This window comes from Gobius niger, assembly GCF_951799975.1.
Source record: "Gobius niger genome assembly, chromosome: 1".
NCBI lineage: Eukaryota > Metazoa > Chordata > Actinopteri > Gobiiformes > Gobiidae > Gobius > Gobius niger.
The window spans coordinates 31462771-31534859 of NC_136852.1; the positions used below are offsets into that span (position 1 = coordinate 31462771).

Sequence of the window (72089 nt, forward strand, 5' to 3'; positions counted from 1 at the left end):
GATGCTCAGAACAGGCTCATTGAATAAGAAAGCAGTTATTATTATGTCATTTTGAAAACTCTCATCCATTTTAAGCTACAGCAAACGACGGCAGATTGTGGATCATTCTTTACCTTTACCCGTCCTGGGGCTGTCTTTGCCACCGACGTGGACCAGGCAGAGCTGGGGGGAAGGTTTGAAGCCGGGGCTGGTGTGAGAGAGCGGAGCTGATGGAGTTCACCAATAGTTAGCGGAGGAAAACCTTTATCCGTCTCTGTGTTGTGGTCGACCCCTCTGTGAGTCCGGAGGAAAACCAGCCGCCTTGAAACTGTCACCGACCGTTTCACATAAATCCACATTAGAATGCTTTTTTTCCATCTTAAATATTCACTACTTTTAGTTATTTCATGGTTAAAATAAACTCCAGGAACGGGAGCTCTTCGGACATGCTGCCGCCATGTTTGTTTACTATGAACGGCGCATGCGCAAGAAATGGCCCTGGGACTACTTGAGCCCTTGTAAACATGCTCATTTACACAGTTTACTAACTATTGTAGATCGTAGTGACAATGTGCACCATCTGCGAGTCTGGTTGTGTCGCCTTCGCTGGTATGTTCCAGGCATTTGGATGCAAGGTGACACAAGGGGGCGCCCTTCCAACCTTCTCAGTGTAAATGTGAGCTGACTTTCTTCAGAGTTAGACTTTAGGTCAGACACCATGAGTGACAGAAACATGACGCTAAATACAGTGAGTTCTTTGTTTCCAGTAAAACGTCTGAGGCCTCATTGCTCTTCAGTCACAGACTGAGAAGTGAAGAAGGAAGTCATGGAGCTTCTGCTTTAGACAGAACTTCAGACTTCTGCTGCATTTAAGAGTCATATCATATTCTGAAACTCAAATATGTAGTTAAAACATAATATATGGAAAATTATTATTACAATTACAAAAAGAAAAATATTTTAAAATCATGTATCTAATAAAAAAAAAATATATTTTATTTACTCTCATTCAAAAAAAGAAAAAAACCCAAACAAACCCAGGTCATTTGTATCTGCTGTAGAGTCATGTGTGTCCCAGTTCCTCTGAGTCGTGGTGCAGCAGGACTGATGTGGACAGATGTTACAGAAGAAGCTCATGAGGTTCATTTCTTCAACAGTTTCTATAGGAACTATTTTCTCCAAAGTAAAAGTAGATCTACCTCAGTCCTGTCCACATCTGTCATGGTCCACCATGACCCACCATGACTCAGAGGAACTGGGACACACAGGGTTTGTTTGGGTTTTCTTTTTACTCTCATTTTAGAATGAGAGTAAATGAAAAAACTTTTTTTTTATTAGATACAGGATTTTCAAATATTTTTCTTTTTGTAATTGTAATAATAATGTTCCATATATTATGTTTTTACTACATATTTGAGTTTCAGAATATGATATGACTCTTATATCCAGCAGAAGTCTGAAGTTCTGTCTAAAGCAGAAGCTCCATGACTTCCTTCTTCACTTCTCAGTCTGTGACTGAAGAGCAATGAGGCCTCAGCCTTTTTACTGCAAACAAAGAGCTCACTGTATTTAGCCTCATGTTACTGTAACTCATGGTGTCTGACCTAAAGTCTCACTCTGAAGAAAGACAGCTCACATTTACACTGAGAAGGTTGGAAGGGCGCCCCCTTGTGTCACCTTGCATCCAAATGCCCGGAACATGACAGCGGGTCAAAATGACCCGCGAAGGCAACACGAGGGTCAGGGGCTGGTCAGAAATGGTTAAGTTTAGGAAAACAGTCTGGGCATTTTGTATGATTGAGTCTAAACTAAATCATTGACTGCTCACAAGTGAATAACAAATGATGAGGGAAAACTTTTTAGACATGATCAAATGTGGTTTTACTTTGAATCTTCGGCCAGAGTCAGGGTTGCCAGGTCTCGGCGGCCAAACCTGCCCATAAATGTCTGAAAGTCATCGTGATATGGAAGTGCTCCCCAGACTGACAACCAGGACGAGGGGGTGGACTACAGGTATGAAACAAAACACTCAGGACTTCTACCATAATTTCTTCAATTACGTCATTAGAACAGCTTACAAACTGTGACGACTTCATCCACCAAGGTTTATTTCACTCTTAACATGTTCATATATCGTGTACATGTGTAAAACTGCACATCCTACATCTTCAGTAGCATTTTCAAAAGACCACATATTGCGTACGTCAGGCCTTGGGGAAAGTCGGCATCATCGCTGAAAGAACAAAGGGATGTGAGGAAGTCATGCCCCCCAGTTCAAAGCCTTTTAGCAGAGCCACAACCGTTCCCCCAAATTGTACTCTAATCAGTGGCAGCGTTGGGCCGCCATGTTCCAAGCTCTTCATTAACCCGCTCTTTGACACGGTTACAGACATATATACACGCATACAAAGCCAAGCGCGATCCAATCACAGGTTTGAAGGTGCACTCTGTTTTGATATGTTGAAAGCTGCAGAGGCTATGTGTGGCCTTTGATGTTATAGGGTAATATAAAGAAACGGGATGTGCTCTTAAAAGCTTTTCTCTCTGGAAGTGAAAGGTCCACACACCTGCCTTTGTCCGTGGTTTAGCTTCAGGCAGGTTCTTTAGCCACAGTGCTATGTCGGGCCCAGCGTTTGAGGCACAAAGGCAGCATTCAAGTGCAAATGCCGCACCTGTTTGGAGTCTTGGATTGGCGTTGGACGGTAGGCACTGATAGAAAGATGTCATTGGGACTGTGGTTCTCCAAAGGTGGCATGTATGGTAAAAGGAAGCGCCAGTGTTGATTAGTAATAGTGGTGCGAGCGGAGTTTGACACAAATGAGAGTTTGACTGGGCCAAAGGACAAATGTTGGCTCAAACTCGTGTGACCCGAGACCTCATTTTCTCAGAGGTTAGACATTTTCATTCCAATTACCGATGTTTGCAGTAGGAAGGGATTTTATTCTTTGACATTTGTGACAGGTAAATGAAACATTGGGCTCCAATTTAAAGGTCCTATATCATGCAAAATCGACTTTTTGGAGCCATGTTGTTATGCTATTTCCTTATCAAAAACACCCCCAGAGTGTTTTTTGGCTTGGCCCCTGCGGACAAAAAAAACACACCCCCTGAGCGTCTGAACAGATGTCATGTTTGCACTGAAAGTTGTGAAAAGGGAGCTCTTTCTAACCTACTCTGGACACGCCTGTTCTTTTTTCTTATCTAATGATAATGTCACAGAGAAAAGCGTGTTTGACTGCGAGTGGACAGGACTTTATTCAACCTTCCTAAAGAAGAGGCCACTCGCCAGATGTTGGAATTTCTCTCCGGGATTCAGCGACTCTCAGCCAGAATAGTGTTTTTCTGTCTCTGATGGATGTTTGGTGAACCTTCACCAGAATCAAAGTTTTATAACCAACGTGAGTCCCATGATGTAAACACCCGATGGAGCGGCCAGGACAGAGCGGTGAGTCAATCAAAACACGTGCTAGCGTGTGTGTTAGCGTGTGTGTTAGCCATTTATGAAGCTGTGTTGCAGATGTCAACTCCTTATAACTGCATTGTGAAGTAACTTCACTAATTGCTGTGATAATTCTATTTATTTTACTGCTAATGTTGCATGGGCGGATTAGCTCAGAGAGAGGGGGCGGAGTTAACTGAATTGAAGCGCCGTGTCTTCCAAGTTTGCCAAATGTTCCCAGAAAATACACAAGAATCTCACAAAAATGAGTACTCCATAGTGGTAGAGGTACAATATATCATATAAATGCCTATAGCTAAAATAACATGATACAGATCCTTTACAGTCTGTAAGACTGAGAGTGAATGTAAATAATCATGTACTTCCCTTCAAAAATGGGCCTGAAATCCACTCCTAGTTTGCAAAATGAGGAGAGAGCAGGTACAAACTGTCAAAAGCAAACCATCAAGCTCCGCCCCCTCTCTCATGATTGGACCTAACAGGTCGGTTCATAGGAGAGCTCGTCTCATTGGTCAAAGAGACAGCTCGGAGATTCTGATTGGTGTCTGAGATCAGCAAAGGGAGTGACTTTTGAAAAAAAATATGATTTATTATCACATTATCATTATCATATTATCACATGTGTTAAAATTTCAGACCCAGGCAGACACTTATACACACTCTATTAAACTTACAGACGATCACTTTAAGGAGACGAAGAAAACAGCTGCTTTGCCAAGTTATTTTTTCTCTAAGAATAAAACTCGTAGTCTTTGCCCTGCTGTAGCTTTTACTCAGTTACATCCACGTAAAACCGGATACAAAACAGTGAGTTCAGTTTGGAGCAGCTCACATTCAAAAGAGTCATGTATGATGCTTTCTAATGCCATTTTAATGTCAACGCTGTATCTTTAAAGTGTATTATAGAAAACTGACTTTGTCTAGCTTTTTACCATGTTACAACGTTGTTTTCTCATCAAAAACATGGTCCCGGAGCCGTAGTGCATCTTTGAGTAATCTTTTCTCCAGTGTCTGTTCTTAACATCTCGGCGACGGCTGCCAAACAACTCCTCCCCAGGTCCGACGTATCCAGGAAAAACTCAGCTCTCGACCTCTACCTAAACTTCATGCTCACTCTCGAGATGCAGATGAATGCGTATCCAACGTAATGGCAAATAAGACTGGACTCGGGGATTTGAAGATCTGAAAGTCATTGCACTTTTGTTCATATTTTGTTTTATTTACTCCATTAGTGTTGTGTGAGCAGTAGTAGTAGTAGTAGTAGTAGTAGTAGTAGTAGTATCAGCAGATGTTTTTGTAGCAGCAGTCATGTTAGTTGTCCTTGTCGTCATAGTAACAGCTCCAGCAGCCCTCCTTTGTTTTTGGGGTTCAGTCTGACATTTGTAAACCCCAGCGCCTCCTGCTGGTCACTGCTTGGACTGCCGGTGGTGAAGTCCACTCACTCAGAGCTCTCTCTCTCACACACTCACACACACACAGCAGGGGAAAGGAAGCAGAAAGACAGAAGGAAAGATGCTCCAGATGTGTGTGTGAAGGAATGCATTTCTTTTTCTGAAACTTAAAGGCCAAAAAACTACAAATCAAACCTTTTACACTTGATATTTTTAACCAGGAGTTACCCCAAACTCTAATCAATAGGATACTTTCATTCATTTTCATTATCATTATAATTATTTTGTCTATAAAAGTGGATTTTTAGAATGTGACTATTTGGATAATAATAAATAAATAATAATAATAATGAAGAATTGAATAATCCGCCCCTGAATAAAGGTTAATATATCACTGTGTTCTTTGTAGTCATGTCTGTGCTCTGCCCTTGGTCTCCCTCGTTGCTTTTGCGTTGTCCAGGAGGGGGCGACGGCCTACACTGAATGAGCCCCTCCGACTGTGTCCCACACAGAAAGAGCTCTGTGTGGGACACTTCAGTTCACGGGTTTCATTCCAGACCGAGACCTGCCACTGTGTCTTTGCTTTGTGCAGAATGTTCAGCTAAAGCTCAGATTGGTTAAGCTCGGATTCTGGGTCCAAAGATGTCCAGAGTGCAAACATCTGGGTGAGAAATGGAGAGAAATGCTTTAGGGTTTGATTGATCTTTGAATATACTATGTATTGCTTAAAAGTCTATTTTTCTTCATTCTTTCACCTTGTTTATGGAGTTCAAAGCTCAATAAATCAGGTCAGGTGTTCTGCCAAATGTGGTGCCCGTGTGTGTGACTGAAAAGCAGAGGTTGTCGCTCCAAAGTGGGAAAAATGAAAACAAAAAAAGATCTAGTTACTAATCCATTCATGCCTATGTTCTCCACAATAGAAAAGTGTCTGTAATAAAGCTCGTGTGCGGAGTTCCATTTCTGCCTGTCAGACCAGGATCTGGGTTTACTGCTCTGGTCAGCATCACTGAGGAGGAGACATCTGCCCTAACAGACGCCACAATGACATTTACTCCACACAATTGACTCTTACGGAGAGAAAATTGGTGGGCTGTATCCTTTTTCTGTAATACACGCTTGTATGCAGCTTCCTGTTTTTGAGCTACTGCATTTTAGTCCCTGAAGAAGACGGTTTCCATGGCAGCAAAGAGCTGTGACGGTCACAAACAAGGTCATTTGATTTATTATTTTTGGTGCAATCATACAACACCTAGCATAAACTCCTGATACAATGAGTAATAATCCATAAGGCTGTGCTTTATATACACACGCCCCGACAAACAGTGGGGTGAACGTGTGTGAATGACCACATGGTGATGGATGGACTGTGTCTCCTCTCCAGGGTCAGACAGTTCGTGACATTCATTATTTCTCCTTTTTCCTGCAGAAAAGGATCTCCATGTACTGAGGATTTTATTATTTTATTTGGTTAGTGGTCACTAACCGACCTAGGTCTGGCCCTAGGCATAGGCGACCCAGGTGGGCGCCGAGGGCACCATCTGCTGGTGGGGGGCGCCTGATTTTTTAACCCTATACTCCCGCCATCTACAACATCGCCGATTTTTGGACATAACTTTGGAACAGAAAGTGATAGAGACTTGCGATCTTTTGTGTTGGAAACTAGATATTTCAAGCTTTCAAACGAGCCCTCTTTGGTACTTCTACATCCCCGGGGAGCCGTGTGCCACTGCGAGGAAAATTCGTAAATTGACTTGAGAAGTGGAGGTTCACTGGAGAAGAGCCAAAGATTACTCAAAGATGCGCTAGGCTCTAAAACGCAGCTCCGGGACCATGTTTTTGATGAGAAAACATCTAGAAAAAGTCAGTTTTGTATAATGCTCCTCTAAAAGAACTGTTGTGCGTTTTATGATGCACATGCTCTGATTTTTTTTTTCTTTTGATGAATAGAGAATCATAATGTAAAAAAACAATGATAATCATATTAAAATAAAATAAAATAAAATAAAACAAGCCTTAAAGGGACTATAAGGAGTTTAAAAATGTTAAAATTAAGTATTTTCCTCCCCCTACATGTTCCAGCCATGTCCTAATGTGTAGAATGAGCTCAGACCTGTTCACCACAACTGCCTCTAAAATCCTGTACGGTCACTCAAAAATGTGTCACTTCGGCCCGAATTGCCGTCATGCACGAGCTTAATATAGAAGGTGCAGTTACATGTATGGCCTGAGGTGGCAGTAGTGAGTATAAAATGGCGAACTTGCTTCCAGCCCCTTTAACCACATCCAAAAAGTGTCCAAGAGGATTGAAAAACTAAAGACAAACAACTAGGCTATAGCATGCTCTTTGGTCCAAGAAAGACACAGAAATTTAAATTAAAGACGAAAGAAAAAGAACAAAAAAAAAATCTAGGGGGAGGGGGGCGCCAAAGTTCAATCTTGCCTATAGGGCCACAAATTGGCTCGGACCGGCCCTGTTGAGAGCCCCTGGAAAACACTGCAAATACAGCAACAGCAGTCCTTTATGCCGACGTTACGCACCAAATATCAGGACGTAACCCGGATGTGAACTACACTGCCTGACACAGAAAGAAAAACAAAAGCTCGCTCGTTCTTGTAACTTCGGCTCAAAACGCGTCTTCAATGTCCAAAGATCCAGTCCCATTTACTGACGACAGGAGAGTGTGACCACTGCGCAAAGCCTCGTCCAGCACACTGTCAACGGGGTGTTGCTGAACCTACACCTGACCCGCTGCAGAACAGTTCGTCACGTCCAGGTAAAGAACCAGTCAAAAAGTCAGGACCTGTCCAAGCGCAACAGGCCGCCCTCCTCCCCCGGGCCTCCCTCTGTCCTCCCCCCCGGTCCTTCCCCCCGGGCCTCTCCGCTCACCCCACGGCCCGGGCTGTGGCTCCGCTGGCTCCGATCACTGGACAAAGTTGTGAATAATCTTGGCCTTTTCTACCCCCGCGCCGTCAGCCGCCATTACTCATGATCCACGGGGCGCGACGGGAGCGCATTGATCACGCGCTGCCCGATTGCTCTGGACAAATACCTCCTCCCCTAATTGAAGATAACGCAGGATGGCAACAATGACTGCGAGTTTAGTGATTATCGGCCCCGCAGAAGAGAAAGGAAAATGAGGAGCAGGGGAGGAGGGAGGGAGGGGGGGAGGGATAGAGCCGGGCAGAGGAGCAGCGGAGCCGGGGAGGGAGAGAGAGAGCGCAGAGCGGCCGATGAGGAGGAGGACAAGGAGAGGGGGGTTTGTCTAATTAGGAAGCGGGCCGTGTGGAGCTGTGGCCGGCAGGCAGGCGACAGGCGCCGGGGCTCGGACAAAAGGCTGTCTGCTGCCCTGGGCCCCCTCCTCCTCCTCCTCCTCCTCCTCCTCCTCCTCCTCCTCCTCCTCCTCCTCCTCCTCCTCCTCCTCCTCCTCCTCCACCGCTAAAACCGACACACACGGGCCCACAGCTCCGCAGTCCCTCACACTGTCCACAGCCTGGACACTTCGATCCGGGAAGACTGACTTTTTTATATTTTTAAAGGCTGATGTGTTTTTTTTTTTTAACAAACAAAAACAAAACAAAACATGTTTCATTATTGCTTAGATGAAATGTTTCTCCATTTCAAGGGCCATTTTCCCAGCATGCATTTTTCTCACAGGTCTCCAAATAAGCAGCACCCACAGACTCCAGCCCTGGACTCAACAATACTTCAAAGCTTTTTTTTTTTTTTTTAATTACGTCACAATCTTGGGTTTTATTATTTATTGAGCCTGAGTTTTGGAATAAAAAAAAAAAAAAACAAGGAAATAAAAATAAAAAACAATCCAGATTTTTCCCACTAATACAGTGGTTCTCAACCTTTTGGAGCCGTGACCCCCGTTATAGCAGGTGAAGGGGTTCGTGACCCCCCCCCCCCCCCCCGCTCGGGTCACACCGTGAGAAATAGGAACATTTAAAAAACAAATAAAATTCATGAAACTACGAACAAATAATGGCACTCTGGTACAATAGCAAACACATGCTACAATAAAACATTACATTGGATGCTAATGAAAATATGTATATTACATCTGAATGATCTGGCAACCCTCCAAATTTGTCCCGACCCCCAGGTTGTGAACCACTGCACTAATAAACCGCCTGTTTATAAACTGACCAAAGTCCCCTCCGAATAAGTCTTTGTAACTAAAATAAAAACCTACATCTATTTTTTTCAGATCAGCAATTTTATTTCATCAGAAAATGCCTCATTTTTTATACATGAAAACATAAAGTGACAGAACACTTGCAGTTCTTTCTCATATTGATTCACTAATCACAGCAAAAGTTTCATATTGACGTCCGCCTTAAGCTCACACCGGGGCTGGTTGTCACATTGCTTATTTTCTAGCCACACTAGGGGGCGCCGTGACTTGATATTCATTCATTCAGTCATTCAGACAGAGTTTAACATATGATATTCAAATTTAATGTCACATATTACAGTTGTTTCCATTGAGTGAGGTGAACACAGGCATTTACTGGTGAGTATTTAAAAAAATCTGCTCTCTTTTTATGCCGAGAAACAAAAAAAAGTGAAAAAAGTCAAAATAAAGTCAAATCCCTCAAATTCATAGTCAAAATGAAGTAAAAGTTTTGAATAATATACAACTTAATCTTTCCTTTTCTTCCCTTTTCGATCTGAATGAAATGTTCTCCTATGAGGAATATTTGACATTGAACTTCGTGCCACATTTTGTTTCAACTTGATCAGCTTAACTAACTTTAAAACTGCATTGCGAGATCATGGACCCAGTGACTGATATTAATGATCATTTTTTTCATTCATATATTTTCTTTTTTAGCTACGACAGGTGAAAGTGTAATGCTGTTAATAGGAGAAACTGGCTCCCTGCAACCCAGCTAAACAACATTTTCTATAGGCTATACATTGTTTGAAGTTTAGTGCAGTGGTTCCCAAAGTGGGTTCCGTTTGTCGAGTACATAGAACGTTTTGGAGTTTGAAAGGAAATGTGTTTGCAATTCTTGAAAAACGATTTTGTTGGATTGCCTTTGTTTGCTTCTTTGTTCATTTCTACAAACATAATTCTCCCTCGTTTCTTTGAACTGTGCCGAGGCCCCGCGACGCTCCTGACTTTGGGAATGGCTGGTGTTGTTTTTTTTGACGCAGGAGGGAGAGTCTTAGCGCTGGAGGAGCTGCTAAGGAAACAAGCTTTTGACTAAAAATACTGGCATTAGCGGCGTGCTAAAAATACCCACGACACAATGCTAACGGAAGCGGCGATAAGAGCGAGGCTCCCGACGAACCCAAACAGGACACGGTCGACCGTTTCAGTTACACGTTGAGAAAACAAAACCGCCTCGAAATCACGCGAGTTTCGGGGACTTGGGGTCTCTGGTACAGCGTCGGTCTCGTGAACCAGAGATCGTGGGTTCAAGTCCCGCCCGTGCCTTCGACAGCGACTCGAGTGTGTGTTTGGTTCCACGAGAAGCAAGTGGAAGCATGTATGAATTTAGAATAAAATACACCGGCACTGTATTCTAATCCTACTCAGGCTTTACCCATAATGCAATGCTTCATAGTTAACAATGCAGGGAGTTAGCTGTGACGAAACACCCCGCTGCCAATTACACACAAGAGGCTTATAAAGTAAACATTTTTTGTAATAAAAGTTCTTGACCCTCCGCCTCGCTCTGCTGGACTTCAGGGAAATCTCTTCACTTTTTGGCAAACACAGTCCTTTTGTCCTTCGCGTTTGTACCAGTGTATCTCTGTGAGGGGCCTTTTACACCAACGACCGTCCACGCCTTTATGTCGTTGGATTTAAAAAGAGCTGGTAAGCTGCAAAGGGAACTTGATGAACATCCAATAGAACCTCTTGAGGAAAATATTCAGTCAATATGATCAGGACACTGACAATATACTGTTTAAATACATATATCTACAGTCCTGGTCAAAGGTTTGGAAACTCTTTTTATGTATTTCTTTATTTTCTCCTTTTACATTGGGTCATTCTCTTTCAAGACATTCAATTATGAATGAACACGTGGGATTATGTCTTCTAGATTTCCGCCCTTTAACCTTTCATTTTCTCACAGCTTCATGAGGTCCTTGTCCCTGAAATGCTTTAACAGTTTGTGAAGTCAAAAATATTTCTGTGACGACGTCGTGGAGCTCAATGAGAAAATGTCAAGAGTAACTTCTTCAGATTAAAACATAATTCCATATGTGCTCATTCATAGTCTATAACGCCTTACGGGAGAAGGCACAATGCAAATAATGCTGTGGAAGCAACAGAAAAGACACACAGAGGTCAGTGTGGGAACAAATGCATTTAAACCACTGTTTAAAATACTCTGACTGAAACTGTAGTCGAGTTAAAGGGAGTTTAAAATGTTAAAACTAAGTATTTTCCTCCCCCTACATGTTCCAGCCATGTCCTAATGTGTAGAATGAGCTCAGACCTGTTCACCACAACTGCCTCTAAATTCCTGCACTGTCACTCAGAAAGTTGTTACTTCGGGTCGGAAGTGCCGTCATGCACGAGCTTAACATAGAGACTGCAGTTACACATAGGACCTGAGGTGGCAGCAGTGAGCATAAAATGACCAACTTGCATCTAGTCTCTTTAAAGTAAAGAGTTTCTATCATAGAATGTACTTCAATGTAAGTAAAAGTACATACAATCTTGACAGTAGTAGTAGTAGTAGTAGTAGTAGTAGTAGTAGTAGTAGTATAGTAGCCTATACTTTAACCTATATGTGTAAACCCCATGATTACATTGTCCAAACATGTAGAGAATTACCACAAAACATATATATTTTTCAGCACAATGATTTTTTTTATTGAAACTGTGAGACAAATGAAAAAAAAAAAAATACCCGGACAACCAGCATAAACAAGATACTTTTTCATGATTTAAATATATTTTTTATGAATAGATACGAATGATGCGCCACTTGGAACGGTTTCCGATGATGATTTCCTGGCTGGAGTGAGAAAATATCCTGAGGTGGTCTTTCTTTCTTTCTTTCTTTCTTTCTTTCTTTCTTTCTTTCTTTCTTTCTTTCTTTCTTTCTTTCTTTCTTTCTTTCTTTCTGTCTTTCTTTCGTCTGTATAAATCCGTATTGATATAGTGTTTGCGATGCGTGAAAACATGGCACACACGTCCTTTAAAAAAAAACAAAAAACAACAACAACAAAACAAAAACGATCGTACACAAACCGACAAGCGCTAAATAGCTTTTCCGTCATTTACAAGAAACAGGTTCAAATGGGATAAAGCGGGACAACAGAAAAAAAAAAAAAAACAGAATTATGTACACGCTAAATATACAGCTTTCAATAAATTAAAATGAATTGCATATTCTTCAATCTAAGCCTTATATGTACAGATTTCTTACTTTTTAATTACATAAATAGTTTCTGGACGTGAAATGAATAAGTGTCTTCTTTGCCCTTTTGAAATAGGATAGGCCCGGAGAAACATGAACAAGTCGTAATAATAGGCGAGTAATAAAGCTTTTTTTTCGTTTTGTCTTTTTTTTTTTTGGTTGCAGCTGGCTTTTCCAAAAAAAGTCTATTCGCTCTTTTTTTCCTGCTTTTTTTTGTCCTTGTTTTGCCGCGAATGCTCGTGGTGGGTCGCACGCGCGGTCTCTCTGTCGGACGCGAGCTCGGAGGCGTCGTCCCGCTTCAAGATAACGCTCTCCTTTGTGTTCGTAAAGGGGACATATCGTGCAAAAATCCTCACAAATGTGTCCACTCTGGTGGTTTCTTCTTCTACTTCTCAAGCGCTACGATCTGTACTTCGGGGGTTTGATTTTGTTGCGGAATGGGAATTTTTTCAGTGATATTTGTGTCGTGGATCTTTGATGGAAAATGGTCTTCGGGGGCCGGAGGTTACACATCGCTCCACTCTGATCCCCTCTGCACTCAAACTGCTTTCACCAGGGCGCCGTCGATAACCCGGCACGACGTTAGCCCAACATCGTGGCTCGTACCTTGTTTTTAGCAGAGGTCATTTCCACTGATTCCAGCGGAGGGCGCTCCGAGCAACAGACAAGATTCAGTCTTCCACGCACATATATTCACTGTGATCAAAGCGTATGCATGATATGTCCACTTTAGCTCTGAAACTCTTCGCTTCCCGTCGCTTTCACTGCGTTTGTACGAAAAACCAAAGTTGTGGACTGAATTGCAAGTTCCTCCCAGCCCGGTTTCGGTGCAACTCTCGGACTTTGCGAAGTGCACGGCTCGTTTTTTTTCCCGCCGAGTCAGAGTCCGAGTCCGATTACTTCGGGGAGTCCGTTCTGGGAGAAGGCTCCCGCTGCCCCTCCAGGCCGCTCACCAGTCTCTGAATGCTCTGCAGCTCGTTCACCGAGTCCTTCATGGAGGATTTGGGCGACGCGCTGGCCCGCCCGGTCGAAACCAGCTTGTGGTTGATGTCCGGGACGGGGCTGGACTCCCGGCTGCCCGACTTTGAGCACTCGGAGGCGGGCAGGAGGCCGGCGGAGAGCAGGCTGGCGCCCGAGGGCTGCGGTAGGGACACGGGGAGCTGGTAGGGGTTGAAGCGCAGCCTGGGCCGCGTGGAGCTCAGGAAGGGGTTTCGGGACAGCGGGCTGGAGGTGGCGCCGGCGGGCAGAGAGGAGGCGGAGGCTGAGGCGGCGGCGGCGGCTGCTGCCATGTAGGTGTACGGGTACGGGAACAGGCCGCCGAACGGGGGCATGTGGATCCCCTGAGGAAACACAGAGAGCAGAGGGTTAGACGCCATATGAACGTTTGCAAAGTGAGGAGACAGCTTTAACCAGAAAGAGCAGGATCAAGCTCCTCCCCCTCCTCCTCATTGGACCTGACAGGCTGAGATCCAGGAAGGAGGGACTTTACAAAAAATTATATATAAGGGGTCAGTACAGGAGTGTTCATTTAGTTGTCGATTTAATCAAAGTACTGTTTTTACCGACTAACAAACTACATTCAAAGGTGTTTACGAGACTAAAATGTCCAGATATTTTCATCTATTAAAACCTGACTGACTAAAAACGAAAAGAAGAGACTAAAATCATCCAAACGTCCAGTGACAGTTTGAAAAAGCCTCATATCATTTAAACAAAGGAACAGCTCTGAGCTTTGTCCATGTGGAGGAGCTTTTGATTATTGATTATAGTAAATATTAACGCAGAGTTGACTACATTTGTATTAAATTTAGTTGACTAAAACAAGACAAACATTTTCGTCAAAAGACTAAAACTAAATGAAAATATGTATCAGAATGAACACTGCAGTCGGGACCCTTATCCTTTGCTAAAACCGACTCCAGATGAAGTGTTTGGATAGTTCAGTGGGAAAATACTTTATGCTACATACTCTACTCTATCGTGCCATTTTTTTAGATGCAGCCGTGATGTTACTTCAGGACCCGCCATCATCCAATCACGACCAGCCGAGAACCAGTAACAGTGAAGAGATTTTGCAGTGAGAACAAGAGTATTTCTCCAACTGAGGTCCACTGCCTTCTTTATCCCGAAAGCTGAGGTGATGAAGTTCAAACCCAACAGATCCTAAACCAGTGGCTTTGCACTGAACGTAGAGGACGGGCCCTCAGCACCGGGCCCTGAACAGGCCCTAATGTGAGCCTCACGCTTTTCTGACCCACTCTGAGCCTGAGGAGCGTCCACTAACATGTCCTCGTGTCCCGGGGGGGGGGGGGGTTATGAGCACCCACAAACCTGAGCTAACCTTTGGATTAGGCAGTGGTCACTTTTGAATACCAGCACACACACTAATACTACGTTCCATGACAGGAAAAAAACAATGTTCACAAACACTAAAGCAATATTAATGCTTTGTTAGAGGCTGAAGTGAGAACTGACTTTGGACAACTTTGGTTAAAAAAATATGGTTAAAAAAATGCACATTTGAATGAAAGTATAATAAAGCAGTGGTTCTAAAGAACTTGTGTCATTTTTGATAGAAAGATCAATGTTCGATGCCGAAATCGACTGAAGAAAAAACAGCACTATGCTATTAAATACACTAAAACATGCCCCAATGTCAAATATTCTCAGTAAAAGTTAAAATGATTATTCTGTTTGGGTTGAAGGAGGGGCCTGAAGCCACACCAGTTGAGAACCACTGCAATAAAGTCGACCATAATCATCATTTCATTAGTTAAACTTCGAATTCAACCTGCACTAAAAAGGTACCATCTCGCCAACTGGGCATATAGCCTGAGAGACGCCCTCGGACCGCACTTTAGGAACCGCTCAGCCCAGTGCCGTCCCTTCTATACACTCTCATACACACTCTGCATCCGCGAAACCTTTCTGTTTAAGGAGCTCAAACGGCCATCAGCAAACAGCTTCAATCTGATGAGAAAAATATGACGCTTTCCAACTAAGTGTGCAGCGGTCAGAGGCTCTGAGGCCGAGGACATGATCGAGTCGTATCAGACAAACCTCTGAGGCCGTTAACAAACACAAACTAACAGAGCTCCACTGCAACAATAAGTCGACTTTTCTTGAAAAAAAGTTCTTGATTTGAGGAACTCATTTCAAGAAATCTGTCCAGGATTTTTCTCCTATTGCACTCAAAATGAGATAGATTATGATCAAACTGCAACAGCTGTAAGATTTTTTTTTAAGTGTAAATGTCTTGAAATGACTCATTATGGAACAAATGGACTTATTTTAAGAAAATGTCACTTATTCCTAGATGACTTTTTGCAGGTCCTTAAACTCAGCTCGAATTGCTACGTGTCACATGTCAGATAAATACAGCGTGATGTTAAATCTACTGAGGGTCGATGTTTGAGAGATGGACGTCACCACATTCTACACGATCACGAGGAAGAACCATCTGAAACCATGAGCTAAGGTGAGTGCAGCATCGAAACCTTCCTTCAACATCTCACAAGCCATGAAATGATAAGTTGCAACTTGTATTAAAAAAAAACTATTGCAGTTTGGCCCAAATATAATATCAATCTACAATCCAATATCTGAACAGAACAAAAGAAAGAAAGTCAAGACTAAAACACATCATTTTCATTGTGATTCTGTCTAATAATGATCCGACCAAATTTCTGAAAAGTCATTCTTGGCAAAGTTCTGATGAGAACCATTGACCCAACCCACCCCCCCCTTCCCTCAGGCCGCTCTTACCTGCGAGGCGAGCATGTGCTGGGACAGCTGGAAGGGGAACGCTCCGCCCCCTCCTGCGCTCTGACTCGTAAGGCCGCCGTTCTCCAGTCCGCTGGACACCGACGCCAGCAGGTGGCTCATCCCCATGGCGGAGAAGGCGCCCGCCGGGCCCATGGCGAACTGCCCCGGGTGGAACAGCAGCGGCGACCCGGTGCTCAGGGGGTTGAAGAACTGTTGCCCGTGCAGCCCGGACAGGGCCAGGCTCTGCAGGTGGCTGGGGCTGAAGTGCGACGGGCTCTCGGTCTGCACCATGAGCGGGGAGAAGGGCGAGTCTTTACTGGCGCTGATGCCCCCCGACGACTCGCTGTCCTTGGATAAAATGTCCGAGCTGTCTTTGCGCTGACCCGGTTTGTCCTTCTCCAGGTTCCGGATGCTGAAGATGGAGTGGTCCTTCTTGGGGCCGGCGTCGGCGGCTGTAGTGGCGTTGCTGTTGTTGTTGCTGGGGCGGTCCCGGACGCGGTCCTCGCACCGGGAGCTGTAGGGCGACACGGGGTCCGGGCCCACGGGGCTGTTGGAGCCGGTGAAGCCCTCGTCGTTCGGGTCCAGCTCGGGCTCGCTGTCCGAGCACGTTTTCTCATCTGTGGGAACGATGGAGGAAGGTCAGACTCTGGACAACACGTTCTGCCAGGGGTACGGGGACCCCCAGGGGTACACGAGGGGTACTCGAAATGATTTCATCTAGAAAACTAATAGGCTGCGTTCACATGACATCACAACTTCTAAATATTAAGGACAGCTGAGAATTCTAGGTGGTAACTATGGTAACTATGGTAAATGTAAACAAAGGTCCAAGTAGAAAGGACTTTCAACCATAGGGTTGGTCCTTTTAGGTTTGTTTTGAACACATTAGTTCTAGTGGATCACTTTATAAAAAAGGAGCTGCAGTAGGAGGTACTTTGAAGTACAAATGAATGTCTAAGAGGCAAAGGGTCAGAATCACTGATTTAAAGGACATTCAAAACTGTCTGTATGTGAAAGCTTCACTTTTTAAACGTCCATGTTTAAAAAGTATATTTTCTGCTCTGAGGCAAATGACGGAAGCATTTGCTTAAATAACCCTAATTTTAACCCTAATTGTACGATATGAAATTGTCCGATACTTTTCTGTGTTTCTTGATAAACACGCAGAAGGATATCTGGAAGAAGAGGGTCTGTGAAGTCAAATAACTTCCCTAATGTGTGTTCATGAGGGGACGCAGACGATGTCACTCATTTTGACACTCAGTCATAACTCAAGTCAAAGTAAAACAGTATTTGGTGAAAATACATGTACTAGTCATGTACTAGTAGTGCTGAGTCATTGAATGTAATAAAATAAATAATATAACAAATAAGGCATTTTTTAAGAGAAATAATTTTGAAGAAGACATTTTGATATGATAAAATCTAAATATTATACAAGAACATTTTAAAGAAAAATGAATTAAACTTTGTATCACAGTTGTCATTTCCAATAGTATAATAGTATATGTGGAGCATTGTTACTTGTTACAATGGAGAAGAAGTAAAGTACACATGATGAAGCAGTTTCTGAAAGTCTAAAACACTATTCCAGACGTTTATCGAGCCCTCGCGTGCTGAATAATTGATCACTTTACTTGTTTGTGGCTAACCGTGCACAGCTGGTAATATATATATAAATATATATAAAGGGTCCTAAACTCACCTCGCCCAGGTCTGAACCGCAGCGGGCTCCCTCCGGGCCCCAGGGGGGAGTGGCTGGTGTCCCGGCCCGCGGAGGGCTCGGTGGAGGAGGCGTCCGAGTCGGCGCCCTCCCGCTCTTTGCACTGGTCCTCGTACATGCGCAGAGACGGCATGGTCAGCTGCTTCCTGCCCACACACAAACATGTACAACCGTCAACACCACATCACAAACAGCATTTTGTTTTATAAGGAGGAAGGTTAATTCACTGCAGCCAGAGAGAATGTTGCATTTACAGTTTGGTTTTAGGTGAAGGCCCATGTTTAGAGATAATGTCCCACTTTTTCAATAAAGTTCGAACAGAGTTTTCAGAGTCATTATGTTGGGCCTTAATTTTTTGCATTAGTTGTTTCAAGTCGGAATTAAATCGCTTGATCTTTTATACCATAAATTGATTAGAAATACAAAAAATATGCTCCAAAGCTCATTTATTTTGTCTGTTTTACACAATTATTTCCAAATATCCAAATTTGACTCCATTGCTGCTTAATCCAATGTTTCCACATTTTTTGAAATGATAAAGTATTAAAAAATAATGAACTCTTCAGATTATGTTCCCCTCTCTGTGTGATTCCGGCTCCAGCCTGTAATGTGACCTGAGTTTGAGTTTCTCCAGTCAGTCCCTCCATGTCCCGCTGTCTCTGCTGTCTGAGGCGGCCACAATAACCGCTTTCTTTAGGACCGTTGCTTTGTGCGCATGTTTGTGTGGGCTCTCAGTCGTCCAGCAGAGATTATATCTCAGCATTCCGAGGATAGTTTACCTTTTCTCTCTCCTCCCGTTGCCCGTGTCTCTGAACCCTTTGGCGAACGGGTTGTTGTCGATTTTCAGCTGCGTAATCTGTCACACAGAGAAAACACACACACATTATTATTATTATTATTATTATTATTATTATTATTATTATTATTATACATGGCAGGGTCACGTCAGTACGCTGCGTAAATCCACTCGTGCCCTTATTTGGGAATTAGCATTGCGCGCACACGGATTATTCAGCGCAGAAGGAAAACAGGATTTCTGAATTATTAATCATGGCGTAATGACGGACGTAATTCTCATGGCCCCCGCGAGAGGAGCTTTTTTTCATTGCTCCACAGTGCGCGCGGGGCTTTGTGGCGACACTTGAACAGATGACGCGCGTGTCAATAATTGATCAGCGGGTTTTTTGTTGTTGTTGTTTTTTTTTAGGCCCTCGCGGACAGAGCCACATGAGGCTGCAGACCGGAGCGGCAGCACATTCGCGACAGTCGCCAACACAGCGCCATCTGCTGTCGTGGAAGATCTCACTCGTCATTAGACGCTGTCCTAACACTCGCTGCAGCTTCTGTCGTGACCCGAGAGTGGGTCGTGGGACCATTTTTCAAAAGGTTTGCCAGTGGTCAGTTCTTACAACAGGCTCCGTGTGTAGAGGCGAAGTACAGTCATGGCCTCAGTCTGTTGAAAAGGCGCAGGAGGATACTACATTTGACATTGTAGGACATTGGCTGTTTCCCAATTGCCAGGATCCTCGGCGTCTCGACCACTTCGGACGTCATTCGCGTCATCACGGCGCCGCCAAGTGGTGTTCCATTTCACCTGGACCACTCGCCCCCTCGCAGCTCGACTCCTCCGTTTGGCTCATTTACGAAGGATACACCTGTGGATCCTCCGCTGCCTCGGAGAGCTGAAATTACCCATGATGCACTGCAGCATAGTTTCTTTTTTCTTTTCTCGCAAAACTTTATTAGTTTGAACTCACTTTAAAATAGTTTTGTTCCACATAAACAGTTTCCTGGCCTCTGTTATTCATAAAACAGTTGTTTTAATGAGCATAGATTGACACGTGACCTGACGCGGCCGCTCGCTCCGGAGGCCGTTCCATTTGAGCTCAAAGGCGGCGGAGAGAGGACACTCCGCTCCGTTTTGGAGGAGCCACCACCGAGGACGTCAACGAAGTGGCCAAACGGAGGACGGATCCTCGCAATTGAGAAACAGCCATTGTTTGTATAGAGATGGTCCTCAAGCCAATATATAATAATAATAATAATAATAATAATAATAATAATAATAATAATAATAATAATAATAATAATAATAATAATAATAATAATAATAATAATAATAATAATAACAAGAGGCCCTAGCTGACTATTTTGTAAATCAAATAAAGGCTAGTGTCTGATAACTTTTCTTAAACTTGAACTGTCCGATTCTTTGCATATTTGCGCGTAAATTCAGTCGCTGCGGGACAACCCAAACAGAAGATGGCGCTGTCTCGATTTTTTTTTAAAAACGCGTCTATCGTGGATCTGCAGCGGCTCCGGGTCCGCAGCAGCCGTATGACACGACCCCCCCTCCCCTGGACGACGACGCAGCTCGTGGCTCCGCGATAAAAGAGTCGCCAACGCGCTCTGGCTGCGGGCTGTATCCACTGCGCGTCCACTGCTCACCGCCGGTACCCCCCTCCCCAGCTCCTCCTCCTCCTCAAAAAAATACCCCCTAATCGATGGTGGTCGTAAAGTTTTACAGCAGGCACGACCTTTTGGACCCCAACACGAGCGCCAATTAGCAGCGGGGAGAGTGACATGGCCCCGATAAAGTCCAGGCCAGACGAGACGGCGCGCATTTGTTGGGCTACACTGCCGCTGCTGCCGCTGCCGCTTTTAATCGCGTTATTGATCCCCCCCCCTTCCACCACACCACCTCCAAAACCATTTCTCCAGGAACGCCTCACAATAGACAGAGTTTGGACTGTGTACACGGGAGGGGGTGGGGGGGATCGGCCTATTTACGTTTCGAAAGGTTTACATCTCAGGCGCGTGGATGCGTAACGCGGGTTCGATCGGGTCGCCATTTGGGGCGACGGGACCGGCGAACACAAGTGTGAAAAAATGGAGTCTGTCAATCATGTCAAAGGGTTAAAGGTCATGTCTGATGAAGAGCACGCGACCTGTGGCTTCACCATGTAGGCCCAGGGGGGAAATGGATAAAACAAGTAGATGCCACAGTTGCGCTTTTTTTTTTTTAATAACAGTATTTGAACCCCGCACTCAACTTCAGCCATTCCTGGTTTTGTTTTGTGCTTTTCGTCTGTTTGGCCTCACAGGGCTCACAGGGGTTCCCCACAAACGCCCCTTGCAATAGTTTCGAGCAGCAAAGCGCTCAGTAGCCTAATATGTAAATGACTAAGCTCATTTTGGTGTTTGGACGATGTCCCAAATGAGCCCGAGTTTCCAATTTGAAAGGCCTTTAAACAGTGTTGCCATTTTATTGTTTGGATCATGTCTTGAAAATACATTTGACCCCCCCCCCCCCAGTTCAGTGATTCCCTGCAGGGTCCCGAGCCCACTTTGGGAACCGACGACGCAAATGGGGACAGACAACAGGCCGATTTGGACTTGACTTCTTTTAAAATGATTATTATTGTACTTTTGCTTTGACCCTATCTCCATAAATGATTTATATACACACGTTTTAACATTGTGTGGGAAAAGTGTCCTGATGCTGCGTTCAATGTGAGGCACAACAGTGTAATGCGACACACAGGTTTTTGGGGGGTCGCTTTTTCCCCACAGTTATTTGAATGAACCCAGATTATATTTTTGAAGAAGAGAAAAAAGACCTGCAGCAGGAGCACTCGTGAGTGTTTGGACACGACATAACCGAATATAAAGCATGTCCACTTCGCCATTAGCAGCTAATCACCCCCTCCACGGCGCGCACAGGCCCGGCCAGCCTCGGCGGGCCGTGGGAGTCCTCTGCAGGGAAATTAGGCGACCTACAAAATCAGATTACGCTCGTCCGCTCGGGCTGGTGCGCCGCGTGGGGGCGGGGGAGCGCGAGAGAGAGGGGGGTAAATACTTCTCTAAGGAGTTTTTATTTTTGTGTTTTTCGGTTGAAATGATCTATATTATTAAATCATTTTTTACAGGGGGAAGTCCTGGCCCGAAAGGTTCAGGAACCACTAAAGCAGGACGAGACTATAGACCAGGACTGAACCCGGTCTGGGGACATAGGCCGGAGCCAGGACTACACTGTGTCTTCTAAAAGAGGACAAGACAATAAAGCAGGTCTGAGCGATATTGGAAAAAAAAAAAATCATAATAATTTCTCAATTTATCATAATATTGCGGTGACGATATTTGTCAAAACCGTGTCAAATTGTTATTGTGACTTCTTGTGGTATAATTACGATACAATTTTTATTATTTTGCGATATATTGTTACATATATATATATATATTGTATTGATTTATTATTCGAAACCTGGACCACGACATTAAAGCTACAAACCAGGCCTAAAAGCAGGTATTTTATGAAGACACGTGTGAAGTATAGGGTCAAGGAAATGAGCTCCTGTCGCCATCCCGTTGTGTGAATGTGCGCAGTGGCTGTAGGTGCGGGGTGGGGTGTTGTGTGTGGGGTGGGGGTGGTGGGGGCTCACCTTGTCGTTCTGGTAGGCGGTCACGGCCACGAACTCGGTCTCGGGGAACACGTAGGTCCTGAAGGTGCTGTAGGGGAGCTTCAGGATGTCGTTGGCGCGCACGATGTGGAAGCGCGGCTGGTACTTGTGCATGGAGTTCAAGATGGTCTGCTCCAAAACACACAGCGCGGAGAGACAAGTTAGCACCGTCTCAGTGGGTCAGGAACACAACACGGTCTCTCACTTCAAACGCATCTTTCACAATGCACTTGGATGCCACCTTCTGTATAGTATTTATGTTGAGAAAAAAAAATCAAATCTGCTTTTTTGTTGTATTTTATGTTCACACACTCAATACTCAAGTTATATTTTCCACCTACAACTTTTTTTACTTTTACTCGAGAGCATATTTGGGCCACTGCTCTTTCTTCTTTCAAATCTTTTTTTTTAAAAGAACCAAAGTCGTTGAACATGAAGAAAATAAAAACACCAAAGTGTCACAAAATGATATGGGCATAAGATTTCATTTCTTTATACAAAAATATATAAATGATAATTTGTTCCTACTGCATTAAATGTAGAATGTGTGTTTTTTTTAACAGCACGATTGAAATAACTTTTTGCTTATAAGTGCACAATTAAGTCTGATTATTTGCTCCATAATTACAATGACTTGTCTCCGTGATGTAGTCTCTATCTTTTAATAAGTGATGACCTATTTTTTTTTTTTTTTTAAGGCAAGATAATTACATTGTGCCTGTGCGTAAAAGCCAAACGCGTGCACATCCTCCACCTTAAATCCAGGGCAATTAGTCAGGTTTGTAATTACTGCCTTTATGGGGCCACACGTGATGCTTATAGAGTTAAGGCTTATATTTAAAAAGGAGTCGATAAATGGGTCATGTGTTGCGATATAGTGAGGCCTATAATAATTTATTCAAAGCCAATTTACGCACGGGCCAAATAAAAAGGCACCACGCGAAGAAACCCCAAAAAAACAAAAAAATCCCGCCTCGCCTCCCTGTTCAAGGCAGGCTCCCCCCGTCTCCAAGTCCACGCATCAAGTGGCGATCGCAAATCATCTCGACAGACATGTAAATAGTGGATTTGTTTTCCGCGAGGACGTGTTCGAGAAATCACACGGACATCTATCATTTAGCACATGCTTTCTGCCCGCGCCATGCAAATCTACGACAAATCTGCGGGACAAGACGAGGACGAGGAGAGGCAAGGAACCGAACCGAGAGAGAGGAAATGATAGAAGAATGGAGAGAGAGAGGGGGGAGAGAGGGAGAGAGAGAGAGAGAGAGGGGGGGGGGAGAGGTTGTGCGCGCGGTCACTGGGTAAAGGACGCGGTGCTGTACCGCCCTTCGAAGGCAGGGAGCAGTATTTACGCACGATAGAGAGAAGAGGCAGCTTAGCGCGCATAACATGAGGCCAGGAGTGCATGGCAAAGCTCAACAACACGATACTACAGCTAACACCTTAATTATTAACAGGCCTGTTCTGAATATAACGAGAAAGTTAGGAATTTGAAGATCAGGTGACAGATTTTTGTTTTGCTTTTGTGTGTTTTGCGCACAAAAACAATACCGACAACGTTGACGTTTCTACAGTAAGTCCTTAAATGGCTTGTATCTCCCATCACGCCAAGTCGAGGAACGTATAACGCTGTGTCCATACATGTATAGGAAACGTAAAAACGAGAAACAAGAACCAACGAACCAACGTGGCCCTCTGATCATCGTAAATGCCAAACCAGATCAGTTGTGTAGTCAAAAAGGTTATTCCACACGACTTTTTTGACAAAGGTTTGAGAGATCAGGCATGGATTTGGTTAGACAGCTGATTACATGGCAACAAGCTCTGCCCCTCTCGAGCCAAACGTTCCATTTTTGGCCTAATTTCGACATCTCTTGGCCTTGGAACTTAGCGAAAACACGCGTAAACACGAGTGGGTTCACTCGGTGCAGGCCCTCGCTTGTTAACCTCTGCTGCTGCTGCTGCTGCTACCCTCGGCCTCCCTCCTCGCTCGTAGCCCGGGCCAGAGTGCATTATTTTGGGGGGGGCAGCAGAGACGAGTTGCTCAGTGGTGTTCGTGCAGTGCGTCAACAGAAGTGTCAACATCTCCAAAGGCGCACGGCACGGAGAGGAGTGTGTGGATTTAGTCTCGGCTGCTAAACTCTTGTGTGCCTTTCGTGTTTTTCCTCACCATAAATGAAGTGTGTACTCAAATGTTTTACAAATATTGTCTCCTCGACCACACATTAGGTGAAAGAGCGCTTTTGTCGTAGATATGAAACCGTGTGCCACCACATTTTTGATGCGCAAAGTTACTATTCTGCAGTTTTGGGGCCAGCAGATAAATAATTAGGCCTATTTATTTGCCAATAACTTTCCTCCTCCTACAAATATGCAGCATATATGTAATGTAACATAACAGTTTTTCATTTCAGCCAATACTGGGAAATAATAGCATGGACTCGATATAGATTATTTGTTGTAATGCAAATCCGTTTTATGCACGCACACACAAAAACACAAGGCGCCTGAAAAAAACGTGAAATACGACATTTAACTTACGCCGCCCATACCCCATAATATAACCTTCTCCCCCAGGATCCACAATTTTATTTTGTAGGATATTACTTTTTTTTTTTTTTTTTTTTTTTAAATAGCCCTGTTTTCTTCATTTCCGCTTGTTCCTAATCTCCCTTCGTAATGTTCCGTGCCAGTTTGACTCAACGACCTACTTCCGCAGATGTTTCATTAAAAATTCACACACCATTCACGCGCTGCGAACAGCTAAAAATCCCAAATTAAAATGAGTGAGTGAACAAACAAACGGCACTGTGTCTGCGTGAGCACAAACGTAGCCCAAAAGTCGCATTTAAACGACACAAACCTAAGTAGCAGTGCGTATATTAGGGTTTTACGCATCGTTTCACACATTTGCCTCGTTCACGAGCTCGCCCATCTATCATACTTTTAATCCACGTCATTTAACAGTCAAAGCAGACAGAACCACCACAAGAAAAGAAGAAAAATATATATATATGATTAAAAAAAAAAAATAATAAGAGAAGAGAAATAAAGAGACTTACAAATCCGTGCTTGTCCGAGATATTGTTGGTGAGCTTGAGCTTATGAAACGCAACAGGCTTGGCCATCCACTGCTCCCCCGTGGCGGGGCTGTCCGGGTGAATGTACATCCTTTTGGGCATCTCGGGGTCGGCCTTGCCCGCCACCATCCAGCGCGAGTTGTGGAACTTGTAACGACAGTCGTCCGCCGCCACGATGTCCATCAGCAGGATGTATTTGGCTTTCTTATCCAAGCCGTTTATGCGCACTTTGAACGGGGGGAACATGCGCCTGTACACGGGGCACGACACACAAGCACAACGGAGAGATTAGAGGGGTGGGATAAAAACAAAACAAAAAAAACACACATACACACATGTAAAGTTGTAAGAACAGTAAGTTGTTATCTTCTAGGCCCGCGTTTTCGTGTTTTACGCGTGTAGCTGTGCCAAACAAACCACGCAAGACATTGTTTGGAAGTGGCTGTCTGCGTGGAGCACTCAGGGGCAGCACTGTCTCAACAAGAAGATAAAAAAAAACGACCAAGTGACCCGCAAATATTCCAGACATGTTCTTTGATCATGGGGTTAACTTTGCGCTTCATTTACTACTTTTACCCAACAATATTCTAGCAATGTAACACCTTTTTACGCACGACGCAAAACAACCTTTTTACAGAAAATACTTGAAGCAACAGTTTGGCTGAGAAAAAAAAAACGAGGACTACGATGCACCCACTTAAGAAAGTAAATTTGTCTTGCATTTTTACAAACTTTGGACGAGTGGGTAGCATAAAACTATCAACAAAATACCCCTTAAGAAGCAACTACATACAGTATCCAAATCATTGCAGTCATGGGCCACAAATCACCAATTTATAATCAGCGTTTTATTTGAACAATAACCCTGCAAATGTCGAGCATCTGATTTAAACAATTTAAACAAAGTTGAAACAATAGTTGTCGAGGCCTGACGCACGAATTACGCCAAAACAACTGCGGTTTTACGCACATTTAACTTCACATTCGCCATAATAACTTATCTCCCTTTGAACCCCCCCTTTTTCTTTCTATCTCTACGCCCTAAATACACAGTCACAAGATTGTTTGGACGCACTCAGATTTGTTTTGATGCTCTGTCGCCAAAATCTCCAAGCACCATGTTACAGCGCGGCGCGTCTCGTGGAGCTTCCCTCATATGAGCCGAAGTGACACATCGCCCCTGAGTCCGTAAAGCCATACGAGGCGAAGGCGTTTGGAGCGTCCGTGCCACAAGACAGACCGAATTCTCCATTTTAATATGAAGTACATTATTATATAGCGACTTATTTGTTTTTTATGATTTGTTGAAAAGGAAGAGTGGAACCTATAAGAACTTTTTTTTTTTCATTTTCTGGTCAGATGTCATCAATAAAATGATCTATGTTAAGATTCCTTCAATATTCTAAAATTCCTGGGTAGATTAGATTGACTGGTTGTTGGATATCTGTTCAGAGCTCCGCCGCTGTGTGTTGATGCCTGTCACACTCGCTCTGTGTCTTGTATAACACTCGTGTTTTCTATATTATAGAGGACCGTGTCCAGGCGCTGCTTTCCTTCTCTTACTGACTGTGTTTGTGTTGACACCGTCGTCGCTTTATCTGAAAATGCTGCGCCTTAAACAAATCCTACTAAATGTCTATGTAAAGACTCCGATTGTCCTCACCTCCCGGACTTGGTGATGACCATCTCCGTCCCGAGTTTGTGGAACTGGTCCCACAGGTCCTTGGCTTCCAGGTTGACTTTGGGGTCGTCGTCCACCTCCTCCTCGGGCTCCAGGCTCTTGAGTCCCCGGAGGTGAGCGGCGGCCTGGTGGTGGCTGAGCGCCGGGTGAAGCCCCGCCGCGGCCGCTGCCTCCGCGGCTCCCGCCAGGCCGTGCTCCGGCAGCGGCTTGGTGAGCGCCCCGGGAGGCAGGCTCAGCGCCGGGAAGAAGGAGGGCTGCGCGGCCGCGAGGAAAGCGGACATGGGGAAGTCGGTCGGCCGGTGCGCGTGGAAAGGGTGATAAGCCATCGCAGTCCCTGTAGTGAAAACTGGATCTCTCATCGGTGCATCCACAGAAAACGAAACGGGACAAAAAAAAACGAAGGGAATAGTAATAGTTTAGTGGTATCTCCTCCAAAAGTGTAAGTCCAGTGGCGCGGTACGTGTCAGGACTCGAGCCGCAGAGGCGCCTTGTGGAAGTGCTGCTTTGACGCTCACAGCTCCGTCTCCGTCCCGTGCTGCCGCGGTGTGCTCTGTGTTGCGTGCGCGCTGCTCGGCTCCACTCATCCCACTGCGGAGCGCTCCGTGTCGATCTGCCACTATCTCACATGTCCCGTCCCTGCGCCTAATGAACCAAGCCTCTTTGATTGCTGATTTTACGCTTTCTGGACCAATTGTAAGGCCCCATAGGCGTGGTTCTGACAGCTCCGGCGTCGATGGGAGGGGGGTGCGAGGAGGTGTCGGAAGCATTAGCAGTAAGAAAACATGTCAACAGAATAAAATATTAACCAATGACAGGAGAGAGCGGGGGAAATCCCACCCCCCACTTCCCGAGCCAAACACCGGGTCAGCGCTCAGTAGTTGGCCGCTGTGGGCATCACCTCTTTCGGCTTTGCGTTTTTGACAAAAGCCGCCCCCGTTTTTTAAAAGAAACCTGTCCACACACACACACGCACAGTCACTCTCACACTCACACACTCTCACACGCACATTCCCCCACCTTTTTTTGCGACGTTCAGACTATAAGCTCGACCTCGTCCCTCCACTTCTTTTGCCAAACAATTCTCCGCTCCCCGTCCTGGCTTCTTTTATCCGCTTCCACCGTCGTCAGCGGGCGGGTTACAGTGACTCCTGCCCCGCTCACAGCGCCTCTCCCTCGGCCAGGCGTTCACGGGCACGCCGCCGGAGTGGACGCGTGGAGAAGGCGGTGAAAACTCCGAACAGGCAACAAGAGGGACGCGGGGAGGAAGAGTTTGGCTTTTGACAAGGGAATGTGGTGAGTAGAAGTTTGAAAGTACAGTTTAGGAGCGGCTTTGTAGCGCGACTTTTATCCGAGAAGGAAGATGACTCAGAATTAGGTCAAACGCGTAGAAATAAAAATGAAAAAAAAAAAAAAAAAAAAAAGAGTCCAAACTTGACATTTCTCGACCACTATCAGCGGCTTCTGTAACAACACCGGCGCACACGCGAAGTTTTCTAACAGTTTCTTTGGCGTTTTCGTGCGTATTTCCTACCACCAGCCCACGCACCCTCTGCCTTCCTGAATGAACGAGCGCTGCAGTGCGCTGTGTGGTGCTGTGTCTCCGCGTTCACCGCTCTCGTGTCTTGTGGCTTCCGCTGACAGCCGTACAAACTCTCACTGGCCATAAAAACGTCTCCAATAATATGCGTAAAAGCCGGTCCCGTGTCGGGGCTGAACGCGCTCTCCGCTGATCGATCGCTACTGGAGCAGGCGAAAGAAAAGGGGGGGTGAAAAAAAGTTTGGGGAAAAAGTCATGGGAATGTATATCTTTTTCGGACGTTTATCGGATTGCGCCTTAAGCCTGCGCTGTCATTTGGAACAGCACAGGCTCCGCGGCGGTGCGCACTTGTTGCTTCGCTCCCAGGTTAACACATCACCTTTTCTGATTGAGTTTTCACAAAATCTAAAAGTGAAGTTATAGCAAAATACTGCAGTGTTGATTTTTATTTTGAAGTAGCACAAAAGTGTCTGGTGTGTTGTGCACTTGTTGCTTTTCTTCAAGTTTTTAACATATCGGTTTGTGTTACTTCAGAATCCTTTGGTGAAGTTGTGTCAATACACGTAAAGCTTGACTGTATTTCCTAATTGGGCTTATCGTTTTAGGATGGGGCTAATTTGTAATGCAGGCAATCATTTACCTCGTAAACAACGAGGAACAAAAAAACATTTCAACTATTTTTTTGCCAACTTATTTCCGACAGCGTCACGAAAGCCTTAATATGCCACATTTAACAGATAAATGTATAAGTTAAAAACTTATACATTTATATATATATAAATGTATAAGTATATATATATATATATATATATATATATATATATATATATATATATATATATATATATATATATATATATATATATATATATATTCGTGCATAAAATGGCACACGTTTGTTCACCAAACAAATTCATTTTAGAACCAAAAATAGCATCCTTTAAAACAAAAAGCAGAGGAAAATATCTTTACGACTGAGAGCCTATACTCTATAATGCTATAAGGTTAATGCTATAATGCTATAAGGTTAATGATTTACACCGATGTAAATATGGGTGAGTTGACTGAAGCTAATGCGCTGGTGCTTTGTGCGCAGAAATATTTGCACCTGAGGCATAAACCATACGGCGTAAGTCATGCGTAAAAGGCCAGCAGGTCTCCCCTTTCCTCTCCACGAAGAAAGGCAGTTTGTCAACCCAAATTAAGGCCTCAATTACCATCCGAAAATACGCAAACTAGGGGAACTCGTGGCGTGCCGCTCGAATATACAATGTTTTACAATAAGTTCCATCGCTTTGGTCGTAAACAAGTGTCATGTCTCTCTCTGCTGATGCTCTTTAAGCAGGCAGGTGGTGCAGGGAACATGTGTTTGTTTTGATAGGCTGACCTTTCTTTACAGCGACATAGGATGGAGGCCAAGGCTTCTTCAAGTTTTCACACCAAATGAAGCCTCTGCACCAATACAGGCCTAAAATGAGTTCCACTTTCGGGCAAATCAGTGATGAAACCGGAGGTAAAGGCCAAACTGCAATTCAACATGAAAACAAAAATGAAACAGTCCTATATACAGTCTACAATGGCAGAGGACCACGAGTACCTACCAGTGAGATGCCCAAGCCCACTGGAGTGGGGTGTCTTTGTTCGTGCGTAAAGCCCGTCATTTTGGCACCACTTTAACCCCTTGCTCTGAAAATAAGATCGTTTGAGCTATACCTTATCAACCCTTACAAGTCAGTATTAGTAAATAAACTGGTCAAACGAAATACCGAGAAATTAACATCAATTATGGTAGGAATTGGCGACTACACATCAGGTAGCCCTCTCCACTCTGGACTGTATTAGAGATTTCTTCATTTATGCAGGATTTTTCGACACCTTAGGGGGAAAACAGAGGAAAAAAAAGATGCAAATGGCTCATGAGGCTCGTCCACTCCCTCTATGAAGGAAACCACCGACCCCAATTAAATTCTACTTAAAAGAACAAGCGTGCAGGTCTTATGAATTCGTGTTTTTGTTGATGCGTAATGCGTAAAAACGCTTGCCCAAACCTATATCCTTTGTGACCTGCTAATTGAGACGGATACAATGTTGTAAATATTTTTTCCCGACCAAGAGTCACTCCTGTCGGAAGGAAGACGACACATCTAAGTTTCATCTCTGGCTATGAACAGGACAGCATAGGCTACCCCTAAAGCTCGATGAAACGGGCCACTTACATTGGGCGAGACGGGGTTGACTCACAACTAATATTTTTTCATTTATGCGTAATATGACAGCTTGCTTCCTTTAAACTCACACATTTTTGTAGCTTCCCCACCTAAAAATAAATTGCAAGACACATTTAAAATATTTATTTATTCGTAAAAAATATTGCATAACATTCACACGGTTTTCCAACACAGTGCTGTCCGTGCGTAAAATGGCACGATTCTGTTCAAGTCCAATCCAACTGAACACATTTCTCACTTACTTTAAGCATATTTACCACATGATTAAAGCCAAAAAGAAATCACCTTTGAGCATGTGGCATGTTCGTTTCCACCGTGCGTAAAAACCAACAGGCTTCTAGCTAATCCAGAGGGAGCAGGGTGACCACCTAACCCTGTCCTCCGTCACACCGATTTGAACAACAATGTTTCGGTCATGTTTGAAAAGTTCTATTCATCTCCAACACAAAGTTAAGGGCATATTATTTGCTGGGAGCGTTGTGTTATTTCTCTGGCTTGGCCCACTTTTACAGCTCGACGAGGCGGTCACCTTTGCGCTCGTTTCCACCGCGCGTAAAAGTCACCAGGACTCTCTCTCTCTCTCTCTTTTCTCCAATTCTAGAGGGAGACTATTCAGGCCCCAAGAACCACGCACCCGCCTCCCACGTCCCTCCCCGTCCCTCTAGTGCTGCACCCTATCGCCTCGTTTCTCCCGTAACTCATCCAGACATGCGCTTTGTTTGCAAATTGCAGAGCTTTTACTTCTGCCCTGACTTGCGCGCCGGTCGCCCTCTTGTCTCTCTATCCGTGCGCCCGCGAGCCTTTGTGAGAGGAGGGAGAAGGAGAGAGAGGAGGGGGGGGGGGGGGGGGGGGGGGGGGGGGGAGATTAGCAACACATGGGGACGAGGTTTTCGGTACAGGCAGGGTAATTGTATCAACAGGACCGGCGCAAACGAGTCGGTGCGCATTTGAGAAAACGTGCCATTACGCGCGATTTTAAAAACTTGGTTAAGTCGAGGGAGGCTGCCGGGGAGGAGAGGGGGGGGGGGAGACTGGCACATTGGCAGCAGGTGCCTCCGTGGCGAGGGGGCGCACGGAGGAGGTTGTCAATGCGCGCAGGTGTAATATGAAAGTCAAAACTAATCCAATGAAAAAAAATAAAATAAGGGAAAATCTGCCCAAAATATACAGATATGGACTCGCTAGCTGTTTAGGCGGCCCTTTACCCAAATGTAACCCAAAAGTTCAACTCATTATCCGGAACACGGGACGAGCGAGAGCCAGTTAGCGAGAGACTATCAATGTCCACACTTGAGCTGTTCCTTGTCTTTCTTTGGTTTCGCAAAAAATACTGTCGATATCAGGGGAAGGGCTGATGAAGACAATCAGCTACTACTTTCACATAAGAGCAGAAGGTTTTGTATGTCGTCGGCTGGACCAGGTTGATGCAGTTTAGTTTATAACTCATAAGACACAAAGCCCGCACTCCCCCGTCGTGCGTAAATGTGCCCATGTCGGTGTGGTTTATTGATTTATTTGAGAGAAGAGTTGGAGTCAGTGAGATTTCGTCTTATCTCAATGAGGAAGAAAAAGTAAATACATTGTGGAGAAACACGGTCAGAGAATGGAGACTTCAATTAACACGAGCATCACTAAAATTGTGACATATTTTCCCCCCCAAAGTTATCGGTTGGAAATGTGTCCTTGGAGGCTCGCGCGCACCCTTGCTCAGCCCACTTTTTCTTTACTTTACGCCACATTCATCCCGCAATCATCACCGTTCTTCAACCCCTCGACATTGTTCCTTCCTCCCGTGCCTTTCATGTCTCTCCATCTCCTTCTCCTCCTCCTCCTCCTCCTCCTCCCCACCTCCAGCATCATCTCCCCGGCTATATTTAGCGGCTAGACTCGGTCCTTGGCGCCAGACCGTTTAAGACCTGTCAAAGTTCCTCATATCCCCCCCTGTCACATGCAGGAGCCGCGGCGACCAGCAGCCCCGGACCTCCCCCTGCTCCCCCCTCCCCCCCCCTCCCTCCTTCCCTTCACGCTAAAAAGATCTTATGGTTTCGAAAGATCGTGTGTTGTGAAAGGCACGCCGTCTCACTCTCTCGACAGTCCGAGGCGCGAGAGTGGGATACGGTTACACCCCCTCCCCTCCCCCTTCCGCTTCTGACAGCGGACACAGCGGCGGTGGGACGCGCAGGTTGAGCGAGGGCCAGGTGGGGGCGCTATAAGAGGCCAAGGATGAGTGGGTGATGGAGATGGAGAGGAAAACACGACCAGTTTCTCTGTCTTTTTCGCGATTTATGATTGATCTTTAGGTCGTAGATGTCCAAAACCTGATGATACAACACCTTTGAAATGGTATAGTTTATTCCCTGATTGTCATTATCAACATATTTACTGTGTGTTCGATAAAAAAAGAAGAAGAAGAAGAAAAGAAACGGAATGAAAAGCAGAAGATTTGACATCAATAGTCAGTCCGCAGGTGTAAAACCACGATTAGTGCTTCCCAAGACATTTTTAATATGCACTTTCATTTTTATATATTTTTTTGCCCTGTTGTTGTCACCTTTATTTAGAAAAGCACGTAACAATCACGAAACACAGTCGGAGTGACCCTATAAAATGAGTGAGAATTACGCTCGAATCGCGTTAACATCTTCCTCACAGTATGAATAACAACTTTTTGCGCATTCCACATTATTTTACGCACGGCTCTGGCGCACAGTGGGCCTCGGGTTTGGGCCCTTTTTCCTTCGCACCTTTTCATCTCACCTGCTTCTGAAATCAGCTATTTGTACAGTTAACCATAAAGACAGTTTTTTAATTGAAAAAAGCCTTTGAGCGCGACACGAAACCAAGAATCTTTCGCCAGGAAAAGCGAGAATAACCGGCTGGCGTAAAGCGTTCCGAAATGTCACACCTTTAACAGCGACTAAATGTAACAACTGAAATAAGGGATTTACACATCGACCTGTGGAATCTTTAACGATGTAAAACACGGTCTTAAAATAAAATTTAATATTTTTCCACCCCTCAAAAAATGACAAACTAATCCCCTGCTCTGAACGTGTCCGTGCGCTCTGCTCTACGAGGCACGCGTCACTCATACGTGCCCAAACTATCCAGATTCTCAACATCCGCGCGCTCTCCTGACGCGTGCCATCCCGCCGCGCGCTGCGGGTCCCGTTTATCGATCGCAGCAGAACAGTGCACCTGCGTCTGTGGAGGATTTCAGCGGACAGAGGCGACACAGCGTGATTAGAACGACAAATAATGAAGGTTATCCCTTGGAGAAGGTGATTCTAAAAGACACCATTAGCTTTGTATTAGGAGGCCTGTGTCAGCGGAGGCCTGAAGCCACAGAGGCCTCGGGCTATTTCAAGTTTACAACATGGGATAAGCACTGGCAGTAAATATTAGAGTAAATATGCTAATTGTTAAAAAATAATAATAATAATAAAAAATAAAAAAATGTCAGAATGCTTTTTGCTGAAACACAGATGTATTTAAGATTTTGCTGAGGATTTCTTTAGTTTGACCATTTTTGTGATGCGTCCCTTCCTTATTGGACACCGACAGGAAGTGACATAGATGAAGGCAACAACAATTTTAAACTGCTACCGTGCCGACCGTGTTCTGTCAATGGGAAATGAGTCAAACTGCTGTAGATCTTGATCTTTATCTATGTCACTTCCTGTCAGCAGCTTAAACATTCAAATAATCTCTTCCGTTTCTTCTCCGTAGGATGAATCAGGACCGGGCACGATCCAGTCCGAGTCAAGGGTCCAGGTTCTCGGCTCCAGTGGGTCTCATTGATGAAAACGGCAAAAGTGGCCCAAGTCTTTAAAGCTAATACGTTTTATTCATTCTTGGACTGTAAGGATTTGTCAAAGCTGCTGTCGGCTGTTCTCTTTAGCCACATTAAGTTTGATCCACAGATATTTCAAAGGGTGAGACGAGTCATAATGCAGACGATTCTTTTGATAAACCCGCACTGTGAAGCTTGTTTTTGAATGACAATCTGAATAAACTCATCTGAAACTGAGTGTTGTAAGTGTGTGAATCAGAAGGGCAGGTTAGAGTTACTTTGTGTTCGGGATAAATGAAGCCAGTTCACGATATAAAGGAGCAGAGAGAACATTTCTATAAAAATAAAAAAAATCACGTTTCATTTCACTGAATCAACCTCAGCAAATCTTCCCAATCGTGTGGGCCTACTCAGCGACTGAAGAATGTGATAATATCTTAATCTCAGGTGGAGCAGGGGCCAACGCGACTCTGTGGGAGAGACAGTAAGTAAGAAATCTCCATAAATAAAACAGACGAATGTTGTTCCTCATTTGGATGTGACAGGACACACACAGACAGTCCTTTCTGCTGGCCGACATATGATAATATTGTCCCCACTTTTGGACACCTTTCAGAGAAAACAATTCGGCAAAAAAAGCAAACCCCACACACTCGGAGCAACGCAGGCCCGTGATTGGCTCAAACCTCCAGTGGGGTGGACTCGGCAGTAGCTCCGCTATAAGGATCTTCAAGCAACTGTGAACTGTTAAATCTGGCAACGACAGACCCATAAACTTAAAGCAGCTCTATCCACAGATCAGATTTAGCATTTCTATATGAGAAACAGGTGTAAAGCGATACTTTACACAAAAGGGCAGAAAAGTCTTTCTCGTTTCCCCCATATTTACTTTGACTATTTTTCCACTTAACCCCATCTCCCCCATTTTTACCAATATATTCTCAGTTGTTTCCACTTTCCCCCCAATTTCTTCCCAATTTTCCCCATTGTTTAACCTTTTTTAAAATTATTGTTACTTTTATTAATGTTCTTTTTTTAAAGCCACACCGCGTAGAATTTTACCCCAAAAATGAAAGTGAAATACAAGCTTTTATTTTCTGACAGATATTTTCAGCATTGAAAAATACCTCAAACAAACATGTGATTTTGCCGTGAGCGGCTCAGCTCTCCTAAGACATGGCATAACTTTACCGGGAGTGGGTACGTCTCCAGCTCGTTTCCATGGAGATGTCGACTAAAGGCAGCAGAATTTGAGATTTAAACAGGTTAGGTTCCCATTCAAATCCATTCATTGATTTCTCCCTGCAGTAATAGTACTTCCTGTGTCGAGCTGCTCATTAGGAGCATATTTTGTACTGATGGGAACAGTATAGTCCAAAATGTTACACAGTGTACCTTTAATAAAACCAATTTCCCACAATTTCCCCCCCTTTTTTTTTGTGCTTTTTTTTTATTTTTTATTTCCCCCAAATTTTTACCCTTTTTTCCACATTTCTAAGGACAATCAATCAATCAATCAATGGTTTTGTATTGCCCAACATCACGACAGGAGTTGCCTCACAGCAGAAAAAACAGAACAGTAAATAAGGGATATTGTATAGAACGCTGGTCATCACCTTCAGGGCGAAACACGGTTCGCCCTGAAGGTGCTTATTTTCCCGATAATGACCAGCGTTCTATACATTATTCCGCTTATTATACGGCCATTTGCCAACTGAACACACACAACATAAACTTCGTACACTTTTATGAGGGCCGAAAGGTTTATTTAATGACTTCCGCGACAAATAGTTCCCAAAAGTTTGCGCGTTGCTCGGCAACGTTTTGCTAGGCTAGAAGCAGCAAGGCTAGTAGCTAGCCTAGCTACTTAGTTGAAGGCGCAGTTGGAGGAATGGTGGTGAATCTCTGGGTAAGTTGAAAGTCAGACTCACGCTAACTTCATGAGCAATTCCCCCAACTTCTCTCGCAGTGACGGGGACAGAGATAGTGTCGCTACTACGTACGCGCAGAGTGATACGAAAGCACGAACTCCGTTGCCATTGGCAGCGTCATTATTTTTTTCAGAGGTCCTTTATCAGAAAATAATGACCGGTAGAACGGTGGGAAATCCCATTCAAATCAACAGAGCTTCTACTTACGTTGTGAAGAGCCGTATAATAAGACGATGTAAAGTCCAGGCCTGTGAAGCATCCCGGCAAACATAAACATAATGTCCAATGAAGTGTCAGCAGCAGGTGATGAGGAGCGGTGTGGGGGGCCCCTGTCCTTAGACTCTCCAGCACGGCGAGGAAAAACTCAAACGTTGGAGATAAACTTGAGAGCAATTTTGATACGATCTTATTCTAATTAGTAGCCGTATGTTTAGGCTCATGTGGGTAAATTCCTGTATCTGTAAATATCACTTATCATCCTCCACCTGCAGAGTGTCTGATTAAACGGCACTTCCTGACTGTATGAGATAATACACTTCAGACTTACCCACAACCTCCTGTTTGTTAACTTGGACAATAAAGCAGGAGGCAAGAGGTCCCCATGTTGGCTCTGAAGCCCGTCTCCAAATGTGGTAATGCTCCCTCACACGCCTGCGACGGCAACCAAACATCAGCTCCGCTCGCTCTCAAAATCGGACACGTTTTTCTATCAACATCTTCGCCGTAAAACTGAAAAATGGCTCCCTTTGGCAATTAGAAGAAGGAGTCGTGTGGAGAAAACTGGACGTTAAAAAGCCACAGGAGACAATCCAGCAAACGGCCTCCATCTGAAAGTATGAAAGAGCGCGGCACATGTGGGACTCATGAAGCACAGGCAGTCACTCAGAGCCGCTTTCATTAGGAACATAGAGACAAGTACAAGTACAAGTCCATACATACAAGTACAAGTCCATACATACAAGTGCAAGTCCATACATACAAGTGCAAGTCCATACATACAAGTGCAAGTCCATATATACAAGTACAAGTCCATACATACAAGTACAAGTCCATATATACAAGTGCAAGTCCATACATACAAGTACAAGTCCATACATACAAGTACAAGTCCATACATACAAGTGCAAGTCCATATGTACAAGTCCATAAATACAAGTGCAAGTCCATACATACAAGTACAAGTCCATACATACAAATACAAGTCCATACATACAAGTACAAGTCCATACATACAAGTACAAGTCCATACATACAAGTGCAAGTCCATACATACAAGTGCAAGTCCATACATACAAGTGCAAGTCCATATATACAAGTACAAGTCCATACATACAAGTACAAGTCCATACATACAAGTGCAAGTCCATACATACAAGTACAAGTCCATACATACAAATACAAGTCCATACATACAAGTACAAGTCCATACATACAAGTACAAGTCCATACATACAAATACAAGTCCATACATACAAGTGCAAGTCCATATGTACAAGTCCATACATACAAGTGCAAGTCCATACATACAAGTACAAGTCCATACATACAAGTACAAGTCCATACATACAAGTGCAAGTCCATATGTACAAGTCCATACATACAAGTGCAAGTCCATACATACAAGTGCAAGTCCATACATACAAGTACAAGTCCATACATACAAATACAAGTCCATAAATACAAGTACAAGTCCATACATACAAGTACAAGTCCATACATACAAGTACAAGTCCATACATACAAGTACAAGTCCATACATACAAGTACAAGTCCATACATACAAGTACAAGTCCATACATACAAGTACAAGTCCATACATACAAGTGCAAGTCCATACATACAAGCACAAGTCCATACATACCAGTACAAGTCCATACATACAAGTGCAAGTCCATACATACAAGTGCAAGTCCATACATACAAGTACAAGTCCATACATACAAGTACAAGTCCATACATACAAGTACAAGTCCATACATACAAGTACAAGTCCATACATACAAGTGCAAGTCCATACATACAAGTACAAGTCCATACATACAAGTACAAGTCAATACATACAAGTACAAGTCCATACATACAAGTACAAGTCCATACATACAAGTACAAGTCCATACATACAAGTGCAAGTCCATACATACAAGTACAAGTCCATACATACAAGTACAAGTCCATACATACAAGTACAAGTCCATACATACAAATACAAGTCCAAACATACAAATACAAGTCAATACATACAAGTCCATACATACAAATACAAGTCCATACATACAAGTGCAAGTCCATACATACAAGTACAAGTCCATAAATACAAGTACAAGTCCATACATACAAGTACAAGTCCATACATACAAGTACAAGTCCAAACATACAAATACAAGTCAATACATACAAGTCCATACATACAAGTACAAGTCCATACATACAAGTGCAAGTCCATACATACAAGTACAAGTCCATAAATACAAGTACAAGTCCATACATACAAGTACAAGTCCATACATACAAGTACAAGTCCATACATACAAGTACAAGTCCATACATGCAAGTACAAGTCCATACATACAAGTACAAGTCCCTACATACAACTCCATACATACAAGTACAAGTCCATACATACAAGTACAAGTCCATACATACAAGTACAAGTCCCTACATACAACTCCATACATACAAGTACAAGTCCATACATACAAGTACAAGTCCATACATACAAGCACAAGTCCATACATACAAGTACAAATCCATACATACAAGTACAAATCCATACATACAAGTACAAATCCATACATACAAGTACAAATCCATACATACAAGTACAAATCCATACATACAAGTACAAATCCATACATACAAGTACAAATCCATACATACAAGTACAAGTCCATACATACAAGTACAAGTCCATACATACAAGTACAAATCCATACATACAAGTACAAGTCCATATATACAAGTACAAATCCATACATACAAGTACAAGTCCATACATACAAGTACAAGTCCATACATACAAGTACAAATCCATACATACAAGTACAAGTCCATACATACAGGTACAAGTCCATACATACAAGTACAAATCCATACATACAAGTACAAGTCCATACATACAAGTACAAATCCATACATACAAGTACAAGTCCATACATACAAGTGCAAGTCCATACATACAAGTACAAATCCATACATACAGGTACAAGTCCATACATACAAGTACAAGTCCATACATACAGGTACAAGTCCATACATACAAGTACAAATCCATACATACAAGTACAAGTCCATACATACACGTACAAGTCCATACATACAAGTACAAGTCCATACATACAAGTACAAGTCCATACATACAAGTACAAATCCATACATACAAGTGCAAGTCCATACATACAAGTACAAGTCCATACATACAGGTACAAGTCCATACATACAAGTACAAGTCCATACATACAGGTACAAGTCCATACATACAAGTACAAATCCATACATACAAGTACAAGTCCATACATACACGTACAAGTCCATACATACAAGTACAAGTCCATAAATACAAGTACAAGTCCATACATACAAGTACAAATCCATACATACAAGTACAAGTCCATACATACAAGTACAAGTCCATACATACACGTACAAGTCCATACATACAAGTACAAGTCCATACATACACGTACAAGTCCCTACATACAACTCCATACATACAAGTACAAGTCCATACATACAAGTAAAAGTCCATACATACAAGTACAAATCCATACATACAAGTACAAATCCATACATACAGGTACAAGTCCATACATACAAGTACAAGTCCATACATACAAGTACAAATCCATACATACAAGTACAAGTCCATACATACAAGTACAAATCCATACATACAAGTCCATACATACAAGTACAAGTCCATACATAGAAATACAAGTCCATACATACAAGTACAAGTCCATACATACAAGTACAAGTCCATACATACAAGTACAAATCCATACATACAAGTACAAGTCCATACATACAAGTACAAATCCATACATACAAGTACAAATCCATACATACAAGTACAAGTCCATACATACAAGTCCATACATACAAGTACAAGTCCATACATACACGTACAAGTCCATACATACAAGTACAAGTCCATACATACAAGTCCATACATACAAGTACAAGTCCATACATACAAGTACAAGTCCATACATACACGTTCAAGTCCATACATACAAGTACAAGTCCATACATACAAGTACAAATCCATACATACACGTACAAGTCCATACATACAAGTACAAGTCCATACATACAAGTACAAGTCCATACATACAGGTACAAGTCCATACATACAAGTACAAATCCATACATACAAGTACAAGTCCATACATACAAGTACAAATCCATACATACAAGTACAAGTCCATACATACAAGTGCAAGTCCATACATACAAGTACAAATCCATACATACAGGTACAAGTCCATACATACAAGTACAAGTCCATACATACAGGTACAAGTCCATACATACAAGTACAAGTCCATACATACAGGTACAAGTCCATACATACAAGTACAAATCCATACATACAAGTACAAGTCCATACATACACGTACAAGTCCATACTTACAAGTACAAGTCCATACATACAAGTACAAGTCCATACATACAAGTACAAATCCATACATACAAGTACAAGTCCATACATACAAGTACAAGTCCATACATACACGTACAAGTCCATACATACAAGTACAAGTCCATACATACACGTACAAGTCCCTACATACAACTCCATACATACAAGTACAAGTCCATACATACAAGTAAAAGTCCATACATACAAGTACAAATCCATACATACAAGTACAAATCCATACATACAGGTACAAGTCCATACATACAAGTACAAGTCCATACATACAAGTACAAATCCATACATACAAGTACAAGTCCATACATACAAGTACAAATCCATACATACAAGTCCATACATACAAGTACAAGTCCATACATAGAAATACAAGTCCATACATACAAGTACAAGTCCATACATACAAGTACAAGTCCATACATACAAGTACAAATCCATACATACAAGTACAAGTCCATACATACAAGTACAAATCCATACATACAAGTACAAATCCATACATACAAGTACAAGTCCATACATACAAGTCCATACATACAAGTACAAGTCCATACATACACGTACAAGTCCATACATACAAGTACAAGTCCATACATACAAGTCCATACATACAAGTACAAGTCCATACATACAAGTACAAGTCCATACATACACGTACAAGTCCATACATACAAGTACAAGTCCATACATACAAGTACAAATCCATACATACACGTACAAGTCCATACATACAAGTACAAGTCCATACATACAAGTACAAGTCCATACATACACGTACAAGTCCATACATACAAGTGCAAGTTCATACATACAAGTACAAGTCCATACATACAAGTGCAAGTCCATACATACAAGTACAAATCCATACATACACGTACAAGTCCATACATACACGTACAAGTCCATACATACAAGTACAAGTCCATACATACAAGTACAAGTCCATACATACAAGTACAAGTCAATACATACAAGTACAAGTCCATACATACAAGTACAAGTCCATACATACAAGTACAAATCCATACATACAAGTACAAGTCCATACATACAAGTACAAGTCCATACATACACGTACAAGTCCATACATACAAGTACAAGTCCATACATACACGTACAAGTCCCTACATACAACTCCATACATACAAGTACAAGTCCATACATACAAGTAAAAGTCCATACATACAAGTACAAATCCATACATACAAGTACAAATCCATACATACAGGTACAAGTCCATACATACAAGTACAAGTCCATACATACAAGTACAAATCCATACATACAAGTACAAGTCCATACATACAAGTACAAATCCATACATACAAGTCCATACATACAAGTACAAGTCCATACATAGAAATACAAGTCCATACATACAAGTACAAGTCCATACATACAAGTACAAGTCCATACATACAAGTACAAATCCATACATACAAGTACAAGTCCATACATACAAGTACAAATCCATACATACAAGTACAAATCCATACATACAAGTACAAGTCCATACATACAAGTCCATACATACAAGTACAAGTCCATACATACACGTACAAGTCCATACATACAAGTACAAGTCCATACATACAAGTCCATACATACAAGTACAAGTCCATACATACAAGTACAAGTCCATACATACACGTACAAGTCCATACATACAAGTACAAGTCCATACATACAAGTACAAATCCATACATACACGTACAAGTCCATACATACAAGTACAAGTCCATACATACAAGTACAAGTCCATACATACACGTACAAGTCCATACATACAAGTGCAAGTTCATACATACAAGTACAAGTCCATACATACAAGTGCAAGTCCATACATACAAGTACAAATCCATACATACACGTACAAGTCCATACATACACGTACAAGTCCATACATACAAGTACAAGTCCATACATACAAGTACAAGTCCATACATACACGTACAAGTCCATACATACAAATACAAGTCCATACATACAAGTGCAAGTCCATACATACAAGTCCATACATACAAGTACAAGTCAATACATACAGCAGGATGAGGTTCTCACTCTGTTTAGTCCTGACTCTGGGACCAGCAGGATGAGGTTCTCACTGTGTTTAGTCCTGACTCTTGGACCAGCAGGATGAGCTTCTCACTGTGTTTAGTCCTGACTCTGGGACCAGCAGGATGAGCTTCTCACTGTGTTTAGTCCTGACTCTGGGACCAGCAGGATGAGCTTCTCACTGTGTTTAGTCCTGACTCTGGGACCAGCAGGATGAGCTTCTCACTGTGTTTAGTCTTGACTCTGGGACCAGCAGGATGAGCTTCTCACTGTGTTTAGTCCTGACTCTGGGACCAGCAGGATGAGCTTGTCACTGTGTTTAGTCCTGACTCTGGGACCAGCAGGATGAGCTTCTCACTGTGTTTAGTCCTGACTCTGGGACCAGCAGGATGAGCTTCTCACTGTGTTTAGTCCTGACTCTTGGACCAAGCTGGTGCCGGTGCTGGTTCCGGGCCAGTTCCAGTTTCAGAACCGGTTCTTTCATTTCCCACTGAAAACACGTCGGCTCTTGGTTCTAAAAGCTGGTGCTCGTTGGGAACCAGTTAAAAGATGGACCAAGAAACGAGCACCAGTGATGTCATTTTGGTGGAAAACCAAGTCAGTACTGAACCAACCCGGCACCGGAACCAGCTCTGAACCAGCACCTTAGTGGAAAAGCCATATCTGTGTCTAGTCCTGACTCTTGGACCAGCAGGATGAAGTTCTCACTGTGTTTAGTCCTGACTCTGGCAATACGATGAGGTTCTCAGAGATGGCTCATATGGCTCGAACACGTTGATGTGTCCTTAGGTCCTAGACCTTGAAGAGAGGAGAACTGTCCTAAAGTCTGTTCTCAGAGCGACAGGAGCCAATGCAGAGACCTGAGCACTGGACTAATATGGTCCCATGTCCTGGTTGGATTCCTAGGCTGGTCTCTGAGTGGTGTTTGCATGTTCTCATTCAGTCGAGTCCCATGTGTGTTCATTAACAAGCACTGTTCCAATCAGAATCATGAACCAAATATAGAATGAAAAACAAAGGACACTTTCTTTCTAAAATGTTTAAACTGATGTAGAACCTTTTTGCAAAATCTGAACATTTCTGTGTCAGGTTTTTGTGCTCTGTGAATTCTTTGTCTTTCTGTTCAAATAAACCAGCCCCAGCCGAGGGACCACTTACCACTACATTTTCTGTTGTTTCGTGAACTTACATATCTAATCATACAGTGCCTGTGTAAACAGCAGCTTTCATTAAATGTCACCAACTCACACTGTTTTGTAAAAACAAGTGTTTTGTCCCATCATGTCAAATGTAACTGACATAATAAAGACCACAGACATTGGAAAGATTTGGCCAAAAGGGATTTTTTGATCCAGCACAAAACCAGTTTAAACCAGTATCATGGATGCGGCGACAGCGGCTCAGATGGTAGAGCTGGAAGTGTGTTTTTGAACGGGAAGGTTCTTCTGTCAGTCCACCTCAGGGCAGCTGTGGCTATGATAGTCGCTCACCACCACAGTGTGGAGTGAATGAATACTGCAGTGATGGAGGTCTGTAGAAAAACAATACATAGGTCATTGTTATGAGTCGAAACAGCTGGAGCCTCCTGATGTTTCTTAGTTAACGTAGCATCCACTGAAGTAAGAATCTTGCTTTCAACTCTCTATCTTTCCGTAATTGGACAAAGATGTGTTTTACAGTTCTGCCTGGAAATGGGACGAGGAACGCACTAATAAAAGCAGAATTCACTGCGGTTGTACCGGATCAAACTGTCCGGTAAGCTTCCAGACCATATCGTGAATTAGGTAGCGCTGTTGTTGTTGCTGCGTTCGAGGCCCTTTGTTTTGCGCAGTAAAAGAGGATTACCTTTTACGAGGCTGCAGCTCTGATAAAACGTGGTGTTAATGACCAGCTCGACCACATGGCCCCGCTCTCGGTGAACGGGGGGATTTCCCACACTTTTACTGCGCCTTTGAACACAACCTCCACTCCAGTGCAGGGGCCGGCGAAGATCTGAGGAGCAGCAGCGCTCTGTGGAAACGTGTTCCAGGTAACTCCGAGGTCGATGGTTCAATCCTCGCCACCAGGCCGTCAGTGTGGGCAGAGGTCGAGGCCGTGTGAAAGCAGGTCATTAGTCTCATACTCATATTTCAGCTGGAAAACCGGAGACCGGAGATTCCAACTGGTAACTGTCCTCCATGTTTGCCATTGTCCCTCCAGCTTCCATTCATTCCCAGTGCTGGCTGGCGACTCCCGGACATACCCAGGAGAGCGGCGCGTTAAGGGCGGCCGGAGCGGCGTCTGCATTTGCCTAGAGTTCAAATCAATCCAACTTTATGCAAATACAGAGACCACAGAACCACAGAACAAGATCTGACAGACACCTGTGTGGAATTGGCTCACGCGCTTCAGCTGCGTCTCAAACCCACCTCCACCAGGGCGACTGGCGGAGGAAAGACCACAGTGGGACATGTTTACTAAAGCCATGTTGGCCCAGCATTTCACACAATTATAATACTCAAGCTAACTATAATGTCGCCGTATTGAAGGGTCTATATCATGCAAAATCGACTTTTTGGAGCTTTTAGCCATGTTGTTGTGCTATTTCCGTATCAAAAACACCCCCAGAGTGATTTCTGGCTTCATTCACGCAGTTCTCAGCAATCCTCCTGAATCCTGCTCTGAGCAGCTGCTCCGCCCTCTGCTGGTGAACGACTGACCTGCTCAGTTGTGTCGTCACAGCGGAACGAAAGTGCTCGACGTCTGTAATGTAATGCCTTACACCGTGATTTTAATTTGTAAAACATCTTCTTCATTATTTCTGTCGTAAGAGAGAAACAAAGAAAAAAAAAAAAAAAGGATGTGCCCGAGGTGCTTCCAGGTCAGCTGAGGCCAAAACAAACACATCCCCTGAGCGTCTGAACAGACGTCATGTTTGTGCTGCAGCTGAAGATGGAGCTCGTTATAACCTACTCTGACACACCTGTTCATTTTTCTTACCTAACGATTATGTCACGGAGAAAAAGAAGCGCGTTTGGCTGCGAGGACTTTATTCAACCTTCCTAAAGAAGAGGCCACTCGTCAGAGGTTGTTTTTTCTCTCCGGGATTCGGCGACAATCTCCAAAATAGTGTTTTTCTGTGACTGTCACTGATGGATAAGATAAGATAAGATAAACCTTTATTCATCTCACAAAGGAGAAATTCACTTGTTACAGTCGGCGTTACTTCACAGTTTGGTGATGTTTGGTGAACCTTCGCCAGAACCAAAGTGGATTAACTTTTATAGCCAACGCGAGTCCCACAATGTAAGTGTGAGTTTATCAAAACGCTTCACTTATTGCTGTTTATTTATATTACGGTAAAGTTGCAAGCAGAGAGAGGGGGCGGAGTTAACTGAGTCCAAGCGTTGTGTCTTCGAGGTTTGAATAATACCTCAGGAAAACTCTTATATTTATCACAAAAATGATGCTCCATAGTGGTAGAGGTACAAATATCATATAAATTCCTATACCTAACTTTGGAATGACTACATTAGCATGATACAGATCCTTTAAATTAAACACTTGCGTTTTTTTCAGGTTGCAAGACAAACTTGTATGTCGCATGTCACACTTGCGGACTTCGTGTATGTGTCGTGCACCACACGCTTACGCAGGTTTGGATATCTCGTAGGTCCTCCATGCATGCCGCGTAAGTCGATTGTGAGTTTCCCTTGAAAACTCCAATATATAAAGCTTCAAAGATGCCATTTGTACAAAGTTTCTGCAAAATGCCCTGGGGAAGAGGGAAGGAGAAGGGACAAACATGCACCATCGTCTTGGTCCTGGTCACTGTTTGTGCTGTCTCACACAAATCAGTTAGAGAAGTATAACTTTTGACTAACGAAGTCTTTGCAGAGAGATCGCCATTGTCACAGGGAGAATGTGCTCAAAGTGCTGAAATATATAAACCTCTCCACATTGCCGGGAAATCTCTGCGACAAACGCACGGTGAGATCAGAACATAGAGATCGTGTGCAGGGTCAGTGCGTTTATTGCAGGTCTTTCAACTTCCGTGTGTTGGCTGCATGAATGAAGCGACAGCCGCACGTCTGAGCAGCCTCCGTGTGACGCACGTTCGACTTCCTGGTTGTCCGTTGGGTGCTCAGTGATCTTACACCACAACTACGTTCTCCAAAAATAAACAGAGCGATTTTCAGAAACGGCAAAAATCGCATGCCCAAAAAGTGGTACGTCCGGTTGTGACATTACATGTGGTCAGCTGCTTCTACACTGTGTGCCCAGAACAAACTGCAGACAATAAAGTTTCATTCATTCATCCCGTCTATCACAGGTCAGGTGGGATACAAGGACATATTTTCATAATGTCAAAGTTGTTGTCAGGAAAATAGTTTGACTTCTTTAGAGGACAATCCAATCAGAAAGATTCCTTTAGGGTAAAAAAAAATCAGTGCTAACATTATCTGAAATGTAAAAAGGAAGTAGAGTTTAACAGATGTACAGCATATTCCACAAGCGTCTGCTGCTACACTACACTGAAGGATGGTCAGTTAAGTAAACAAGTCACTTTAACGCTCTTAAAGTCAAAGTATGACAAGAAGCTTCTCTACATCTCCAATGCTCTTTATTTGAATCATTACCATGATATTACGATGGACACATTTGAATGTAACACAAGCCTCTAAGACACTTCTTCAGATTGTACAAGTGTAAAACCTCCTCAGTTTCACACGTTCACATTGAAACATATGATTATCCAGTTCTTTATATAAGGGCAAAATTAAGGATATAGCTTTGCACTTGTCGATACAGATCATTATACAGGAACACATTAAATCAACAGTTAAAAAATAGACAGCTCTTAATTAGTTTGACTCAAATTTATAGCAAACTTAAAGCCACATTGTGTAACATTTTCCCCAATGAATAGAAAAAAATACAAGCTGTATTTAATAAGTGGTGCTTTTGTCGATGAAAGACACAGTAGTACCTGAAAAAACAAACATCTCCTTTGACTTCACGTGTAACTCTAAAACATGATACAAAGTCTGTCACTCGAATGCAGGGGCGGAGCTAGGGGGGTTAGGCCACCCCACCTAGGATGGCCTAACCCCACCCTCAACACCTCCTGTTCCTGCCTACGGCCTGTTTGTTTGTTCTTTGACCTTCATGAGCGTTAGTTACTCTCGTGGCTTAGACACATCTCACATGGAATGTTCTGCAATGTGGCTTTAATTAATAAACGGTACAATTTTATAATAAGGGATTAAGGAAAATCAAATCGCCAACATGATGCAGGAAAAGCAGCGACGGGTCTGCTACATGTTACTGTCTGGAATTCTGTAGGTTTAATGCACATTACAAGGATGTTTAACATCATTTAGATTGTTCAGTACCACATTTAAAATGGCAAATGGACAACATGTTTAAAGCCAATTAGTTAATAGCAATTAATGTAGTTTTTATCTAATCACAACTTTAACAACGGTCAATCTCAATAATCGCTTGGTGCGTTTTAATCGTCAGGATTATTGGCCTGTCCTGTCGCAGTAAAAACAATGGCACGGAGCAGCAGGAAGTGCCCGCTGGTTTACAAAGGGATCGTTTTAACAAAACTGGGTAATATTATTTATTCATCTCAAAAACCATCTTCCCTCTGAACACAAAGAAAGCTGCAAAAACGCTCGACATCTGCAGATAGACCCTGCAGCGCCTTTCAGATCAAATCCAGGGAATCACTCGGACAAACAGGAAGGGACGCGACAGTACGAGAAGAGGATCAGGTGAATTTAACAATAAAATCAGCAACAAACTCTAACGTGCAAAATAGAGACACGTGAGGAGCCGTCAGAGGATCAGGTGGATATTTGTGCACGTTTCACCTTCCAGAGGAAAACTGTATCAGCGTTTCTTTTGGATCGCTGGAGCTGAAAGAAGCAGCAGAGCGGACGAGCGGGACTTCTGACACTGAAGAGCCGTGTTTTAGAAGTGCTCGGTTTACCAGCGGCTCCTTTGCAGATGTTTGTGTGTTGCAGATGTTTGTGTTGCAGATGTTTGTGTGTTGCAGATGTTTGGGTGTTGCAGATGTTTGTGTTGCAGATGTTTGTGTGTTGCAGATGTTTGTGTTGCAGATGTTTGTGTTGCAGATGTTTGTGTTGCAGATGTTTGTGTTGCAGATGTTTGTGTTGCAGATGTTTCTGTGTTGCAGATGTTTCTGTGTTGCAGATGTTTGTGTTGCAGATGTTTGTGTTGCAGATGTTTGTGTTGCAGATGTTTGTGTTGCAGATGTTTGTGTTGCAGATGTTTGTGTGTTGCAGATGTTTGTGTTGCAGATGTTTGTGTTGCAGATGTTTGTGTGTTGCAGATGTTTGTGTTGCAGATGTTTGTGTGTTGCAGATGTTTGTGTTGCAGATGTTTCTGTGTTGCAGATGTTTCTGTGTTGCAGATGTTTGTGTTGCAGATGTTTGTGTGTTGCAGATGTTTGTGTGTTGCAGATGTTTGTGTTGCAGATGTTTGTGTGTTGCAGATGTTTGTGTGTTGCAGATGTTTGTGTGTTGCAGATGTTTCTGTGTTGCAGATGTTTGTGTTGCAGATGTTTGTGTGTTGCAGATGTTTGTGTGTTGCAGATGTTTGTGTGTTGCAGATGTTTCTGTGTTGCAGATGTTTGTGTTGCAGATGTTTGTGTGTTGCAGATGTTTGTGTGTTGCAGATGTTTGTGTGTTGCAGATGTTTCTGTGTTGCAGATGTTTGTGTTGCAGATGTTTGTGTGTTGCAGATGTTTGTGTGTTGCAGATGTTTGTGTGTTGCAGATGTTTCTGTGTTGCAGATGTTTGTGTGTTTGCAGATGTTTGTGTGTTGCAGATGTTTGTGTGTTGCAGATGTTTGTGTGTTGCAGATGTTTCTGTGTTGCAGATGTTTCTGTGTTGCAGATGTTTGTGTTGCAGATGTTTGTGTGTTGCAGATGTTTGTGTGTTGCAGATGTTTGTGTGTTGCAGATGTTTCTGTGTTGCAGATGTTTCTGTGTTGCAGATGTTTCTGTGTTGCAGATGTTTGTGTTGCAGATGTTTGTGTTGCAGATGTTTGTGTTGCAGATGTTTGTGTGTTGCAGATGTTTGTGTGTTGCAGATGTTTCTGTGTTGCAGATGTTTGTGTGTTTGCAGATGTTTGTGTGTTGCAGATGTTTGTGTGTTGCAGATGTTTCTGTGTTGCAGATGTTTCTGTGTTGCAGATGTTTGTGTTGCAGATGTTTGTGTTGCAGATGTTTGTGTTGCAGATGTTTGTGTGTTGCAGATGTTTGTGTGTTGCAGATGTTTCTGTGTTGCAGATGTTTCTGTGTTTGCAGATGTTTCTGTGTTGCAGCATCTGTTCACTTACTGGTGCAGGAAAGGCCACATTTATTGTTTTTATCATCAAAACAAAAAAAAATCGAATCGAAAATCGAGATCGATCGATATCGGGACTATAAGCCTCATTAGTGGGGAAGCTCAGGTGGAATGACTTGATTATGGAAATGCATTAGTCCATGTGATTGAGAAAGGGGCAAAGTTGGATGCAGGAAATGGCTGAGTTTTGGATGTCGTCGGTCTGCAGATGAAAGCCAACGAGGTCCCTGGATGTGGGCTCTTCTTCGGGGGGGGGGGGGGGAACACTGGCTGGGAAGAAGCTGAATTGGGGCCACCGTTCCTCAGGGGAAGTTGGTTGGGAAGAGGCTGAGAGGCTGGCTGTCGTTGGTGGGCAGGGGAGAGCGATATCCTTCGAAGTTGCGTGGGATGGATCCACTGGTGGAGCCAGAGCTGTTGCTCAGGGTCTCGATACTGCCCTCTCTCTGCAGCTCTGGGAACAACAAGGGAGACAGAAGAACACGACAGTTTAACAGGATTACAACCAACCTGACTACTGCAAGTCTAGAGGTACATTCTGCGGTAGATACGGCACATCGACATTTTTGGCCTCAATATTTCTCATCAGTACGATACATTTATTTGCATTTCTTCCCCATTTTTGTAATGTAATACTTGTTATTTAATTGTTATTAATTTTTTTTACCTAAGCAGACTTTTCTCATTGCATTTCATGTTTATTGTGGAATATTTAAAGGAACAGGCCACCGTTTTTCCACACTGTGATATGTTCTTACCTGAGTTTAGACGAGTTGATGTGTACCTGTCTGGTCTTTGTGCCCGTGGAAGAGCATGGTAGGAGAGGATAATGCTAACAACATCTTTGGTCGTTTTTGTGTGGCTGAGGGCACACGCAAACTTGTTCAACTCGTCTAAGCTCAGGTAAGAACATATCTAAGCATGGAAAAACGGTGGCCTGTTCCTTTAAGAAGAGGTAAAATTCTACATTTTCTGGCTCAGTGTCACGTGAGATCTGTTGTCTGTTTTTTGTAATGTCTCTCTTGTCTGTTTTTTTTTTTTGTCATTAAAAGAAAAAAGAAATAAAAGAAAAAAAAGAAAAAAGTTTCTGTGGCATTATAAGGCCTTCAATAATATGCTTTATTGTGACAGTTGTCTGCCTCAGTATATATACAACTTTACATTTGGTTATCGTGACAGGCCTAATTATTAGCACTGATGCTAAAAACAAAGAGCCTTCTGAAAGCTAGTAAATTTCCCCCATTGAAATATGCTTATAAACTCCAAAGAATCAAGATGTCCGGAATACATTAAAAAGGTGACTAAAGTTTTGACTGGGCTGATTGGCTAACTTTGTCATTGTTTAAAAACAACCTGACAAAGCGTGGCTTGTGAAAAAAATACAATATGAGAGAAACAAACAGAGAAAGAGTAAAAAAGTCAACATGTGGCCCTCCTCTGTGCCCCGTGTATCTGATCCCTGTGTAAACCCCACAGGCCTGTTTCACTGCTCTCTAATCCAGCCCCATTGTCTGAGCGCCGTTCTATTCAGCCGGTCTTAACCTACGGACTAACCCCGCTCTCCATCCCTCTGCTGCCCGCGGACGCCATCAGGTAAAACGATATGCCCTTCATCACCACATACAAGGTCAACGGTAAAGGAGTCCAACAGGCGCCGCCGCCGCCGCCGCCGGGGGAAGTGTTCAGGGATTGTTTAAGATCGGCAGCTCGCTAAGTTTGAGGCTAAAACATTGAGCACAGTGTGAAAATGGAAGGCGAGACAGTAAATGGCATTAGTTAAACGCTGATCTGGAGATCAGGTAACGTTCAAGAGAGCAAGCGTGGGATCTGAAGTTGAAACGCTACGGATAAAATCACAGTTGCAAGGGTCATAGGGTCATGGAGTTTGCACCAAGACCTCCACAATAAGTTTATCCTTGAGCTAGTTACTCCTGACCAAACCCATCACCCACTGGAGGATGGGTCAAAGGCAGAGGACTTCCTACACTAGCAATAAAGAACAGTTCTCTGTTACAAATGCTGTATCACGTTATGCTGTATATTGTAAAACCCCCTTCTAACAGTCTAGTCACTTTAAATTAGAATTTTCCTAATTTAGTTCCATTTTGTCCTGACTTTGAGTTTTTTGTTTTGAGTCTTGTTATGACAAAATGTCCTGAAAAACGAATTACTAACAAGTAGTGATTCAATGAAACCGAACATACTGTATTGAAATGGCTCTGGAAATGTGAAAATAACACATTTACAATCTTTATCCATTGATATTGGACATATTTATGTAATGTCTTGAACAGGGCGTATTTAACTATTCAATATAATATTGAGAACCTAGATCATGCACAGTTTGACTCAGAAGCCTTTGTTGTTCTTAAGTGAGTGCTGTTTCAGTGGTCAGAGCAGTAGCACAGACTCTTTGTTCTTAAATCCGAGGCGCTCGGCGCTGATAGGAGCTGATCTGTTACTGTGGTTTTGGATAAACTTCAAAAGAAAGTGACTCCAGAGCAAAACAGAGTTCAGTAAGTTATCACGGACAGATAAGGCCCAGACCAGGACTGAACCGGGACTAAAGCAGAGTAAAACTAGACCAAGACTAGACTGGGACTGAACCGGGACTAAAGCAGAGTAAAACTAGACCAAGACTAGACTGGGACTGAACCAGGACTAAAGCAGAGTAAAACTAGACCAAGACTAGACTGGGACTGAACCAGGACTAAAGCAGAGTAAAACTAGACCAAGACTAGACTGGGACTGAACCGGGACTAAAGCAGAGTAAAACTAGACCAAGACTAGACTGGGACTGAACCAGGACTAAAGCAGAGTAAAACTAGACCAAGACTAGACTGGGACTGAACCAGGATGAAAGCAGAGTAAAACTAGACCAAGACTAGACTGGGACTGAACCAGGACTAAAGCAGAGTAAAACTAGACCAAGACTAGACTGGGACTGAACCAGTACTAAGGCAGAGTAAAACTAGACCAAGACTAGACTGGGACTGAACCAGGACTAAAGCAGAGCAAAACTAGACCAAGACTAGACTGGGACTGAACCGGGACTAAGGCAGAGTAAAACTAGACCAAGACTAGACTGGGACTGAACCGGGACAAGACTTAAACCACAATTGAAAATCAAGATTGAGCAATATGTCAAAAATAATGGTGAACTGAACTAGTTTGGCAAAGTTAGCATCAGCATTCCTAATTCATCAAGGCTGGGCCAGAAGCAATGCCTGAGTCACCTAGGGCAGTGGTTCCCAAAGTGGGGGTCGCGGGACACAGAAGTGGAGATTGCAAGATGATTGAGACATTGACATTGACTTTTTTTTTGACTGAAACATGTTTTAGTAAACTAACACGATGAAACCAGATATGAGATGTTTTGCACATTAAGTTATTAAAATAATGACATTTTACAGAAGGGGATTTCGAGTTGTTGGGTGAGAAATTTTAGAGGTCATGGCCTGAAACATTTGGGAACCCCTGTCCTAGAGCAGTGGTTCTCAAACTGTAGGCCAAGGCCCTATCTGGTATGTATGGTATACTTTATTGTCCTTTATTGACACTTTCATAGAGGGAGGTTAAGAAGTATATTTATTGAAAGGTAGAAAAGTTCAGTGATTCCTTTCCATTTGCAAAACATATTTAAATGGAATGATGCAGTCCACGGCGATGAGCTGCTGATGCAAACTCAACTCTCTCTCAGAGCTCCTGTTAAGGCTTACAGAAGCACCTCCCTCACCAATCAGACTAATGCTCCCTGCCCCACTCCAATTCACTAAACCTGCCGGTAATATCCCGTCTCTTTACAGAAAACGTGTTTAATCTGTGTAAATCCATGGAAGTGTCACACAGAGAGGAGCTCATTAATCGCAGCGGGACGAGCCGAGGCGGCGATAATCCCAGTTTAACACACCTCCCGATATCAGAGACGCTCGCCCTATAGGAGCACGTGATCATACGTATGAGAGAGGACCTCAGGAGCCCAGAGAGGGAAGTCTGAACTCATTTCATTTCAACTACTGGTCATTTATTTGTGTTTTTCTCTCAGCGATGATGGCAAACATACACTGCCTGACCAGATAGCAGTGTGCCTGTACTTATCTGTAGCTGCAGTCGGTCAGGTGTAGGTCCAGCAACACTATGTGACCAAAGAATGAGATCAGCGGACAATCTGAACATCCTGAATGACCCGGTTATTCAATGGATTTCTTCTTCCCTAATGGCACAGGCATATTCCAAGATGACCCAACCTGACTCCGAGCAATTAACTTGAGTTGTCGGCCCAAGCACAACGTAAATAATTCATTTATTTAAGGTATTAAAGCCCAGTCAGAGCGCACTTTGCTAAGGTATACTTTATGAATTCCCCTTGGGGATCCTCTGAGCAGCCAGTGTGGGGCGGCGCTTGGAGAACCATTTCACGCTGTAGCTCTTTTTGGGGTAAATAAAGTTTTTAGTTTGACCTGTGAGACCTGAAGGCTTAAGAATGAACGCAAGGCAACGCAATGTAGAGGAGGAAATGAATGTCACCTCCTCTTGTGACGCCCTCTCACAAGTGGCGGAGGCGAATAGCGCATAGCTCCGCCACTCGGAAAATAATTCGCCAAGAGCCTGCACCCCTCCGTGCGCCACCACAAGATAAGATAAGATAAGATAAACCTTTATTGATCTCACAAAGGAGAAATTCACTTGTTACAGTAGGCGATCAAGAAGATCACTCAGAGTTAATAAAGTGCAGCTGATGCAGAGATTATTGCACATGTTACTTCACAGTCTTATTGTACAGTCTGACAGCAGTGGGGATGAAGGCTTTGCGGTAGCGCTCCGTCCTGCACTGAGGGTGTCTCAGTCTGCCACTGAGAGAGCTGCACAGCTCTTCTACAGTCCCGTGCAGTGGGTGGGAGGTGTTGTCCATGATGGAGGTGAGCTTGGCTAACACCCTCCTGTCCCTCAGCTCCTCCACAGAGTCCAGGGGGCAGCCCAGGACGGAGCTGGCCCTCCTGACCAGCTTGTTCAGTCTGTTCTTGTCCCGCTCTGTGCTGCCCGGGGCCCAGCACACGGCAGCGTAGTGGAGAGCAGAGGCCACCACAGAGCCATAAAAAGTCCTGGCCCAATATCTTTTAATCCTTCCTCACGGGTGAAAAACCTGGGCGTGATTGTTGACTCTGAGCTGACTTTTATTCCACACATTAAGAATATCACAAAGATAGGTTTTTACCATCGAAAGAACATAGCCAGAGTCCGCCCCATTCTCTCTCGGGCCAACGCGGAGACGCTCATGCATGCTTTTATCACCAGTCGTATCGACACCTGAATGCCCTGCTTTCTGGTCTTCCCAAAAAGAGGATCTCAGGTTTACAACTTTTACACACATGTTTGTTGCTGCGATGTGCGTAATGTTTTCATATTCTTATTTTAATGATACATAAAATTGACCTCACATCAGCCAATCAAGGCAAAAAAAACAACTTGAGGCTGAGTAACAACAATCAAAGCAATGTGTATGTTTCTATAGACGTCGACATGCACTTAACTGAACGAGGTTAACCCTTGGAGACCCGGACAGAGCGATATCTACAGGGCTCAGTGAAGCATCATGGGAGGGTCAGGGGGCACGAGTTCATCCACAAAAGCGCAACCCATTCAGACACCAACGACAAAAAGACCATGTCACAAACACTTCCTTTCAATGGTGCACGTGTATACGGCGTTACACAGGACGTGCTGCTGCGGACGCCGCGACACGCAAACGCCCACAGTCGCATTCATACTGTAAATAGTAATAGTAATAATAGAGTCCGTCTACCCTGAGGTCAAATGTGTACGCGCAATGTAGGTCAAAAGAGCAGCACAGCCATGAAAGGAAATACTATAAGGTGGATGGACATGAAGAAAACATCAGAACACCTCGCCACGGTGCAAGTGCAGTGCTCTTTGGCCTGCGTTTGACCTCAGCGCCTGAAAAGGTTGACCCAATAACCTCATATTGTTGAAGAAACCAGGGCTAAAACCTGAACCTGTCCTTCATGTTCTCCTGGACTACTGTTTATCCGCCTCTAATAACAAGCCATTATCAACCCTAATCTTCCATTTACTCTTCAGGCTGACAAAAGCTCACAGGACTATCTTCCTCTTCAAAAAAACCCTCAAGAACACTCGCCTCTGAATTGGGGATAATGACCCAGGTTTTCTAATTGACAGTAGGCCTCTTAGCGTCGCTCTCATTTGCATCTGAGAGAGAAAAAAAAAAAACACACTTTTGATCTTTGGTTAAAGCAATAATTGCTTTGCCCATTTAGCATATTAGTCACATTATTATGTAGAACGATGCTGATAGGAAACAGGAGGCCCAAGAGGAGCGCTATGAACGAAGTGAAAGAGAAAAGATGGAGTTGGTTGGATGCAGAGGTCTGATTTTTGATAGCACCTGCATATATTTGTGGGACTCTTCTGGATAAATGACGCTTACAGACAACAAGAGTAAGGGAGTAATGTTCAAACGATCCTCCATCCATCCATCCATCCATCCATCCATCCATCCATCCATCCATCCATACTTTTCAATTGCCGGGTCGTAAATCACATTGCACCAGCCCCTTATGGTTCCTCCTGAAGGTGGTGGGTCCACGGCCTCATGATTAAACGGGCCTGCTGGTCTCTCATGAGGGGCTTCTGAACCGCTCTTTGTCTGACCCATCACGTAGGATCTGCTTGCCATGGGAGACCCTACAAGGGTCTGGAAGTCTAAATGTTTTACAATTTTTATAATATGTGCAAAATCGACCATGAAAGTAACTACACACAGTCTCGTCTCTACACCGCCCTCTGCCCTGACCTGGAGCGGCCTAAGGAAGCGACCAAGTAAATACCAATATACTTATTTTATTTTTTTAATAAAATTTCCACAGGTTGCACTTCCCGGATATCTGCAGCTAATCAGAGTCCAGTATCCTCCCGTGTTGACCAATGAGACAAGCTTTTCCTGTGAACCACCTTGGCAGGTCCAATCAGGAGGGAGGGGGAGGAGCTTGATCGTTTACTTTAAAATTAACTTAAAATTCTGTTCCCACTCTCCTCATTTTGCAAACTAAGAAAGGCTTTATGGTCCAAGAAGGGAGGGATTTACTTTGAAATTTCACTCTATCTCTCCTCACTTTGCAAACTTACAGACTATCACTTTACGGTGGGTGTAAACTGCAAGGTTTTTGGCCGTCGTGGGGAAAATCTTAGGTCGTAGCTGAAAATCTTAGGTCGTAGGTCGTACAGTGAGACGGGGACAAAGATTTCAAATAGAACCGTCGTACGACCAAAGCCGAGCTATGACCGACATCAGGCAGTGTCGGATATTTTGGAAGGCTAGTCTCAGAGTGAGCCTCCTTTTGCTGCAAATAGGATCTGTCAGTGTCCAGTCAACACCACACCACAGTCAGAGTCATAAGCAACAGAGGCCAGGCATGAGCGGGTCAGACTCCGCATTTTACAGAACTTTCCCTGCGCTTTTTCCGCTGAAATAAACACCGATAGGATGTGGCACTTGCCTCAGCTAAACACACGCCGTTTGGAGCCTGGAACTGCTATGACAAAACTTTGGTCGTAGCTACGATTCTCTCTGTGAACCAGCGCACAGTGGAGACGAGAGCAGCCCATGATTTTGCAATCCCCACGTTGTGCGGTGTGGCATCTTATAAGACAAAAAAAGAATTTCACTGTTGCGCTGTATCAATTGTATGTGTTTCCAATGTGCTTTGTATTAGAGACAAACAGATATTCTTAAAATGTTCTCGCATTAAAACCACATTCGAAGCTGTGTTTTGGCCCCCAATGTTCTTTAGATATTTTGGATATTCCGCCAGTGGCTTATTTTCCCAAAAAGCTCCTCCTGAGGTAAGTATCCAAGAAATGCATCCATCACCTCTCCATCTCTTGCTCAGCTTAATCCTGTCATCGCAAAGTAAGAACACTCACTACAGCCACGCGAGCTGTGCAGAGAAGGAAAGTCAAAGAGAGGTGGTGGGGAAGGGCTTACTGGAGATGGCGTGAAAACCATGGAAAAGAAAGATTTTACATTTCACAACTCCAGCTCTATTTTTGAAGTCTAATGTTGTATTTTTTTGTAATAGCAATTTTTTTGTAATAGCAATGCGTTACTACACAGACTTGAATAATGAAATTTAAATAATGAAATGAATAGAAATAGAAATACAGCAGCTCTCGTCTCTACGCCGCCCTCAGCCCTGACCTGGAGCGGCCTAAGGAAGTTCAACTCTAACTGTCTCCATCAGCATTTGATAGACACATTCCTCGCACCGTTTCACGCACACACTTTTCGCGGCGCTGCAGATCGTTTTGAATCAATGCTCTTCCCCTCATCAGGAGCAGGATATGAAGTTATAAAAGCTGTAACGAACAGAGCTGCTAATGTGTGGGGCCGGCCAGCAGACACTAATGGAGTTTGCATATACAACGGCTTAATGGGGGTTGTCTCATTTATGGCAATAGGCATCACTCTGCAACAACTCACAGCGTGTAATGCAAGTACGCGTTGGCTTTGTTGGAAGAAAACATTCCTTAAAGGGGCTATTGGCATTACGTTTATTACCAGATCTTGGCAACAACCCCAAGTATTTTATGTGCGATCATGTGAAATAGTGCTGCATACTCCAAATGATTGTTTTTGTAACTTTTAGGTGAGTCACTATATGTATCATGAGGAGCCACAATATTGCAAAGTCACTGGTCAAAACAGTCGACAGTGTTATAGATGGCGTGGACATGGACCTCACAGGCTTGCAAGTGTAATTCTGGTCACCCTTCAGCACATGACACTATTGGCGGCTGCCTCGGTCACCAATGCCCAGGGCCAGCCCAGTGCATGGGAACTTGAAAAAATGCACAAAATTAAAGTTTTAGCCATGTATTTGTTTTGTTTTGGGCCTGATTTAGTATTTGCTTGGAAAATACTAAATCAAGCCCAGTATTGGAATAAAAGGTTTTTCGTTTTCTTCCAGTAAATTGTAAAAGCAGACAACTGTGGGGGAAAGAGTATTTACAAAAAAAGCCTTTTTTATCAATGGTAAACTGGTCCACTGTTGTTGTTTACATAACCGTGACAGTATTACTCCCTAAAGGCCGTGACACATGCTTTTACAAACTCGTCCCTGTGAAGAACTGTTAGAAATGTGCCGGACAAACAAAGAAAGTGCAGCAGAAACTGCTCTGGTTACAGAAGGACTGAACTTCAGAATGTACATCTCGCCCCAGTGTCCACAATATAGGTGTCCACTGTGGTGTCCAGTGTCCGCGGCTGCTCAGTGTTGACAGAGAATGTTCCAGCTCTCCATTATAAAGCCCATCTCTTATTCATAACTCGATGTTTTATTGATATTTGCAGGCACCACAATCCGAGGTTGAGTGGGGAGAAGTGGCGGGCCGGTATTGCTGCAGAGCCGACGCTGTGGACATGTGTTCCTGCTAAATATACCCGGCATGAGAGGCAGAGGCTGTACCTGAGCTAACTGTCCCTGAGCTAACGGATGAAACAACAAACTGTAGCCAAATGAAACAGCAGGCTGTACCCAAACTAACAGATGAAACAACAGACTGTACCCAAGCTAACAGATGTAACAACAGGCTGTACCCAAACTAACAGATGAAACAACAGACAGTACTCAAGCTAACTGTACCCAAGCTAACAGATGTAACAACAGGCTGTACCCAAACTAACAGATGAAACAACAAACTGTACCCAAATGAAACAACAGGCTGTACCCAAGCTAACAGATGAAACAACAGACAGTACTCAAGCTAACAGATGAACTAACAGACAGTACCCAAGCTAACAGATGAAACAACAAACTGTCCATGAGCTAACGGATGAAACAACAAACTGTAGCCAAATGAAACAACAGGCTGTACCCAAACTAACAGATGAAACAACAGACTGTACCCAAGCTAACAGATGTAACAACAGGCTGTACCCAAGCTAACAGATGAAACAACAGACAGTACCCAAGCTAACAGATGAAACAACAGACAGTACCCAAGCTAACAGATGAAACAACAGACAGTACCCAAGCTAACAGATGAAACAACAGACAGTACTCAAGCTAACAGATGAAACAACAAACTGTACCCAAGCTAACTGAACCCAAGCTAACGGATGAAACAACAGACAGTACCCAAGCTAACAGATGAAACAAAAAACTGTACCCAAGCTAACAGATGAAACAACAAACTGTACCCAAGCTAACAGATGAAACAACAAACTGTACCCAAGCTAACAGATGAAACAACAGACAGTACTCAAGCTAACAGATGAAACAACAGGCTGCACCCAAGCTAAATGAACCCGAGTTAACGGATGAAACAACAAACTGTACCCAAGCTAACTGAACCCAAGCTAACGGATGAAACAACAAACAACAAACCAAACCTGAGTTAACAGATGAAACAAAAAACTGTACCCGAGCTAACTGAACCCCAGCTAACAGATAATACAGCAGACTGTACCAAAGCCAAGGAAGGATATAATGGACTGTACCAGAGCTAACTGTATTCAAGCTAACAATAAGCGTCCGCATCACACCTTGGTTATTTGGGCAAAATTTTAAATTGTATGCTAAATGTTTTTTTTTTCAAGTAAATCACAAATTGGAGGGTAGAATCTTGTTGGGACAAATGAAATAGCACAAACTGGTTTCATCAACTTCATTAATGAGAAATCAGAAGATCCTTAGGCCTTGCTTCCCCTGCCTACCTGCATAAGACAAACTTGTGGCCCTCCAACAACTTTCAAAAACAATTTCCACAACATTCATTCTTCATTCTTTTATTATGGATAGCCTCTTGAGATGTGCCATCTCATTTTCAAGGGGGTCCTTTCAATCATTGATTGAAAATAACAAGAGCCACACATGCAAAAAACATGACCATACACAACAACACATGTAAAAAGACAGTACAGAAATAAAGACCAAACTCAACAAGACAACATTCACAGTATACTCTAAGAGCCAGCACCTCCCCAAATGATACAATAAATTACATGGTTTACATTGACAAAAATAAAATAATAAAAAATGAAAAAAGAAATAATTAAGGAGGCCATCTTTTGAAATCCTTAGGTTGCCTCAACAATAACTGTATTAATAAAGGGGAAAAAACTGCCATTGGGCTGGTAATGTGACGTCACATGTGATCGAAGCCGGTGTCAGGGCGGCAGGACTGCTATCCCCTCCACTGTGATCAGGCGACGGTCGCTGTTGTAAAAGCGTGTCCTACGTGCTGGCTACCTGTGACTCTCTCCTGTGACTCCTGAGACTGTTCAGCTTGAAGGTGAAAACTATTGAGCTTCTGTCCTGAGACCGCGAACCTAAACCTGACAATGGACAAACTAATAGGAATGGGATGTGTGGGAATCTAATACATATGTTCGGATATGTGCAGTGTTGTTGCTATTGTTATTTTGGATGATTTTGTAACATGCCCCTAGAGGCCATAAGTGCCACTGCAGGTGTCGTAGCATGTTGCGGTATTTTACTCATCAATTGTCCGTGAGAGTAAATGCTACGCTGACAGAAAAGACAAAGGGAGAGAGGGATATTGTACATCCAATTACACAACGGAGATCATTTTTTCACTCAAACTTGGCTGTAAATACTGTTTAAGTGGCGCTAGCCCGCAGTTAGCTTTGCTTGTTAGCCTGTTAGCTTCTTCTTTGTGATTCTATTAGTGTGTATTTCGCCTCCGACCGGGAGGCAGGAAAGTTGCAATTGTGGTTTTCTGGCCAGAGACACTGGGAGATGAAAGACCCCCCAACCATCCCATTAACACTAGTATTGCCCCCAGAGGGACTACGACAAGGATTTATTAAGGTACATAAATTACTTAGTACTGCTTTAAATAATACTGCTCAATCGAATAGCCCCCCCACCCAGTTACAGTAAGAAGCAATCATGTTATCAGACAGTTCAGCCAAAAAGCCTAAGCTCCAGTTTAAGCGGCGGGTCATGTTTGCAATGTTTAGTGGCTAAAACTAAATGCATTACACTCAAATGTTCCATGCAGGACCAGTCTGTAGAGCAGACAAAAAACAGAGGCAGACGGCTGTTCATGAGAGAAGCACCCTGAAGCCCCGCAGACAGAGCCTTTCAGGACACTCTTTCTGTGGACACTTTTTTGGTGAATGTTGCTCTGAGCTACACTCACTGAACACAGTGACAGCACTGACATGGAGCAAATGGACACAGAGAGGACTGAAGCTGAACTGATGTGGACCCAACAGAACTTGGTGGCTTTGACAGTCATTCCAACACAATACACCTACTTAATAGCTTTGTCGTTTATCACTGGACTCTTTTAAAGTGGTTGAAACTAGCATTTACAGCGGCTGGTTCGCTTCTGTCCCTCTCATGACATCAAGCTGTCCGACCCTTTCATAGTCAGAGTCTTACTAAAATGAAAGCATGCAGTGACTTATTGTGTAAAAGGGAAACAGGGCGCAGTTCGCTACCATTAGACTGCGTGAAAATAAGGAACTGTCGGGAGGTGCGGTTGATTCCTGTGTATTGTCAATGTAAACATGCACACATGTGCGGGTGATGACTGTGCATGGACAAACTAAAGGACGCACTGGAATACAGACATGTTGATGATTCAGAGCGCACACGGGTTTGTGCAGATAAAGGCACAATGAGGACGAGAACAGCTGCTACAAAGCAGGGAACAGGTATTTGAAGCTGCTGGTGCCTCTGGAGTCTCCCAAACATCAAGGTGTAGGACCCTCCAGAGGCTGCAGTTGAGTTGTGCATAAACCTTCTATCCGGCCTCCCCCAGACTGTTAATTGAAGCTCATGAACAAAAACGGCTGCAGTGGCTCAGAAATACATGAAGACTCATTTTCAAACAGTCTTGACAGATGAGTGCCGTGTAACCCTGGATGGTCAGATGGATGGAGTACTGGATGGTGGGTGAATGGCCACCATGTCCCAACAAGGCTGTGACGTCAGCAAGGAGGGGGCGGAGTTATGTTTTGGCCTGGAATCATGAGGAGAGAGCTGGTCGGCCCCTTTAGGATTACAGAAGGTGAGGTTTCTTCTATGGTACAAAAAGAAGAGCCATGCTTCATCTTCATGCATGACAACAAACCATGCTTTAAAGACTACCTCTGCGTCATTGGCTGCTATGGGCATAAAAGGAGAGAAACTCATGATGTGGACCCCCTCCTACCCTGACCTCAACCCTGAGAACCGTTGAAGTCTCAAGCAAAACATCTATGAGAGTGGGAGGCAGTTTTCACCCAAACAGCAGCTCTGGGAGGCTACTCTGACATCCTGCAAAGAAACCCAAATCAGAAACCCCCTAATGCTGCAAATTCATCAAATGTCCATTTTCAATTACAACCTATAAAATGCATTAAAACAATGTGTTACATAATAATTTGGAACAGTAGATTTTGAGTTTATTATATTTATTTCTGAATAAAACACTATTATCATTGAGAGGTTTTTTCAATCACATTCACATCATCCTCATATTATTGACAGTTAAAATTATGCTGACTGACATTTAGAAAATCTGTGTAATAATTTGGAACGCAGTGCAGTTAGACGAGCATTTTCTGGTGCCAGTGCGCAGTCGCCTACGGGACAAACCCAAAGTTCCTAAACAAATACATTTCTGGAGTGGGATTTGGGCCAAAACACAAGTGCAAAAAAAAGAGAAAAAGCTCCACCGCCGATGCTTTGACTCTCTCCCATCTCGGCCGGCGTTCTTCCGTGAACCTTACGCCCCTGAAGTGTGCGCGCTCGCCTCGATGTGTGCCGCTTCTCCCCTGAGCGAACCGCTAAGTGCTGCCTCCGAAAAGAGAGAGGAGAAAATGCCTTCACAAAAGCCCATTTGCAGTCCGCCACAGCGCCCCGTACACTCACTCTGGTGACGCTAACAAGCTAAGACGCTAGTGCACTCTTTTCACACTTCCCTCGGGCACAGAGGTGGCAGAGTGGCAGAGACAAAGACGGGAAGGGGGAAGAGAGAGGGGCAAAGAGAGTGGCACAGGCATTTCAACAGAGTGGTCGGGGATAGGGTTGTTCTGATAGCCGCCCCCCCCAGTCTGATCTGCAATACTGATACTTGGGGTATACCGAGTAAAAGCAACGGACAGCCCGAAAAAAGACAACTAAGTGGGCGTGTGCTGTGTTCAGCCATTGCTCCAGTCCGATTAAGTTTTTCCGCCACTCTAAAGACTAGGTGAAGGCTGTTTTTCCAAATTTTGCCATTCCTCTTGGCATTTTGACCGAAAAGGTGCAGATACACTTTTTCACAAATTGCATTGCTCTAGGCCTGAATCTAACCATGTGTAACTTTCACAGGAAACAGAAACATGAACGATACAAATATAAATAATAATCTCTCCCAGTCTCCCTGTACTTACATGTGTAAGAACATTAGAACAGCTACGACACTATACTACATGTATGCATCTTTATTCTCTTTGGTACTTTATATCTCTGTGTCCGTGCACAATGGCGAGGTGAGAGATGATCGTTGTGCTCGTGCAGAAGAAAGACTTGGCATCAAATGTTTTGAGTTTGTTCACAGAGAGACTCAACAAACTGGCAGATGGAGCATATTCTCATTTAGCTATAGTCTTTTGATGACAATGTAATTTAATTTTAGGTAAGATTTAGTCCAGATTTGGACATTTTTTACATTTAAAACTTTAACCCAATGGGAATTGGTGGGGTGAGCCAGATTTGGACGATAAAACTGGTTGTTTGTAAAAGTTTTGTCAATTAAACTGACCCGTCAGCCTAGAGGTGACTTTTGAGCCAGTGCAGAAACTTTGTGCTTGAGGCGCACATGGCCAAAAGGTATACGGTTTCAAGTAGGGCCGGGACTTTTTTCAGTTAATTGTGATTAATTGTGATTAGTTCCGATTAATTCCAATTAATTACAAAAGGTGTAGTGCGATTAAAAATATTAATGGAAATGAATCACAATTTAGCGGCACAGACGCAGTTTCCTTTTTCCTGCGGACGTTGCTTAAAGCCAAAAATGACTTCACTGTCAAACTTGTTTATTCGCAGTTAACACTAAACATAAACTTATTTAAAAAGATCATCCTCTGAAATAAATCAAACTGCTGTGGTCTTTGAAGTGTTTGAAATGATCACATAGGCCTCACATCTGCACCCAAACAAGCTCAAATGGAGGAAAATACAAAGCATCGAAAACATACCTCTAGAATATAAATACAGCCTCTAAATAAATAATGCTTAAATGTGATTAATTACGATTAATGAATTACAAAGGTTATAATTAACTCAATAAAAAATTTGAATGGAGTCCCACTATTAGTTTCAAGCAAAAAAACACTGGTTCGAGCCTGGCACTGTGGAAAGAACAAGATACTAATGTTAAACTTAAACAAATCAATGGTTTTGACAGAGACGTTTGGTTGCCCTATCAGTCTGCACAGCAGACTATAACCTCCATTTAAGTGTGTAAACACAATATTCTGAGCTTTGAAGATACATATTATAAATATGTTGACATTATGTTGCATGGACTCTCTGCACCACAACATACAGTATATTTCAAACTCCTCCCTCTAATTGTATCTCTATCTTGTATTGTATCTATCTATTTTGGACTGTGTGGAGGATATTATTTTTGTCAGCAAAACACCATAAATGTTGTTCACTAAAGTAACAAGACGTTCATTCAACTTTAAATTTGTATTATCAGTTTATTATTTGATTTGATTTGTTTCAGGGACCTTCAGGGTCAATATTGTCACATTTTTAGTACGACCTTTCAGTGACCCAGGGCTGTATGGATGGTACGCATGGCATTTATTTCACATCCCGGTGGCCTCTAGGACACCCCAAAAGGACTTGTTTTCTAGGGTTTCTGGTAAGTTTTCTGTATGGAATGACCACGTAACCATGGAGATGGTTCCATCCACAGTAAAAGATACCAGAAAACCAATGGTCCCTGGAGTGATTTAGAGGCCTCTGTGATGGAAAGGCTAACCACCCATACAGCCGCTGGGTTACTGGAAGGTCCATTGTGCGCCTTTAATGTTGCCTATACAGCCCCACAGGTGACAATACAACAGTAGTATTGCTCAGATCCTGGCATGTTCGCATCATCATCATCGTCATCATGAATCTAAGTTTGGAAAGTACATGTCCTAAAAAGACACAACTGTACTGAATTGGGTGAAAGAGAGAGAGGGAGATAAGTGATCCAATGACCTACAGGCCTGACCTGTCACAGCGGAGCGGGAGCAGCGAGAGGAGACTGGGTGAGTAAAAGGATTATCAGTTCATAGTGTCACTCTGTCGACACACATCAGCCTCAAAATGTCGCCTGAATCGGAGGAGCCACACAGAGAGGGAGAGAGTGTAAAAAATATATACCCTCTGCAGTTACATGAGCAAAATTCTATTTTAAAGGATTTATAAAACCAAAATGAATCATTTATATTCAATAAGTCAGTGGTGTTGGCATGCTGATTGTCCTTTTAGAGCTCCAGAGTTTCAGTGCCAGGGCTTTTCCCCCACAGACCCTGGACCTATAGAGTTTCAAGCACTGATCATTAGACCAAGTATCAAAAACAAATCGATTAACCAACAGCGACTCTAGGACCTCTCAAGCCTGCCCTGAAAAGCTCTCTGTGAAGCTGGTTTACGGCCGACGTCTTCCTCTCACTGAAAAACACAGAGGGAAACCGTGACAGTTCAAACGCTCCGAGATGCACAAAGCAGATGTGTCGGAGAGAGTTTGGCCCGGACTCTCTCTGCGCTCTGAGCTTTTACACTCCTCTGTCACGCCACCGATCTCTCCCTCTCACTGTGTCTCCTATATATTTATATGACCTTTATTTCACCAGGAAAGTCCCACTGAGATTAAGCAGCTCTTTTTCAGCCGAGGGGTAGGGGAAACCGGATGAAAGTTACGCAGACGTATGTATATTTGGTTAAAACCATAATTAGATATATGTATGTCATTTACCCTGATTTCCATTGTATTCCCCATAGAGCAAACCACTGCTTTGTACTACAAGCATCTCGGCCCTCAACATTCCACTTCTTTCCTGCTTTACCCCCCTGGCTCCAGTCTAGTCGCCTGCTCCCTCCATTGACCCATTGCTTCAGAGTTACAGTATACACTGCAGGTGAACAGGACAAAACATTACATTTATAGAACAATGATTTATAGAAGGGGATTTTGGAGAACCAGTGTCGTGATTCACAGCTCAAGGATTAAGATATCCCCAAAAAGAACCCAAAGTTCAAGACTGGAAAGTGTGAAGTCTGTAGGCACTACTGAAGTGGAGATGTTGCTGCAAGAGTGGGGAAAAAACGTATCATCTCAGTATCAAAATATGTCAATACAGTATTATGGGAAGACAAATGGGAAAAAGGCAGTTATATCTCCGGCTCGCTAGCAACAAAATGACATAAAACAACAATAAGCATTTTCACCGGCTGTGTCTCGCCATAAAAGCCTTGATTCTGAAAACCCTATATCTTCAAACAGGACTTTAGTTTCTTTGTCATCAACACAGCAGCAGAACTCAAGAAATTGGTAAAAATTAAAATTAAAAAACGCGATTGTCAGGCATCTGTAGAGAACACAGTCCATTTTCTGTTATTACTACAATACAAAGCATCAGTTCTTTCCCACCAGCATCGATTTTTCAATTTGGGTTACTGGTATCTTTCATCTCCCGCTCTCTCTCCATCTTTGGATTCATTCCACCTCTACCCTCGTTTTCTCTCTTCTTTTCATAAAGCCAAAGCGCACTTCTTTCCCCCGGGGCAAGTCACAAAATGCTTGTCTCATACCCGCGGACCCCTGCTGGCTTGTAGAATGTGTGCGTCCCAAAACATCAAGCTGGCTATTGAGCTCATAGTCGCGATTATTCTGCGTACAATATAAAGAGGGCCACACAAAAGCTGCAAGAAAAAGCCTAAAGACTGGTGGATTTGGGGACAGGTTTTTATGAAAAAGAGCAGTGAATTGCGATGGCACGCAGCGGAGCAAAGCCATTATGCCGCGAGTGAATGTGAGCGTGTGTGTGTGTGTGTGTGTGTGTGTGTGTGTGTGTGTGTGTGTGTGGCATGAGGGCTTTGGCACAGAGTGACATGGAGTTTCAAATGTTCGGTGATGACCGGCTGCAAAAGGCTGACGAAATGAGCTCAAAGCGTTCTGGAAAGGCAATTTGAAAGCTTATAGTTCAGCACATTCAAAGTTAGGGGAATGGTGAGGACAGCCGTCTTTGTGGGTTAAAATATCACGTTTTAAAGTGGACACATGCGTAAATGAGGCTTTTAAACAGACTTTTGGGCATATAAAAGATATTGATATTTTACTGTAGCTTCAAATATTAGAACTATTAGTTGGCGTCTCAGTGTTTCTCATTTGGAACTGTTTATCTAGTTCTGGAACTTAATTTGATGTGTCCTCCTTTAGTATTTTGTAAGCTCAGACAATTGTGGGAAAAAATCACTGGTTCGTCTAATTTTGAAGCATTTGCATCAATGTCCTGAACTTGCAGGCGAGTTTTCGAACATTTCTGTGACAATGACCCTGGAAAGAGACCCTACAAATTGTGAAATGTGCCAATAAACTTGTCCTTGTGAAGAAATGGGATGCTACAAATGTGATAGCAAAGTTAGGAAGGAGTTTGGACCAAAACTAACATTTGTTTGTATGAACAAATAAAATCAGGCATAGTAATTTTTAGCTAACGTCGTGCTAACAAATCAATGACACCGTGATGAATGCAGTTGGAGTGGCTGTTGCGCTCAGCCTTGTGCATCTCATTTCAACTACAAACTATTCCTCCCACTGTGAGATAAACACTGCCCATCTCCCGAATATATCCATGGTCCTGCTCTAGGGCCAGTATGAAAGAGTGCGGGGCAAACTCCACGCTGATCACAAACAAGAGAAACGCAAGATTGGGCCTCCGAGATTTTGTTGAGAGGACGTTAAAAACTACAAAAAGCTGATTTTACATATGCCACCTTCAACAACGAGGTAAGGCAAGTTCATTTGTAGAGCACGGTTTCAACAAGTAATTTAAAGTGCTTTACAGAGGTGTGTTATAATGCACGTAAAGTCGTAAAGTGAAGATTAAGTTTCTTCATCCAGGTTCCAGCAAATTAAAACGAGGAGACTGTTTCAGATGTTAGGTGCTCTGTCCATCAAGATCGATTGTTCAATTCGCATTACTTGCAATAGTGCTGTTGTGTCCTCTGGCAAGACCCTTCAAGAGATAGGAAATCGAACCCAAAACCTCCACACTGAGAGGCTGCTACAATCCCCTTGGCTCTGAGACACTGGTGTTAGAATAGTTCATCGTAGCACACACGAGGGCTCACTGTAATTATGATCATTAGCATGAAATGAACGGGCTCTTTTTGGTCGGTCTGTTCCATCAACTGTTGCATTAGCTGGTGTGGCCGTGCAGCTGTGGAGTATTTGAATTGGCCTGGACTCTTTTCGGCTCAAAGAGACGCCGTCTCCCTCCGCCATGTTGGACGGCGCTGATAATATCACAAAAGAAACACCACGAGGGAGAAAGAAGTCGCGTTAGCAATCAATCAAACGCCTCGCTACTCTGCGTGCTAACAGACAAATGAGCTACAGACATGCGAGCGCTGGAATACGGGCGAGATCAACTGAGCAGACTTTCCTCTTTCACCTTTACTTTTTGAACCCAATGTTTCTTGATTTCGGAAGATTATTGAAGTAGGATGACAGAGCGTACGTAAATGTGTAGAAAGCCTTTGCGGAGCTACTTGGAGAAGGCTGGTTAGCTAGTGTTGTGACAAAGTATTTGCCCACTTCCTGATTCTTACGTTTGTTTGTATTCATCACAGTTAAATGTTTCCGATCCTCAAGACAATTTTTATATCACTCATTCCCAGTCAATACAAAATGCAGTTTTGTATTGACTATCACATTTAATAAGGAGAAAAAAAAAAGAAAAAACCTCTCTGGCCCTGTGTGAAAATGTAAATGCTCCCTCTGTGATTAGCTGTGAATGACCAGATTTTTTGAAAAGTTCAGTTTCATTGGCCACTCCCAAACCTGATTTCCACCAAGTTTGAGGAGGAGGTCACCAAAGAACCCAGAATGACAAATCCAGGAGGTCACCAAAGAACCAGAACAACTCATCCAGGAGGTCGCCAAAGAACCAGAACAACTCATCCAGGAGGTTGCCAAAGAACCAGAACAACTCATTAGGAGGTCACCCAAGAACCAGAAAAACTCATCCAGGAGGTCACCAAAGAACCAGAACAACTCATCCAAGAGATCACCAAAGAACCCAGAACGACATCTGAAGATCTGCAGCTTCACTGGGCTCTGTCAAAGTCAGGGTTCATGACAATGGCCTGTGGACTGACGAGAGTTGAACTTTTTGTCATGTCTGTAACTCCTTAATCTGGCGTAAACAACAGCGCAGCATTTCATAAAAAGAATGCCATGCCTAAAGTCAGACAGGGAGCTGGCCGTGCGACGCTCTGGGGCTTTGCTGCTTCAGGACCTAGACAACCCGCTGTCATTGATGGAATAATCAATTCTACAGTCTACCAGGAACTCCTGGAGGAGAACGGAGGAGGAGAAACATACAAACTAGTTATCATTTCCCTCCCAAAGTGTCTCCATCTTAACAACCTGCAAATCCACATTTAATTTATTTCCTACTCTGTTCTTGCAGTTAATATTTGCAAAGAGTTCCGAGCTCTCTTATCTCTCCAGACCCATTTACAAATCGATGACTGCACTAAACTCCCATGCATTTAATAGCAGCAGGCTATTTTCCCATTTAGATCCATGCGTTCTCTCTGGACTTGGCGAGTGTGTACGTTACGATTACCTATCACCGGTGCTTTATCGTTTAATGCCGCTGCCTCGGCTGTTGAGAGCCTGCGGGATAATTGGTGCGAGTTATTATCTGACTTTGCAGAGCATGTTTGGCTTGGTTTAGAGGCTGAACTGTTTCTTTGTGTCGAGCGTTATCAGTCAAAATGATCGCGGAAAACCACGGCGACTATTATCCGCCAGAGCGCACACCATTTCAGCTCATTCAGGACGGAATAACAGTAGAGTAGACCAACAAGTTTTTACAGGTGGTTGAAACGAGAAACTTCGAGAGGTTCGGTGCCTGGATATCGTCTCCACAGAACACTACATGGGAAGTTTGTTCTGAATGACACGGGACCGAGAGAGTCTTCCGTAATTTTGTGACAAGTTACACATTTGCATCCGGATCGATGACAAACTTATTGGAGTGGGTGATTTGCTAAAGTAAAAGAGGCTGGCACTTTTTATTTTCGCTACACACACAGTCTGAGCCTGATAGAACTCCACAGTCAGCACCAGGTTATGGAGATGAAAATTAATATTATTTGTAACTTTTTGTACCGTTCACCTGCGTTTTTCCCTTCCCTTCTTCACTCGAGCAAACGCTTCTCTGTCTCGGCTGGATTGGACTGCACCAACTTCAACTTTTCCACTTAGACACCCTTAAAGCTGACAATCAATAAAAAGTTTGATGCAAAAGTTCTTATTGAGTC

The 72089-nt window shown here is 43.3% G+C and overlaps 2 protein-coding genes across 4 annotated transcripts in view; both read right to left on the reverse strand.

Annotated features, from left to right (window-relative positions):
• Positions 1–12718: 12718 nt before the first annotated feature.
• Positions 12719–28334, reverse strand: tbx2b (T-box transcription factor 2b). 2 transcript variants are annotated; one of them, XM_079559596.1, is made up of 7 exons: positions 26917–28334; positions 25236–25503; positions 22153–22302; positions 18490–18566; positions 17693–17856; positions 15988–16604; positions 12719–13562 (listed from the first exon to the last, which is right to left on the reverse strand). In XM_079559596.1, exons 1-7 carry the CDS (start codon positions 27291–27293, stop codon positions 13119–13121), a joined length of 2097 nt encoding a protein of 698 aa, XP_079415722.1. In that variant the 5' UTR covers positions 27294–28334; the 3' UTR covers positions 12719–13118. The 2 variants fall into 2 exon arrangements, with proteins under 2 accessions (XP_079415722.1, XP_079415723.1); XM_079559597.1 differs by having other exon boundaries at positions 22153–22299; positions 26917–28333.
• A 22150-nt stretch (positions 28335–50484) lies between these two features.
• Positions 50485–72089, reverse strand: part of bcas3 (BCAS3 microtubule associated cell migration factor) — a 463665-nt gene continuing 442060 nt past the window's right edge. The window contains exon 25 of one of the 2 annotated variants that reach the window (XM_079559235.1): positions 50485–50947. In XM_079559235.1, the coding sequence (XP_079415361.1) occupies positions 50799–50947 (149 nt within the window). In that variant the 3' untranslated portion in view covers positions 50485–50798. The remainder of the gene's footprint in view (positions 50948–72089) is intronic. The other variant, XM_079559236.1, reaches the window with a different exon arrangement.

Coding starts and splice junctions, on each gene's coding strand:
- tbx2b (XM_079559596.1), bottom strand. CDS start 27,293: ATGAGAGATCCAGTTTTCACTACAGGGACTGCGATGGCTTATCACCCT. Junction 17,857..18,489: donor AACGGGAGGAGAGAGAAAAG/GTAAACTATCCT, acceptor GTGTGTGGGCAG/GAAGCAGCTGACCATGCCGT. Junction 16,605..17,692: donor GCGGTTCAGACCTGGGCGAG/GTGAGTTTAGGA, acceptor TCGTTCCCACAG/ATGAGAAAACGTGCTCGGAC.